This window comes from Elephas maximus, chromosome 5 (genome assembly GCF_024166365.1).
Source record: "Elephas maximus indicus isolate mEleMax1 chromosome 5, mEleMax1 primary haplotype, whole genome shotgun sequence".
NCBI lineage: Eukaryota > Metazoa > Chordata > Mammalia > Proboscidea > Elephantidae > Elephas > Elephas maximus.
This window is the reverse complement of record NC_064823.1, coordinates 83,148,878-83,220,966: the sequence shown is the minus strand read 5'-3', so window position 1 is coordinate 83,220,966 and position 72,089 is coordinate 83,148,878. Positions and strand designations below refer to the sequence as shown.

Here is a 72,089-nt window from a genome sequence, read left to right as displayed (position 1 = left end):
TCCACGGCCACAAGAATAAGGGAAATAATAAAGATCAGAGCAGAAATAAATGAAATAGAAAATAGAAAAACAATAGAAAGAATCAACAAAACCAAAAGTTGGTTCTTTGAAAGAATCAACAAAGTTGACAAACCACTGGCCAAACTGACAAAAGAAAAGCAGGACAGGACACAAATAACTCGAATAAGAAATGCAATGGGAGACATTACAATAGATCCCACTGAAATAAAAAGGATCATAAGAGAGTGCTATGAAAACTACACTCCAACAAATTTGAAAACCTAGAGGAAATGGACAGATTTCTAGAAACACACTACCCACCCAAACTAACACAAACTGAAGTTGAAAATTTGAACAGACCCATAACAAGGGAAGAGATTGAAAAGGTTAAAAAAAAAAAAAGCCCTGGCGCAGATGGCTTCATGGGAGAATTCCACCAAGCATTCAGAAAAGAGCTTACATCAGTACTACTCAAACTATTTCAGAATGTAAAAAAGGAAAGGACACTTCTGAATTTGTTCTATGAAGCCAGCATAACTCTGACACTAAAACCAGGCAAAGACACTACAATAAAAGAAAATTACACACCAGTATCTTTCATGACTATAGATGCAAAAATTCTCAACCGAATTCTGGCCAATAGAATTCAGCATCATATTTAAAAAAAAAATAATACACCATGACCAAGCAGGATTCACACCAGGTATGCAAGTATGGTTCAACACTAGAAAATCAATCAACGTAATCCACCACATAAGTAATATAAAAGAATCACATGATCATCTGAATCAATGCAGAAATGGCATTTGACAAAGTCCAACACCCATTCCTCAAAAAAACTCTCAATAAAATAGGTATAGAAGGGAAATTCCTCAACATAATAATTGGCATCTACACAAAACCAACAACCAACATCATTCTTAATGGAGAGAGGTTGAACACATTCCTCTTGAGAACAGGAACAAGACAAAGATGCCCTTTATCACCACTCCTATTTAACATTGTGCTGGAAGTCCTAGCTAGAGGAATAAGGCAAGAAAAAGAAATAAAGGGCATCCAAATTGGTAATGAAAAAGTTACACTGTCCCTATTTGCAGATGATATGATACTATGATATGATAATAGTGAAGGATTATATGGGGAAAATATTAAACTACTCAGGAATCATCAAAAGAAGATGGAAGGAATACACAGAGTCATTATACCAAACCATTTCAAGAGGTAGCATATGACCAGGAACAGATGGTACTGAAGGAAGAAGCCCAAGCTGCACTGAAGGCATTGGCAAAAATCAAGGCTGCAGGAGTTGATAAAATATCACTTGAGATGTTTCAACAAATGGATGCAGCGCTGGAGGTGATCACTCATCTATGCCAAGAAATATGGAAGACAGCTCCCTGGCCAACCAACTGGAAGAGATCCATATTTACGCCTATTCCCAAGAAAGGTGATCCAACCAAATGCAGAAATTATAGGACAATATCATTAATATTGGAAATCCTGGTGGAGTAGTGGTTAAGTGCTACGGCTGCTAACCAAAGGGTCGGCAGTTTGAATCTGCCAGGAGCTCCTTGGAAACTCTGTGGGGCAGTTCTACTCTATCCTATAGGGACGCTATGAGTCGGAATTGACTCTACGGCACTGGTTTAGTTTGGTTTTGGTATCATTAATATTACATGCAAGCAAAATTTTGCTGAGGATCATTCAAAAGCAGCTGCAGCAGTATATTGACAGGGAACTCCCAGAAATTCAGGCCCGATTCAGAAGAGGACGTGGAAATCATTACCGATGTCAGATGGATCCCGGCTGAAAGCAAAGAATACCAGAAGGATATTTACCTGTGTTTTGTTGACTATGCAAAGACATTTGACTGATTGGATGATAACAAATTATAGATAACATTGCAAAGAGTGGGAATTCCAGAACACTTAATTGTCATCATGAGGAGCTTGTACATAGATAAAGAGGCAGTTGTTCAGACAGAACAAGGGGATACTGAGTGGTTTAAAGTCAGGAAAAGTGTGCGTCAGGGTTGTATATCATTTCACCATACTTTTTTTAATTCAATCTGTATGCTGAGGAAACAATCTGAGAAGCTGGACTATATGAAGAAGAAAGGGGTATCAGGGTTTCAGGAATACTCATTAACAGCCTGTGTTATGCAGATGACACAACCTTGCTTGCTGAAAGTGAAGAGGGCATGAAGCATTTACTGTTGAAGATCAAAGACCACAGTATGGATTGCAGCTCAACATAAAGAAAACAAAAATTCTCGCAACTGGATCAATAAGCAACATCATGCTAAGCAGAGAAAAGATTGAAGTTGTCAAGGATTTCATTTTACTTGGATCCACAATCAACAGCCATAGAACCAGCAGTCAAGAAATCAAAAGACACATTGCATTGGGTAAATCTGCTGCAAAGGACCTCTTTAAAGTGTTGAAAAGCAAAGATGTCACTTTGAAGACTAAGTTGCACCTGACCCAAGCCATGGTATTTTCAATCGCATCATATGCATGTGAAAGCTGGACAATGAATAGGGAAGACCGAAAAGAATTGACTCCTTTGAATTGTGGTGTTGGCAAAGAATATTGAATATATCATGGACTGCCAAAAGGATGAACAAATCTGTCTTAGAAGAAGTACAACCAGAATACTCCTTAGAAGCAAAGATGGTGAGACTGCATCTTACATACTTTGGGCATGTTGTCAGGAGGGATCAGTCCCTGAAGAAGGACATAATGCTTGGTAAAGTACAGGGTCAGTGGAAAAGAGAAAGACCCTCAACAAGGTGAGCTGACACAGTGAGCTGCAAGAATGGGCTCAAGCATAACAACAATTGTAAGGATGGCACAAGACCAGGCAGTGTTTCATTCTGTTGTGCATAGGGTTGCTATGAGTCAGAACCAGCCTCGCGGCACCAAACAACAACTTGATACTATACATAGAAAACCCAAAAGCCTCCACAAAAAAACTACTGGAACTAATAGAAAGATTCAGCAGATTAGCAGGATACAAAGACAACCACACAAAAATCAGTTGGATTCCTATACACAATAAAGAGAATGATGAAAAGGAAAACAGGAAAACAATACCATTTATAATAATAATAGCCCCTAAAAAAAGACAATGTTTAGAAATAAATCTAACCAGGGATGTAAAAGACCTATGCAAAGAAAAATACAAAACATTACTGCAAGAAACCAAAAGAGATATACATAAATGGAAAAACATACCATGCTCATGGATAGGTAGACTCAACATTTTGAACTGTCAATTCTACCCAAAGCATTCTACAAATACAATACAATCCCAATCCAAATACCAACAGCATTCTTTACAGAGATGGAAAAACTAATCATTAACTTTATATGGAAAGGGAAGAGGCCCCGGATAAGTAAAGCACTATTGAAGAAGAAGAATAAAGTAGAAAGACTTGAGTCAAAACAGCCTGGTACTGGTACAACGACAGATACATTGACCAATGCAACAGAATTGAGAACCCAGGTATAAATACATCCACCTATGGTTATCTGATCTTTGACAATGGCTCAAAGTCCATCAAATGGGAAAAAGACAGTCTTTTTAACAAATGGTGCTGGCATAACTGGATGTCCATCTGCAAAAAAATGAAACAGGACCCATACCTCACAGCACACACAAAAAGTAACTCAAAATGGATCAAAGAGCTAAATAAAAACCCAAAAACTATAAAGATCATAGAAGAAAAAATAGGATCAATGCTAGAGGTCCTAATAACATGGCATTAACAGGATACAAACTTTAACAGCACACGAATTCCAGAAGATAAGCTAGATAACTGAGGTCTTCTAAAAATTAAACACTTACGCTCATCAAAATACTTCACCAAAAGAGTAAGAAGAGAACCTACAGACTGCCAAAGAAAAAAAAAACTGGCTCTGACAAATCCAACAAATGTCTAATCTCTAAAATCTACGGGAAAACCTAACACCTCTACAACAAAAAGACAACACATTTACAAAATAGGCAAAGGAAATGAACAGACACTTTACCAAAAAAGACACTCAAGTGGCTAACAGACACAAGAGTAAATGCTCATGATCACTAGCCTTTAGCTCCACAATGAGATACAATCTCATGCTGGCAGTACTGCACGAATCCAAAAAACAGAAAATTAAAGACGTTGGAGAAGCTTTGGGGAGATTGGGACTCTTATGCATTGCTGGTGGGAATGCGAAATAGTACAACCATTTGGAAAATGATATGGTGCTTTCTTAGAAAGTTAGAAATAGAAATATGATATGAACCAGCAATCCCACTCCTAGAAATATATTCTAGAGGAATAAGGGTCATCACACTAATAGACATATGCACACCCATGTTCACTGCAGCGTTGTTCGCAATAGCAAAAAGATGGAAACAACCTAGATGCCCATCAACAGATGCATTGATAAACAAACTATGGTACATACACACAATGGAGTACCACCCAATGTACTACACAGAGACAAAGAACAAGGATGAATCTGAGAAGCATCTCACGACATGGATGAATCTGGAGGGCATTATGCTGAGCGCAGTAAGTCAATCACAAAAGGACAAAAATTGGATGAGATCACTAATATAAAAACTCCTGAAAAGGTTTACACACAAAGCGTGACAATTTTTGATGGTTACGAGGGAGGCTGGGGAGGGGATGGAAAAACACTAAATAGACAACAGATAAACGGTAACGTTGGTGAAGGGTAAAACAGTACACAATACTGGGGAAGCCAGCACAACTTGTCCAAGTCAAGGTGATGGACGCTCCATAGACACATCAAAACTCCCTGAGGGACTGAATTACTGGGCTGAGGGCTGTGGGGACCATGGTCTCGAGGAACATCTAGATCAATTGGCATAACATGGTTCATAAAGAAAATGTTCTACATTCTACTTTGGTGAGTAGCATCTGGGGTCTTAAAAGCTGGTGTGACTCCATCCAAAGCAATAAAGGATGAAGAAAACCAAAGACACGAGGGAAAGATTAGTCCAAAGCACTAATAGACCACATCTACCACAGCCTCCACCAGACTAAGTCCAGCACAACTAGACAGTGACTGGCTACCATCACCAACTGCTCTGACAGGGATCACAATAGAGGGCTCCAGACAGAGCTGGAGAAATATGTAGAAAAAAATTCTAACTCACAAAAAAAGATCAGGCTTACTGGCCTCCTGACAGAGACTGGAGAAACCCCAAGAGTATGGCCCCTGGACACCCTTTTAGCTCAGTAATGAAGGCACTCCTGAGGTTCACCCTTCAGCCAAAGATTAGACAGGCCTATAAAAACAAAACAAGAGTAAAGGGGCACACCAGCCCAGGGACAAGGACTAGAAGGCAGGAGGGGACAGGAAAGCTGGTAATAGGGAACCCAAGGTCGAGAAAGGAGAGTGTTGACATGTTATGCGGTTGGTAACCAATGTCACAAAACAGTATGTGTACTAATTATTTAATGAGAAGCTAGTTTGTTCTGTAAACCTTCATCTAAAATACAAAAAAAAAAAAAAAATCACCTATATGGGACCAAATAGTTAACAATTACTTTATAACAAAGAAGAGAACGTAAGGGTGCAGTGAAACTAGATCCATGGAAATGGAACAACCAGAACAAAAATTCTTAAAATGTCCACACATTGTGAAGAATGTAACCAACGTTACTGAACAATTTGTGCAGAAATTTTGATTGGAAACCTAAAGTGTTCTGTATATCGCCACCAAAAACACAATACATTTTTTTTAAGGATCTTTAATAACTTGGGCATTCTCGTGCCCTCTATCATCGTCTCTAAGCCCTTCACAAATCAAGAATGCACACTTGAAAGTATTTCAAATGCTTCAAATATAAAAAGTAAGAATACCAAATGATTTAGCTATTCCATTGAATTGGATAGTATCACTTCTCTTAGTCACAGTGCAGATGTGTTTATCTTTCAGGCCTCAGGCTATTACCTGTGTTCATTTTCACAGTAATGCTCACCCTAGTGTTACCAGACCTTTCTCATGAGGAGTACAAAGGTAACGTGTTGGTTGGGTTCCTAATTACTGGGTCACTACAAGAAAGAGTCCCTTGACTTTTTAAACTGCACAGTATTTTTACAAAATGATTCATCTCATCTCTGATTAGCTCTTCTAGGTATGATTCAGGATGTTATAGAGTCTTTAATGTGCAAAATATTCTGAAGGTTGCTTCAAGTCATTTCTTCTGCTCAACAGGTTTTTGAATGTCCACACCAAGCCCATGATATGACATTGTGACTTATGAGTGCTACTGATCAATGCTGAGAAGTGTTGTTGACAGCTAAATGGGCAATGCTTCCTTACCATTGGCTCTAAGCTTGATTCATAGTTGTCTAACAAAACTGGTCAAAGAGCCAGTTATGATTATGTTCACATTGTTAATGTAATTGGAATTACAGTTGCAATAATCATTAACATTGTAATGTCTAATCACTACCAGATATAGGACAACCTAGTCTCGTTGCAATTTTCTTCTTGTCCTATAAATTATAATTTGGAATTCAGCTTTGGTAAACAGCAAATGCATTCGGTAACTATGTATTTAGTGTCTATTATATGCAAGACACTAAACTAGAAATAGCAAGGTAGTCAGACATGAATAGGGCATTGTTTTGGCCTCAAGAATATTAGAATCTGGTTTTGAGTATTGAGGAGGATACAGCTTTTAAATCACCACCAACAGCAAAAAATAATATTTATTGAGTACTTATTATGTGGCAGACAACGTTCTAAAAGTTTTGCCCTCACAACAACTCTCTTATCATCCCACATTACACATGAGAAAATTTGGCAAAAATTACACAATTATTAATAGTAGAGCCTGGATTCAAACTCAAGCAACTCCGTACAAGTTCACCATGTAAAAAAAAAAAACGTAAAGACTGAGAGTATTTCTCTAGGAGTCAGCTATTAACCTTCACTGAGGATACGAAAGGCTGAGGCTCTATTCCAAGTTTTGACCGTGATGTTACTGCTTATTTTTAGCCAGTTTTTTTAGCGTGTGTGTGTGGCTTATTTTTTTCTTTTTTTCAGGTATGTGTATATAAGCATGATGGAGGTTGGGGAGGAGTGTTTTTACTCGTGCGAATTTAATTATATATGGCTTAATACACCCTCCAGAATTGAGTCCCAACTCATGGCTCAGGCTTCCGTGCTTGGCCCTTATTGGAAACCCACCCGTCTACGCAAAATTCCCAAATACACAGGAACATTGCTGAAGTTTTATTGCAATGACTTCCCCACTAGCTTCACCCCAAAGTACCTTCAGGTACTTCTATGTTTCATGATCAAGAGACTAAATCTAAAGCTACAATCCGACATTAGCTTTCCTAGTGTTGCACGTCTGTTTTGCATTGTACCAGAGAAAACAAAGCACTTGTTTTTAATTCACTATTCATTGAAAATTCTTTTGTGAAATGACAAAGGAACTTATATCTAACTCCGTATCATTTCATTCCCAAAAGCCTCATTAAAATTTCTTCTCATGTACGTCTCCTTGACCCCAGCCCTTTAGTTTCCCAGCTCTTCCCTGCTCCTGCAGTGCTTATCATTCTATTTTCTACTGAATCCTTCCTATATTTTATTAATTTATCTCTTTTTTAAGCAAGGCAAATTGGGATTTGTCCCAGGCTCTCTAAATTTCAATATCTACTTTTATCATTCAGCTCGGCAAATAAAAAGCCCTGCATTTTCAAAGATTTTCTCTCTTTTGCCTCATACCAATTGTGGAGTAGGGGTGTAGAGGGAAGAGAATATCAGTAGAGAGTAATAAATTTAACAAAGACAAAATCTCAGAAAATCACTTTGTCCCTAACACATTCTTAATTAAGAAAGTAGAAATAATATTCATAAGAGCTATGTGGTATCAGAGAAAATAATTCTTGAGGTTTCTCTCCAAATTGAATAAGAAAAAGTAAGCTATGAATCTTCGAGTAAAATCCAAAGGCCCATGTGGAAGAATGATTCATCTCTATTACATGGGTTTTGCATTTATGTCTTGACAAATTATGGAAATCATATGCTATAAATGTCACCACACCGAAACTCACAGATGATCCATAGTCTCTGATAGTAATATCTAGAATTAGAAGAAATACAGGGTATCATACATTTGTAATTAGATTTCTGTCCTCTCCACTCTACTAAACTTTCTATTGAAAGAGTACCAGTGGCATCATTATTGCTAAATCTCTTCTTTCATACTTACTTTCTTAACCTCACTCCTCCCCATGACATTGACATCTATCCCTCCTTCTTGGAACACCCACCTCTCTTTGCTTTGGGAATCCAACACCATCCTGGTTAACCTGTACATTTTTTGTACTCTTTTGTATTCCATGGCACTAAATAAATACGTGATGTTTATTAATGCCAAAAATGATATCATACAGCACTGTTTCACTGTTCTATTAAACATTGTCTCAGTTGAGTCTCATGATAATACTGCGATGAAGGAAAGACAGGAATGATCATCTCCTTTTTTGCAGATGAGAAAACTGAGGCTAATGGAGTTTAAGTAGATCACAAGACCCACGAATGATGGGAGCTAGAACTTGTCCTAAGGTTTCTTACTACTAATCTGGTGTCTTTTATGTTTACTAGATTATTTTCTTTTCTGGTGTCTTAGGCTGGGTTTGCTAGAGAAGCAAAACCAGTAAAGCATGTAAATATATAAAAACTCCCCCCAAAAAACAAACCAGTTGCCATCGAGTAGATAGGGCAGAGTAGAACTGCCTCATAGGGTTTCCAAGGAGCCTGGTAGATTTGAACTGCTGACCTTTTTTTTTTTTATTGTCCTTTAAGTGAAAGTTTACAAATCAAGTCAGTCTCTCAAACAAAAACTTATTCACACCTTGCTATGTACCCTAGCTGCTCTCCACCTAATGAGACAGCACATTCCTTCTCTCCTCCCTGTATTCACTATGTCCATTGAACCAGCTCCTGTCCCCCTCTTCCTTTTCATCGTGCCTCCAGACAGGAGTTGTCCACATAGTCTCATGTGTCTACTTGAGGCAAGAAGCTAACTCCTCACCAGTATCATTATCTATCAAATAGTCCAGTCCAATCCTTGTCTGAAGAATTGGATTCGGCAATGGTTCTAGTCTGGGGCTAACAAAGGGTCCAGGGACCATGACTTCCAGGGTCCCCAGAGGCTCAGTTAGACCACTAAGCCTGAACTTTTTATGAGAATTTGAGATCTGCATCCCACTGTTCTCCTGCTCCATCAGGGATTCTCTGTTGTGTTCCCTGTCAGGGCAGTGATCCGTGGTAGCCAAACACCATCTAGTTCTTCCAGTCTCAGGCTGATGTAGTCTCTGGTTTAAGTGGCCCTTTCTGTCTCTTGAACTTATCTTTACCATATGCCTTTGGTGTTCTTCATTCTCCTTTGCTCCCAGTGGGTTGAGACCCATTGATGCATCTTAGATGGCTGCTTGCTAGTGTTTAAGACCCCAGATGCCTCTCACCAAAGAGGGATTAAGCTGCCAACTTTTTGGTTAGCAGCCATAGCTCTTAACCACTTCGCCACCAAGGTTTCCAGAAAGTTATATACAGAGAGATTTATATCAAGGAAATGGCTCACAGGGTTGCAGAGGCAGGAACATCCCAAGTACATGCGTTGGGATAGAGGCTTCTCCTAATTCACGTAGCTGCAGGGACTGGAGAACCCAAGATTGGCCGGTCAGAGAGCAAGGCTTTTGCTCACAGGCTGCAAAGATCTACGAATTCCAAGATTAGCAGGCAAGACTGCAGGTAAGCTGCTATGTCAAGTCCCAACAACCCGAGATCAGATGAACAGGAGCCAGCTGTGGGATCCAACACCAGCAAAAGCCCGTGAGCCTTGTCAGAATGTCCACTTATATTCGATGGAGGCCACACGCCCAAGGAAACTCCCTTTCAATTGATTGGCTATTCACAGCAGATCCCATCATGGAGGCGATCATATCATAAACAATCTCATTATGGAAGTGATCACAACATCATATGACTGCCAAACTACATCACAACTGTCAAACCACTGAGAACCATGGCCCAGCCAAGTTGACACACAATCTCAACCATCACGTCTGATTTTTAGGACATTTAATTTAACCACATTTTTTTCCCCACAGAAAAAGTGAAACTTCCTTCATAAATATGGTTTCGGTAATTAAAAACTGCATTGTAGCCTTCTTGATCAGCAACAAGCAGGATCTGCATTTTCTGGTTTCGATATCCCTCCATTGTTTTTCCTGGAGTTCATGACTCATAAGTTGTAAGCAAAGGGAAGAAAATGAAAAAAATGGGGAAAAAGCCTAAACACAGATCCCAGGGGAGATGAAGGAAAGATTTTGGAAAACTGGAGAAACCTGTTTATTAGATTAACTACTTTTTCATATCGTGAGGACCTTATCTGTGCTATCACTCTAGGATATTGTAGCCGATGCCTTTGCAGTTTGCTAAAGTTGTTCAGTGCTTAAAGGCACATATTGTCAAGAGAAAGTTGTGACTCTATCTACTTAGCACCATATTTGAGAGTCACAGGAAGCTATGAGGTTACAGGTCATGTAGCTCAAACTTGCATTTTAAAAGTTTGAGACGTTGGGCCCAGAGAAGTTAATGACTCACGTGAGATCACACGACAATTTATTTTCAGAGTCAGGACTAAAACTTGGATCTAAGATGTGTGGATTGGTATTCTTTCTTTCTTTCCATGCTTTAATTAAAACATTAAACTGTCACCTTGTAAAAATACATTCATCTGAGGCCCTTCTACACCAATGAATCAGAATCCCTGGGAAGGTAGGGCCCAGGTATCAGTATTTTTTCAAAAGCTGACCAAGTAATTTTAATGTGCAGCCATGAGTAAGAACCAGTAATATTAACAATTTATACAAATAATTCCATACAGAGTAAAATGCATTACAAAATAGAGTATCATTTTATGAGCAATTTTATTGGGGGATATTTTCTAAGTCAAATAAACATGACTAGTAGTAATAGCCAATACAATAAAAGTTAAGACTTTAATAACTATTGCTTTACTGCCTTTAACAGCTTTTTTAAAAAATATATCTGTTAATCGTGGTGATAAACAAAAAATCAGTCATAAAACTATTCCTAGGATCTTTGTGGCGTATTCCACTCAGTCTTCTAGGTGTTTTACCTCCAGAAAAAAAGCAGAAATTAGGCAATCTCAGGTACTGTTTATTGAAACTTAAATTTAGAAAGTAATTCAGTGTCTTTGAGGAGATTGAAAGACAAGAAAGTTTCAAGCTTAATACTTACCACATAAGTTTAGTTTTGTTTTTTTCCCCTACACCTGAGAACAGTAATATTAAAAACATATAAAGTTACTGAAATGAAAATACTAAAGTTCCTGCTTTTCTTACACTTCACTGTAAGAATCAATTCAGTTTAATTCAATTCAGTTCCACTTCTGTTCTGACACCAGCTGCACAGGCAGCCCTTCTCCCTATGACCCTAGCCACCAGGAGCTAGGTCAGATCTCACAAGTTAAAGGACATTGTGCTCCATACTGCCAAGCCAGCCCAAGACTTCAGAACCAACTGCAAGGTTGCAAGTCTCCCTGACAGCCTCACTTCTCATCTGCCAGCTCCAAATTGGAGGTTTTCCCACTACCCCTCAGGATGGCAGCCATAAGCTTGGGGGATTTCCAGCCCCCTCACTTCTGATCTGCATGCTTTCACCATTCCCTTGGGTTTGGTAATTCACTAGAACACAAAACTCAGAGAATATGCCACACTTATGATTATAGTTTTATTATAGGAAGAAATGTACAAAGGAAGAGATCTGGGAGGGTCCCCAGTGTGGAGGTTCCTTGTCCCAAAAGACATGCTCCCCTCCCATGTCTTTCACCAACCAGGAATCTCATGGAGCTTTTGTGTCCAGAGCCTTTATTGGGGGCCTCATTGTGTAGGCATGTGTTATGGACTGAATTTTGTTCCCCCAAAATATGTGTTGTAAACCCTAACCCCTATTCTTGTTGAATAAGGAGAACTGATGGCACAATGGTTAAGGCCCTAGACCCCTAATCAAAAAGTGGGTGGCTTGAACCTACTAGCCACTCCGGCAGGCAAAAGATGCGGCAGTCTGCTTCCGTACAGATTCACAGCCTAGGACGTCCTATGGGGCAGTTCTGCTCTGTCCTATAGGGTTGCTGTGAGTCAGAATTGACTCAAGGACAGTGGGTTTTGGGTTTTTTGATACTTGTTGATGTAATTCCACTTGAGAACAGAATTTTCTTTGTTATGTTAATGAGGCCATATCAGAGTGTGGCTTAAGCCAATCACTTTTGAAATATAAAAAGAGCAGATTCTACACAGAAGCAAGGAAGCACAAATGGAGAAAGATGGATACCATGCAGAAATCATCAAGAAACCAAGAAAGAGACAAGGATATTCCCCCCAGAGCCTACAGAGAGAAAATTGCCCTATAGCCAGTGCCCTGAATTCAGTGCAGTGGTTAAAGTGTTTAGCTGCTAACCGAAAGGTTGGGGGTTCGAAACCACCAGTTACTCTGTGGGAGAAAGATGTGGCAGTCTGCTGCTATAAAGATTCCAAAAACAAAAAAATTGCCTGTGAGTTGCTTCTGACTGATAATGACCCTAAAGGACAGAGCAGAAGTGCCCCAGGGCTTTCCAAGCTGTAATCTTTAATTAAGGAGGCAGACTGCCACATTTTTCTCCCACAGAACGGCTAGTGGGTTCTAACCACTGATCTTTTAGTTAGCAGCTGAGTGTTTGACCACTGTGCTACCAAGGCTCCTCTCCGTAAAGATTACAGACTTGGAAACCCTATGGGGCAGTTGCACTCTGTCTTATAGGGTTGCTATGAGTCTGAATCAACTCAACGGCAACAGGTTTAGCTTTCTAAGCTGTGAGAAAATAAATTTCTGTTAGTTAAAGCCACCCACTTGTGGTATTTCTGTTATAACAGCACTAAGAAACTAAAACAGCATGAACAATTGAGTCATACCCCCCACCCCTGTCGACCGATACCAGGCCACTGGATGGTTGGTGGTCTTTCTTGCCTGGCCAGCCCCTACCTGAGTCACCTCATTAGCATAAACTCTCATTTGTAGCCTGGAGGTCTCATCAAAGGCACTTCAATTACAGGGAAATTTCCAAGGTTTTAGAGGTTATCTCTCAGTAACCAAGGACAAAGACCAAATTCTTTTGGTAAAGTTAATGTTAAACCCCACAGTTCCATAACTGAGGCAATAATCATGCAGATGATTTAGCAATAAAATGAAAACTTCCTCAAATTAAGTATGTTCACTTAGACCGTTAATTTGTGGTTTTATGGGACATAGAATGTTTGTTGAATAAATAACTTTAAGAAAGTTAACATTTTCACTGTAAAATGTTGCTTAAGGAGTAGCAACGTTGATGTAGGAAGTGTACAATTACACGCAACTAGGCGTTTTTTTTAGGCGTAGCTAAACTCGAACAGCAATGCTTTAAATAGGGATAGCTGCATTCCTAATTCATCATCAGTACGTGTGTAATTATTGCTCTGTGGATATGCATGAGTGACAGAAGAGGCTCTTTTGTTCTTAGAGCACTAACTCATGGCAAGTACAAGAAGCAGCAGCCTCAGAATTGGTCAGGTTCCCAATGTCAAAAAATATCCAGCTCTTTTTATATTTGGGGATTACTGAATGATTTTCCAGAGGCTGTGGTTGATAAAATTCATGGATGGCATTTTTGATGTGACATTTTTAGAATAAAGTATTTCTCACAAGCACAATGAACAATCAAAAAGCAAGACTTAGCCAATGCTTTGGAGACAGAAGGTAAAAGATGGGCACACGTGGTTTTCTCCTTAATAAGAAAACAACATAAATAGCTCTCTTTAAGGAAAGTAAGAGAAAACTCTCTGCAAAGGAATGGGAATACTCTCCGCAAATAACCTGAGGCTAAAAAACTCTAGAATTGACACCAGGGCAATGGGTTTTAAAAAACTCTAGAAACATAGATTTTAATGAAAATATACTAGAGCATCTCACATAAAGCAAACCCTGTACTTTAGGTGAACAAGAGCAGTCTTTGGGTGGTGCAAACAGTTAATGTACTCAGCTGCTAACCGAAAGGTTAGAGGTTTGAGTTCACCCGCAAGTGCCTTGAAAGAAAGGCCTGGTGATTAAAAAAAAAAAAATCATACATTGAAAACCCTATGGAGCACATTCCTACTCTGACACTCACGGGGCCTCCATGAGTCAGAATTGACTCCGCTGCAACTGGTTTAAAGGTTGTCACAGGTAAAAGTAACACAGTGTAGTGGTGAAGAGAGCAGATGAAGACTGTCTGGTCTGAATTCCATCTCTGTCACTTATAAGCAAAGCACCTGAAAAAAATTCCTCAATTTTTCCCCCTTAGTCTCATCTGTAAAATGGAAATAATAATACTATCTACCTCATAAGGTTATTTTCTGGAATAAATAAGCAAATATATTTTTAAAGTACCTAGTGTTTTAAATATGTTTCATTACTCATTGTGGTCAAGTCTGTTCTGACTCATAGCAACCCTATATGACAGTGTGGAACTGCCCCATAGAGTTTCCAAGGAGCAGCTGGTGGATTCAAACTGCCAGCCTTTTGGTTAGCAACCGTAGCACTTAACCACTTCGCCACCAGGGTTACCTTTAAACATGTTAGGTATGAATATTCCAAGAAAAATCAAACCTATTACCATGGAGTCGATTCCAATTTACAGCGACCGTACTGGACAGAATACAACTGCCCTATGGGGTCTCGAAGGCTGTAATCTTTATGGAAGCAGACTGCCACATCTTTCTCCCTTGAAGTGGCTGGTGGGTTCGAACTGCTGATCTTTCAGGTAGCAGCAGAGTGCTTAACCACCGTGCCACCAGGTACTCCATCATATGAATATTAGTTATTGTTACCATAATATGTGAACTTTTAGATTTTTCTTTCATATCTTATTTAGATTTAAGAAAAAAATGCCAACTGCTGTAATATTCTTTTCTACCTATAGTTTTAAATCTAAAGTAAACCACAAATAAAGGCATTTTTTAATTAATCCATTCATCCAATTAGTTAATCAGCCATCTTATACCATTCACTTTACACTCAAATATTATGTGAATTTTCAATGTGTTGAAATCATTGTTAATATAAGAAATCCCTCAAATTATCAGGTGAATGAATGAGAAAATATAATTTGCTATTTAGTAGACTTCGAAACTTTCTCAATTATTATTATTGTATACTGAAAGCAAAACAAAGAATTTCACTTTTTGAATTCTTAAACAATGCTTTATTCCCAAGGGAAAAAATACTTTTTCATCTCTGGAAACCCTGGTGGTGTAGTGGTTAAGTGCTACAGCTGCTAGCCAAAGGCCGGACAGTTCAAATCCACCTTGGCGCTCCTTGGAAACTCGACGGGGGCAGTTCTACTCTGTCCTATAGGGTCGCTATGAGTCGGAATCGACTGGGCGGCACTGAGTTTTAGAGTTTTTATGGTTAGTAGAGGCTAGTGTCACACCATTAAATGTACGTTCCTTTTCTCTATTTTGTCTCTTAACTGAATTAAAAGTCCCTTGCGTTCTATCTATCATCTAAGTATTCCATATATATACTTGTACCTACACTTCTATATGGAAACCCGGTTGGAGGAGCAGTTAAGAGCTACGGCTCGTAACCAAAAGGTTGGCAGTTTGAATCCATCAGGTACTCCTTGGAAACCCTATGAGGCAGTTCTGCTCTGTCCTGTATGGTTGCTGTGAATCGGAGTCGACTCAGTGGCAACAGGTTTGTTTTTTTTTTTTTTGGTATATCTCTATATCTATTTCTATATAACAATTCCATTATAGAGCCCTTCAAGAAATATTTGTTGAATTAATAAATAAATGAGATGTTGCCTAAATAGCAATGTACTCTGTTGGCTTTTAGTCAAGAAGAAATGCAAAACAGTCACTGCTACATAAAAGTTATGAAGAAAAAATATCACCAAGAATTTTGCTTGGAAAGTTGTGCTTTATTTTTATTTTATAAGGTATTGTTTTATTATAAATATATATATGTAGTTATAAAAGACATAAATTCTTTATTAAAGTGGTACCTGCAAAAAAGACCCTATAATGGTTAACATCCGGCTAAATTGAGAAGAAAGTTAATTTTTTAAAGATTTTTTTTTATTGTGCATGAGGTGAAAGTTTACAGAGCAAATTAATTTCCTACTTGATAACCTGTGCATCAAGTGTTCCGTGACGTTGGTTTCATTCCCCACAATGTGTCAGCACTCTCCCATTTCAGTCCTAGGTTCCCCATTTCCTTTTGCCCTGATTTTCTATCCCTTCTTGTCTTTCTCCTCTTTGCTTCTGGATAAATGTTCTCCTGTTGACTGAATGTAATTGATTGCTCTAAGCAGCATGTTTCTCTCTGGTGTTATTGTTTATTTTATAGGCCCATCTATGGTTTGGCTGAAAGGAGGTCTCTGGGAATGGCTTCAGTTCCAGTTCAAGAGGGTGTCTTAGGGTCATAGTCTCGGGGGTTTCTCCAGTCTCTGTCAGGCCAGTAAGTCTGGTCCTTTTTGTGAATTTAATTTTTTGTTCTGAAATTTTTCTCCCTGTCTGTCTAGGACCCTCTGTTGTAATACCAGTCAGAGTGGTAAGTAGTGGTAGTTGGGCTAACACCAATTTTTAAAACAGTAGTATTTGATAGACTAGAATTCATTTTCAAGGTTTAAAATTTAGAATATTAAATTTAGCAATCTAATCTTGGATACTTTCCTAAAATTTTCAATGCCTTAATTGTAAGAAAACAATCTAGTATCATTCTATCTCAGAGGCTCGGTAAGAATTAGCTAAAAAAAAACGCTTTTAAAGATTTTTGTTATGTAAAAGGTAATTCATCCAAGTAGCTATGCTCAGTTGTCAATTTGAAAAAAAAAAAACCCTGGGCGGTACAAAGAGTTAACACACTTGGCTACTAACTGATACATTGGAGGTTCGAGTCCAAGCAGAGGTGCCTGGGAAGAAAGGCCGGAAAAATCAGCCATTGAAAACCCTGTAGAACACAGTTCTACTTTGAAACACCTGGGGTCACCAGGAGTCAGAGTCAACTCAAAGGCAAAGTGGTTAATGTCATAGTAAGTGCCAGCTGCAGTTACAAAGAGCACTAACTTTATGGAAAAAGCAAGAGATAGAAGAAGAATTAGAAGATTTTTTTTAGTCCTTCTCTGATGCCAGGTGCTGGTTATTTGTAGGAGACCTAGGGCTTGACCTGGCTGCTACCTTTGACGGATTTAGTGCTGATACCAATATAGGGCCCGTATGTATATACTCCCAGTCCAGGATTTTCAAACTTTTCTCCTAAGAGAGCCATCTTTTAATGTAAAAATTAAAAAAAATCTTTTTTTTCCAACTGTACCCAACAGTGGTTATTTGCTACATATTAACTGAAAAACAGATGGCACAAAGTAACCATGATGCAATATCAACTTAAAATGAATGCATTTTACTAATCACAGTAGAACCTGAAGACATTTTTAAAAATACTGTTAGATAGAAATATTATATATTTAATCTATAGATAATGCTCAGATTTACTACCCCCTTGAAAAAATCCAAATACTTCTCAGATTTGGAACTGCTGATCTGATTGATGTTTCAAAGACACTTCACAGTTGGAAAAATCCTGTCTGACTTCAATACTACCTTCCTACCCTGCTCTATCTTCAAGTATGTTTTATGCCTTTAAGAGGAATTATGATTGTACTTCATACTACGTATATATATTAAAATGAGTGATTAATGAAAACGGTTCCCAATTATTTAAAAAAAAAAGGGAGATGAATACTGTTTTGCAGAGGGAGCTGTCAAATCTTCTCTGATGTGTCATGAAGGAGTCATTCTCAAAAACTAATGGCTAGAAAATTGAGTAAACATAGAACCAGTGAAGAAAAGATTTCTTCACACCATGTGAAATCAGCCCATAGGAAAATTTTGGGAGAAGCACATGAGTTTTTTTTTCCCCCGATGATGGTATGTTGTGTTCACAGGCATCAGCTACAACGTGAAAAAATTCCTGCCCACATATCAATACCACAGAGTTGACTGTTGTGGCGTGACCTCGTTCTCCCCAATATGCTCCCCACCCCATCCTTCTTTCTTTGGAGCATAAAGCATAGCACTGTATTTGCTGAAACATCAAATAGGACTAATAAATTCTTTTCCTGTCACCCCTTGTTAAGTACTTGACAGCGTCACTGTGTAGAATAAGGAAGCACTCCCAGCTGGTACCCCATTCTTTGGAATTCTGCTTTCATTTCTCAGACACTTGAACTACTTTATTTTTTCCAGATTCAGTTTGTAGAACAAAAGCCTTTATGTAAACAGTAGTACCTCTTCCTAATTCTAACTTACTAAACTTGTGATCCCTATCAATGCGCCATGAAACTGTACTCCATTGCCAGTATCATCTTTATTGGTTCCAGTAGTCACTTACTGCCTGTTTTTTTGATAGGTTCAGCACCTAGACTTAGGAACCCAGAATCCTACCTCCATCCCACTGTTCATTCTTCCATTTAACTCATAAATATTGGCCACCTACCATGTACCACCATCCTAAGCATTAGTGCTTATGTATAATAATAGGAATTTTTACTGAGTGCTTACTTTGTGCTAGGAAATGTGCTAAAAGCATTTTCGTTATCCTTTTTCTTTTTTTCCTGTGAATTAGATGCTATTATTATACCTCTTTTACATATGAACAGATTAAATAACTTGTTCAAGGATTCACACACAGACTGTCTAAATCCAGAACTCATGAACTTAACCACTGGAAAAAAAGATGAATTGTTTCCAACATGAAAGTAAACCCACCACTGCCATCCAGTCGATTCGTCACCAATAAATATTTAGATTGAGAGAGAAAGAGGGAGAAAAGGATAAGGAGAAGAAAACAACAAAAAGTAGAAAGGTAAGGAGCTATCAACATCCATCACATTCCATTTTTCTATTCAAATACATACTGAGTACTGTTAAATCAACTCAGTGTACTTAGGCCCTACAGGGGAATACGATAAAGAGTAAGGTAGTTTATGTATCCATACAGATCTGAACATTTCCTTGGGAGATATGACTTACAAACAAAAAAGTTAAACAACGTAGTTTCACCAGTTGTGAAATATCAGATCCAGACATCTAGGTGTCTAGGAAAAAGACAAACAATAAAAGCTGTAAGATATCAGAATAAAAAGAGATTCCAGCAGGCTCAAGAAATTCAGGCCCTTGAGGGAAACCATTACAATAGGAGGATTTGCCTAGTTTCCGAAAAGGTACCCATTCCTCCAGAGCATGACCATAAGGCAGAGGAATGGGACTGAGCAAATGCTTAATGAGTTTCCCAGTCTGGCTGGGGTGAGACAATTTATCTGGGGAACTAGTGGGATGTGAGGTTGAAAAGACTGATTGGGTTCAAATTTGTGACAGGCCTTGTCCAAAGGGCAATGGGGAGTCATTGAAATATTTTGACAGACAAATGAAAGATTAAGGCAGCATTTTGGGTAAGTTAAAATCAAAAGCAGCAGGCTGATGGATGAAAATAGGGCAGAAGAAAAAATAATTTAGGGCTTTTCTTCACAATTACTAGACTTTGAGGCAATAAATGCCCGAACAAATTTGGAAGTGCAAGAGATGGGAAGAAAGGTATACATACATGTGAAGGCATTTCTGGGCAGTGCTGAGTTTGATTAGAAGGAAGGAGATTGAGGCACTCACAAACTTTAAGTATGTCCACAAACAGAGAGTTATCACGGCAAGGTTAGTAAAATTACACACACACCACACACACCTCACCTAAGGCATGTACTGGGCACACCAGTCCTGGCAGGAAGATCGACTTTGACTCAAGGTATGCCTGTCACCCGGGGCAACTAAAACCACCTACTAGCCGGCAGTTGACCCCGCAAAGCAAACCAACCCATCTAGTCCACCTCCTTCTGCTTGAGTCCTAGAAGGAGATGGAAAAGTTTGGGGAGTAGTCTCCGGCTAACCAAAAGGGCATTTTTTCATTCCTCAACCACTCTCAGGTACTCCAGACACAGACGATGACATCCGGACAGTCCTCCGGCCACTCCTCCCCCAGGGCTGATTATGAAATTCTGGGCACTTTGCACCTCACCCCGCTAGTAAGTACTCGGGCCTGAGGCCCCTCCCCAGAAGTATAAAGGCCGTAGCACCCGGCAGCTAAGCTCACTTGCCGGACTGGCGGGGCGTCAGAAACACACAGCCAACGCGTGGCCCCTCCAGGCTCTCCGCCGCGCTCCAGGCACAGCCGCGCAGAGTCCCGCCCAGCTCCGTGCGCTCCCCGCAGGCGTCCGCGCCCGCCGCCCAGCCCGAGCGCCCCCAGCTGGTTGTCGACGCTCGCAGCCGCGACAAGGATGGAGATGCGCGGTGCAGGTCGTGTCCCGGCGCTGCTGCTCTGCCTCGGTAAGCCTCTGCAGCCCTCTTCTCCCCGCTCCCGCGACCACTGCAGAGAAGACAAATATCGCCCACGGGCACTGTCACATAGACGAGTAGTGAGTTTTCCGCAAGGTTAAAGTGTACTCCATTTAAAAGGATGTCTCTGATGTGAGTCCGATATGATGAGTCCTCCCTATTTGGGAGGGTGTGCACGAATTAATATATCTCCTGGTGGCTGCTAACCAGAAGGCCGTTGTTTCGAATCCACCGGCCCTCCTTGGAAACTCTATGGAAGCACTTCTACTCTGCCTTGTAGGATGGTATGAGTCGGCAGCGGGTTTGGTTTTGGTTTTTATTAGTCAAAATAAAAAAACTGAAAACTTTTTCTTTCGAAAATTTGCTTAACCTAGAAATTAAAAGGCCTGGACGCACTGTTGAAATTTCATGTTTTGTTCTTTCTCTTTTTGGAGAGTAAGGTGTACAGACTAGGTGGGCTTTTGCTTCTCAGTCTTGCGCCAGTTTTCTAAAATCGAACATGATTTAGCTTCCCAGGGGCGGCTTGCGTGGGTGCCAGCATTGCTGGAGATTCAGACACTACGGAATGAAAACGTTGCGGGTACTTGGAGCAGGAGGGAGATGGCCAGGTCCCTGCGGTTTCTGCTGCCCTTGGCCTCCACGCCTCCCACCTTGTGTTACCGCCTCCTGCCCGCTCCGCGCAGCTAGCCCCCGGGGAGGCTGGTCCGGCGCTTTGCAGGTCCCGCTGCTAATTGCACCCTGTAGCCTGCAATCCCCGAGCATATTTTTTATGTCTGTCTTCCTATTTGAGATGTTTTAGTTCTCTAGTCTGTCATATAGGGTCGCTGTGAGTTGGCAGGAAACCCTGGTGGCGTAGTGGTTAAGAGCTACGGCTGCTAACCAAAAGGTCGGCAGTTCGAATCCCCCAGCCGCTCCTTGGAAATTCTACGGTGCAGTTCTACTTTGTCCTGTAAATAATAAAATGGTCGCTATAAGTCGGAATAGACTCGAGGGCAACGACAAGAAATTCTTGTAGACAGGAAAAAAAAAAAAAAAGATTCTTATGTAGCCTTTCTGGTTTAAAAAAAAAAAAATCACAACTCTCATTTCTTAAACTTCAAGAGGAATTTGGAGCCCTGGCAGTGCAAGAGTTAGGAATTGTGGTGCTAACCCAAAGGGAAACCATCCAGGAGCCCCTTGGGGAGAAAGACCTGATAATCCGCTACCATAAAGATAAAGGGTCGCTCTGAGTCGGAATCAACTCGAGGGCACTAGGTTTTGTGGGTTATGAAGATAAGTCTAGGAAACCCTATGGGGCAGCTCTACTCTGTCACAAGCGGTCGCTATGAGTCGAAATTGGCTCCAAAACACCTAGCAACAAGGTGAACATTTTAATAAGGAAGTAAAAGTCACCAGTCACACATTTTTTCTGGGGTTGCAGTGAACCGAATTCCCCTAACACACTAATTCTACCTGTGCAGGATGTGACAGTTAAATTATTATTTTGACACACCTTATCTCGGGGGTTGGGAGACCTAATGAAATGCATACCGTGCATAGTTGCAACCTAGGCATCCAATTTCGGGAACATAGATGGATCTGAGGTTTCTACCCAAACCAAGCTAAGAATGACTTAGAAGATTCTCAGGGAATAATGTGGCTTTTCCATTTTCGTTTTGAAACTTCTGTGAGAAAAATAAAAATTAGAAAGTTGACAGTCTTCCTCAAGTTAGAAATTAACCCAAAGGTCAGAATGATTTAGCATTTTTTTTTCCCACCTGTATGGTTGCATCTGAACAATGCAAATGTCTGTTCTGAGCATCTCATTGAATATTCAAATATGAGACTTTAAGAGCCTCTAGTCTATGAATAACCTGGTTACTACCCACTTAGTGTGTGTTTTTGTTGTCATGAAAGTGCTTAACTCCTTTATTGCATTACTTAATTATAGTTTGCCTATTTCCTCAGCTGCCAAGCCCATTTCCAAATGAGCTAGGTCAGTTTCTGTTTTCCCAGTTTGTTTAGATATTTCTCTGCCACTGCTAAAGTTCCTGCTTGAAATTCTGTATCACATCCCCACACTCTATTCAGGTATGCAAGTTCAATAGTCTTATTCCCAAGGACATGCTGTTATTCCTGAAATTGCCTTTCCTTTCCCTCCCCCAAGCAAAAGTTTACCTAGAAATACTTTTCCAAAATGTTTGGCCTTCAAAAGGAGGAGTTTTTATTTTAGGTTTCAGCTAATATTTTTTTATTGTTGACCTGGTAGCTTTTTGTGGAATTCATAAGTATTTATAATTGTGGAAAAAATTTAGACACTTCAGTTCCACCCTCCACCCCCAACACAGGCAGATTTATACACACACACACACACACACACACACACACTCTCTCTCTCTCTCTCTCTAATTTGGTCATTTAAAATATTTCTTAATATTTGATATTGATGTTCTTTGCTTTATGGATTAGAAACTATGACCCAATATCACATAGTAAAGCCAGGCCAAACAGAGAGTCCATACTTGTGTTTGCTAGCACTTTTATCCTACTGAACATTGAATGAAAGGGTTGAGGTATACCATACTAGATAACACATTTCTAAATAAGCTACAATTTTAGAGCTGAATTATTTCTAATCTTGTAGAGAAGAGGAGAAATGTTTATCTTGAGCTCTGCAGTTTTATGGGCAAAGAAAAAGATCCTCATGTAGGGTTTAAAACAAAACAAAACAAAAGTCACTTCTCCCCAATTCCTTAAACTTCAAGAGGAATTTGGAGCTGTGTATGAATATTTTAATAAGGAAGTAAAAGTCACCAGTCGCACATTCTTTCAATCTGAAATCAAACGTTTTCATTGTTGCCCATGAATGCCACAGAGTGTCCAAACAGGTTGTTTCGAACATGTTCCTGAGTGATGTTTCCAAGACAATATTAAAAAAAAAAAAGATACAGTTGACTTGCCTTAGGTCTTGTCTGTTGACCCTGAGAGTTTATGAGCTACCTGAGTCTTGGCACAACCTGATAGGACACATCAGAGGCAGAAAACACGATGACAGGATTCTCCTGTTTGTATTTTGACTCCAGCATCCGCCTTCTGCATTGGCTTGCCGTGTGAGCATGTTGGGTAATTGGGTGTCTGCTTCAGCACAGGGGCCCAAATCCAGGAGGTAAGAAGAGCACTAACCATTACCAAATGCCTACTGTGTGCCAACCATGTTGTGTGTTAGGTGCTTTCCATCCATTACCTTGCTTCTGCCTTAAAATAACTGCATGAGGTAGGTTATGATTAACCCAGTTTGGCAAATGAAGAAACTGAGGCTCAGTGAAACAAAATACTTTACAAGAACTTAGAGAGTAAACAGTAGGGTGCCCAGAGGGTCTCAGGGTTATCCGGAGCAAAATAAAAATACCAGGTTTAACAGGGAAGTTCCAGAGCAGGCCAGGGGCTGCCCCAGGGCTTAGAGACTGTTACGGAAACAGGCGCCTGTGCAGAAAGGGGCCTGCTGACTCCTCTACGATCTCACTTAAAATCAGACACAGAAAACTTGTGACTCTTTGGCTAGGCAAAAATATGTTGAATTTTTATTTAACATATATTCATCATTTTTAATCAACACAGTTGCCAGGATATGATTTTTCTTACACTCATTAACGTCAGTTTACTGAGGCCTTTATTTCTATATTTGCCAAGATGTATGGTAAGTAAGGAGCCCTCGTGGCGCAGTGGTTAAGAGCTCAGCTGCTAACCAAAAGGTTGGCAGCTCGAATCCACCAGTCGATTCTTGGAAACCCTGTAGGGCAATTCTACTCTCATATAGGGTCCCTATGAGTCAGAATCCACTAGACGGCAAAGGGTTTGGTTTTTGGGTTTTAAATTAAGTGATCGATTTTTTTTTTTTTTTTTTGATCAAGGAGAAGGTGTCATATCTTTTTATACTCTGGATCGTAGGTTTTTTAGGTATCCCTTTTATTGTATATTGAGTATAGTATTGGTAAGTGACTAATTTGGAATCTATAGCCCATTTCTGTTAACAGAAAAAAAAGACTTCCCTTGGTTAAAAAAAAAAAAAGTATAGTACTCACATAGTCACTTTGGGAAATTTGAATTTGAATGTTCTCTGTCCATCTTTGCATAAGAATCTCCCATTTCCTGGTTAATGGCACCCAAGAGATGCAAATGCCAAGTAAGAAATCCTCTTCAAAAAAAAATTAAATTGTGGTTTCCTCACCTGTCAAATAGGCCTATGCAAAGAGCCTAATTAATATGGCTGTAACTGCTGTTGAGAACATTCCACTGGGAGACAATGGGAAATCTCCCCGAAGCTGTAATAGGAAAGCTCCTTAGGGAGGTGTAGCCTGACAGCTGTAGCCTTGATATGGCCATTCCAGAACCTTAGAAAAAATGAAGCAATGCAACAGACTCCGGTGTCCTCTGGCAATGCAGTTAATGTAAGACTGAGGTGTCTGGTTACAAAGCAAATAAATGTTGAGTGACTTTGTAGGTTAAAGTAATGGCTTAATTAACCAGGATACTATTTATAATCTAGGGAATGATTTGATAATTGTCCAGAAAAAAAAAAATTAACATTTTTATTTCTTAGGTCAAATGCTCTCAATATTAATTTTGCATGAAAGTGAGATAAATGCAAACCCTCTTGAAAATCCTTAGCACAGGAGGAAATGCTCTTTCTCTCTGTCTCATTTGTGTGTGTGTCTGTGTGTGTGTAAAGAGATACATGTTGAACTTTATAATCTTTAAATTAAGAGGCATAGATTTTGTAAACAACACAGATTTCATACCTCAGTTATTTTATTTCTTACTTTCATAAAAAATTTATTCCTCTCTGAGCCTCAGTTTTCTTATCTGTAAAATAGAAATCATAATATCTAACTTGTTAGGTTATTGTATATGGACCTAATAGATGGATGGGATGATATTAGTGCCCGGTGGATTTGAACTGCTGACCTTTTTGGTTAGCAACCAAATGTTTAACTACTGTGCCCCCAGGGCTCCAGGGTTCTATCAAACTCTCAGTAACTATTTGTTGGGTGGATGATATGATTTGTCCTTTATTCAGAGTTCTCACCGCTGTGTGTGTGCGCGTTTTTTTTTTTTTTTTAATTGTGCTTTAGGTGAAAATTTCACCAGTGTATCTTGACTCAACCAGCTGTTCTTTAAAATTTTGAAAATTCAATTTGTTGTTTCTGATAAATTCTAGTAATTTTCTACCCTCTTTCTCCCATTTGTATCTCTTAACACAATGTGCATTTTCTGATGGGGTGTGTGTGTGTTATGAGAGAGAGAGACAGAGACAGAGAAAAAGAGAGGTAGAGAGAGGGAGAGAAATTACTGAGCAGTGATATGACTGAATGATGAACTGTAAATGGGAGAAAGAGAAGTATTGTGTTAGAAATGAAAGGAACTTTAAGAGTAATCTAATCTAAATTCCATCTCCCCCTCCACCTTACCCCTAGGTATCTGTTTTTAGAGATAAGGAAATTGTATCTGAGTTAGAACTGGATTCCATAGCTCATAAATCTAATATAGTGTTTCTCAGTCTGGCTGCTTTTGCCATTATGGGCTGAATAATTCTTTAAGAGGGTTGTCTTATGTATTGCAGAATGTTTATCTGCAACCCTGGCCTCTACCCTCTAGATGTGAGTAGCACCTCCAGTTGTGACAATCAAAAATGTCTCTAGACTTTGGCAAATGTTCCTGATGGCAAAATTACCCCTGGCTGAGATCCACTGGCCTGATGTATTTTTCATATCTACAACACATTGCACCCCCCATAATCCATAATTTGGATAATTAATGTTTGAGTTACGAAGACAAATAAAATTAATATTAATGATAAGCTGGATGCAAATATAAAACCAATGCTAGTGTTAAAAAAAAATTAGCTTAATAACTTCTTTATTTCAGATTTTAGCATCATTTGCACTTGATAATGATGAATAAAGTATTTACAATGGAGTCACTCATACTCTTCAATCATTGTGTTGCTGATCTGCTCTCTTGGCTCCCACAGCACTGAACCTTCTTTTTTCTTCAATTTATTTTTCTCTTTCCTTGTACATTTCTGTCTACTCCCTACTGCCTATTTTCCAAAGTTCTGTTATTTCCTATTCCATACTATTTCCCTTGGAATATCTGAATGGTTTTCATGTCTTAAAGGTCATATCTCCTTATATCTTCATAAGACTTTCAAATTGACTTAATCAACTCCATTATTATTGCTTTCCTCAATATCTATACTCCCAACTACCTCATGAATATAAATAGGTGATATATGAGCATCAAACTCAAATTTGCTTGCTCATTATGTCCTCCCTTCATATCTAATAACTGCAAATGCCACCACAAACCAGCTGTCCTATCTGTTTTCTTTTCTTTTAATGACACCACCATCCTTGGTGTTTTCTGGTCAGAAATTCATCATCGATGAATTCTTTCCTTTTCTTACCACCCCCAAGGGTGTAGCCCCATTAACTCTATTTGGGGCAGGAACTATGTCTTATTCATTGGGTTTTCTTTATTTCTTTTTTTTATTGTGCTTTAGGTGAAAGTTTACAGCCCAAGTTAATTTCTCAGTCAAAAATCTATACACATATTGTTTTGTGACATTGGTTGCAATCCCCACAATATGACAGCACTCTCCCCCTTTCCAACCCCGGTTCCCTGTGTCCATTCATCCAGTTCCTGTCCCTTCCTGACTTCTCATCCCACTTTTGGACTGGAGCTGCCCATTTGGTCTCGCATATCTAACTGAATTATGATTTAACACTTTTGACGTAGTGGTTAAGAGTTCAGCTGCTAACCAAAAGGTTGGCAGTTTGAATCCACCAGGCACTCCTTGGAAACCAATGGGGCAGTCCTACTCTGTCTTGTAGGGTCGCTATGAGTAGGAATTGACTCAAGGGCAATGGATTTTTTTTTTTTTTAATTAAAACTGAGGAGTATAATTTAATATCTATGAATTAAAAATGTGGCATACTAAATCTTTTCTTGCCACTTGACAAGGAAGATTTTATGGCTCTATTTTAATTTGAAATTAAAAGAAATACTTATTTGTATCCTTTATTATTTCAACCGCTGGTTTCATGCTGTTTTATCTCAAGTAATTATAGCTGATTTTTATATTCGTCTTTTAATGAAGCTTAAAGATTGATATTGAAAAAGTATGTAGGAAGAAAATGATAACTTTTTTTACACATGCTTATATGTATTTTATTCTCTGAAACGTAGGCTGTTACTGTACAGAGCTGATAGTAGTTCTCAGTATATGATGTGATAAGGATTTTATAGTTATTATAACCAAAGTGAAGCAAGGCATTACATATTAGTGAGATTTAACTTTGAACAAAAAGACACCTGAAAAAGACGAAGGCATATTCACTTCCTGAAAGTATACAAGACCTAAAAAGCCTACGGTGTTACAAACAAATCCTTAAATTACAGATGCCCGTGGAAAAAGATGGAAAACTAACAGTCCTTGTGTAGGTTGGCATGTGACCACAGCAAAAGTATGAACAAAGTGGATTTTGCTATCTGTTTGGGCTGGACAGATCCTGTGATTCATTGTGAGTTTGCTGCTCTGCTCTGAATATTTTAAAAGGTTCAACTGGGAAAATCCAATGCATTCCTTTCATTCTGTAACCTATTTCATATGATTGTGGATCATTTTTATTTGCTCGATTGCTTTCCAGGAGACTATTTAATCCTGAGGGAGCCCTGGTGGCCTAGTGGTTAAGAGCTTGGCTGCTAACCAAAAGGTTGGCAGTTCGGATTCATCAATCATTCAAGGGAGATCTTATGGGGACAGTTCTGCTCTGTCCTGTAGGGTCGCTATGAGTCAGAATTGACTCGATGACAACGGGTATTTACTCATGAGAGTTGCAATTGATTTTGCTGACTTGGCTGGATCAGCCAGTCACTGAATCCCCAGCCTCCTCTCTGTCAGTCTCCTTCTAGATGAACCTCTCAGTGTGGCCACTAAGAAGCAAGGTCAAAAGATAACATATGTGATAAATAAGGACTTTTTCTGCACCTGACATTCTGCCTGACTATTGAGCAAGCACTTCTTAGTGCTCCAGGGCCCACAATATTCAGGGCTCCCTCCGTTCCGGTGATGGTACTCAACCTCTCCCACGTACTGCCCCAACCAACGTTGTGTAAGGGTATAGGCTTGGCCCTGACTCACAGGGAAGAGATGATTTGTATCCTGTGAATCACTGGCACCACTTCCTGCTGGCACACTTGAGATTTCACTGAAACACGACCTCTGAAAGATGAAGGTACAGAGATGAATAGGTGAGCTTCAGGTTCCTAAAACCCGTCTGGAAATTTGTCAGAAAGCAAGGGCTCTCAAGGAATTTTGATTTTTATAGCAGCATTGGAAGAGAAGTTCCAACTACCAGTTTTCAATTTACAGGTCAATCTACCTCATATGGCCTCGCACAGAGCCCTTCTCTGTCTCAGTTACTCTTGTGGAACTTGCCACCAGATCTGTTTTTTGCCACACTGATGCCATCCAAAATCTTTAGCATCATAGTGAATTATCACAGCAGGGATCCTTGGTTGAGGATCAAAAACTCAAATACAATGTTTGCAGTTGGATCATAAAGAGACCATTCAAATAACACTAAAGACGTGAAAAAATGGAAAGATTAAGGAAATGTGTGAATAAGACTTTCGCATCTATTCCATCTCTATTGGATTTTATAATAATGAGTTCTGACTCTTAAGGGTAATAATAGGGTGGTGGATATCAGAGTCTTCCAATGATGGACACATTCAATCATTAGATCACCCCCACTTCTCTACCCCAGTTTGCAAGGGCCTGGGACCGAGGTAAGGTGGAGGGAAGCTTGAGACCAAGGTTTTAAAGCAATAGAACTGTGCATATGGACACACAACTTAGAACTAATTTTGCTGTTTTATTGACTGCATACATTCAGTTTAAATGCTTTCCTTTGAGAAGAACATTTAAAAGTATTTGCAATTTCATCTGTAAAATATTCAGCTGCTGGATTAATGCAGCAAGTCTCATAGAAACCATCCCCACTAATGGACTGTATCCAAGGGAGCGTCGAAGATAAGGAAAGCACACGGAGGCACACCCTAGAGTGAACATTCCTTAATTAACAAATATTTCACCTCTGGCCTGAACAACTGGAACAAAGTTTCCTACAGTGGAAAAACCAATAACCACTACTAAAAACTTAACAACAACAAGACAAAGAAGCAACACCCCAAAACAATTAGCTATATTCTATAATAGTCAAGTGATTCCAAACTGGAAAGGCTGGTCTATGGCTTCATCAAAGGATAGAGAAATAGCTTTAAATGTGCATTTTCTCCCTGGCTGACCCTTTCCTAGTGGGAGAGTTGATAATATCTCCTCCAAAACTTTCCTCAATTGAAGAAGCATAGGGGAACCAGAATGCCAAAAATGCAAAATAATATAGTTAGTACTCCAGTTTGTATTTGAGCAGTCTAGATAAGCTAAGGGATTGTTGGGTGACACAAACAGTTAAAGTACTAGGCTGCAAACTGAATGGTTGGAGATTTGAGTCCACCCAGAGGTGCCTGTGAAGAAAGGCTTGGTGATCTACCTCCAAAATTTCAGCCACTGAAAACCCTACGGAGCATAGATCTACTCTGACACACTCGGGATCGTCAGAGTCAACTGGATGGCAATTTTTTTTTTCCTTAATTTTTTTTTTTTTTAATAAGTTATAGGGTTTAATTCTTCAGTAGTGAAAATGCATAGTAAAATTATATTGAGAAGTAGAACAAAATTGGCTTGGATGAAAATTTAGCTCATCTGTAAAAAAGCTATGTGTAAAATAGTCTTTTTCAACTGTTCAACGAATAAGTGAAATAAAGACTTTAGCCATTTTTTGTCTTTTAAGAAAGATAATTTTTTTTTTTTCAATATCTGTAAGAGCAATTGAAACAGCATTTACACTGCAGGAAACACATGGAGTGGGGAGGAGATAGTTGTAAACCTTGCAAGAAAACAGTATCTTCAAATCATTGAAAGATTATCAGACTTAATGTCAAAAGATAGATTCCTAGTTCTTGCATTAGATGTGTGACCTTGGACAAGGCATTTCATTTAGCTGCACTCACGTTATTTGGAGCTAATAATTATTTCACAAGTTTGTTATAAATGTCAAGTTCAAAGCATAAAAATATAAACCATGATGCTGATAGGTAATTTAGTTTTTGGTACCAAAGAATACACAATCTGCTTAACAGATACAAACCTCCTGTAATTGAGAAAAAAAAAAAAAAATCCTCATATTACATGAATTAAATCATTCTTTAAAATACTAAATTACAAAGAAATGCATAATGTTATAGACCAGTAGAGGGCACTACCCACATATAGTGCTAAAACTAGAGGCTGGAGGTTGAAGTATTACACTATTGACACCTAAAGGAACGCTTATGGAAAGGCTCTTGTATGTCAACTACTTCAGAAAAATACCGTTTTGTTCAAGTCTCCCCACAACAGTGTATGGTAGGGAAAACTGAGATCCTGGGAAATTAATTAATTTGTCCAAAATCTCATTGTTTAAATTTTCTCACAGGATTGCTTTTCCGCCATATTTTGTGCCTCCCTACGGGGTTAAATGGAGCCCTGGTGGTGTAGTGGTTAAGAGCTCAGGTACTAACCAAAAAGTCAGCAGTTTGATTCCTCCAGCTGCTCCTTGGAAACCCTATGGGGCAGTTCTGCTTCGTCCTATAGGGTTGCTATAAGTCAGAATCGACTCGACTGGCAACAGGTTTTTCAGTTTTATGGGTTTAAATACTCTGCTCCAACTATCGTTACTCTAGCTTGTTCTGCATAATGTCCATTATGCTATATAGTATTATTGCCTATTCCCAAATTTTATAATGTGGCCCATTAACAACATAGTTAGGAACCACTGGGAAAGTTACTTAAACTCCTTATGCCTCAGCTTTCTCATATGTCCAGGAGGGCTAATAATAGCATCTTCCTCAAAGAGTCAATGAGATAATACAGATAAGGCAGGTGTAACTGTACCTGGTACAAAATAAGTATTCAAGAAATATTAGTTGCTGCTAACTACCACCACCATCACCACGCCACAGTTAAACCAAAACCAAACCCGTTGCCATCGAGTCAATTCCAACTCATAGTGACCCTACAGAATAGAGTAGAACTGCCCCATAGGTTTCCAAGGAGCGCCTAGTGGATTCGAACTGCCAACCTTTTGGTTAGCAGCTGAATTCTTAACTGCTATGCCACCAGGGTTTCCACCACCATTGGTATTTATTATATAAGAGTTACCTACTCATAGACTGGAAAGAGTGACTGAACTGCAAATATTGGATGCTTAAACAGAAGAGGTTAAACTCTTAAGTAAACATGTGTGCTGTTAAAAGGGCTCCTCTTATCATGCTGTCTAAGGAACTCAGAAGCTGCTTGAGTCATTCTGATGCCTGTTTTTCTACATTTATCTTTTCATTGGAGACAAGTGATGAAACATCTTGCTCAAACTCTCAATATGCTTACAGAACCTGGATTCTAGGGCTCAGTGTCGTGCATCGAGCATGGGTGTTCCTTCCCATATTAGATATGATATGTTCTGGATTTACCTAGATTAAATTTCATTAACTGAAATCTAGTTGAGTATGTAATACAGTGCAAAGGGTAATTTAGGCACTTAAATCAACTAATGAATACATCTTAGGCTGAACTTCCTGTTTAGTTGCTACCATGAGTGGAACTTGATTTTTATTGGAAGTCTTTTCTTCTTTTTTTTTTTTTTAAATGAGGAAGTCTGCCTTGGAGCATCACTCTGAACACATCGTTTGAGGGGAATAAAACAGCAGCACCTCTCAAAATTAAACCAAAAGAACCAAACCCACTGCCCTCGAGTCATTCCAACTCATATCGACTGTCTAGGAGAGAGTAGAACTGCCCCGTGGAGTTTCCAAGGAGCGCCTGGTGGATTCGAACTGCCAACCTTTTGGTTAGCAGCCGTAGCACTTAACCACTATGCCACCAGGCTTTCCTTCTCAAAATTAGGTCTTCAAAAAGACAACTTGGAGACCTTTAGAAAAGGTCAGTTCTGTAGCTGTGACTATAATGTCAATACATTCATTTATTCTTGGACTGAGGAACCAGGGACTCATTCATTTACTATTAAATGCCTGTTCCCATTAATTCTTTTCTTTTATGGCTTTGATGAATTTATACCCTCAAAATAATTAAAACAAATCTATAAATACTGCAGTTATATACAAATATAATCAAGGTTTCTTTTCCTGAAACATTAATGACATATTTTGATCTTCCCCCATAAATAGGTTTCCATCTTCTCCAAGCAGTTCTGAGCACAACTGTGATCCCATCATGCATCCCAGGAGAGTCTGACGATAACTGCACAGCTTTAGGTAAACCCAACTTTGTCAAGGTTGCATCAAAGGATTACACATTTTTTTACAGCACAGTAAACTCAAAGACCGTAAATATGTGACACTGGGAGAAAGAAAAAAGGAAAAATAGCTGTTGTAATAACAAAATAATTTTTTACCCCTCATGGGGACTAGGGAAATTATGTAAAGGAAAATCTGGTGGGAGAGGGACTAGGCACCTAGTTATATACAAAGATTTGATCTTAAATGGATAGGGAACCAAGAAAGTAAGATTGTTTTTGGCCATTCACTGGAAACTTGCTGTGACATGATCGTTAGCAGTTACACAGATGACCTGGATATCTGGCAAGGCAAAAATATGTAAACTTTGTACACAGTAAATACTCATTTTTTGCTAAGGGGAACAAATCAGGTCATTTTTCTTCCAGTGTTCACATTGTTCATTTCAAAAATATTGAGTACTTAATACATGCCAAAGGGCCCTGGTGGTGCAGTGGTTAAAAACTTGGCTGCTAACAAAAAGGTCAACAGTTCAAATTCAACAGCCGCTTCCTTGGAAACACTATGGGGCAGTTCTACTCTGTCCTATAGGTCGCTATGAGTTGGAATCAACTCAGTGGCAATGGGTTTGGGTTTTTTGTTTGTTTTTTTAATACATGCCAAACATTATCCTTAGGCCTGGGGGATATAGAGATAAGTAAAACATAATCTTTTTTTCTCAAGGACCCCATACCAACCAACCAGTTGCTCTTGAGTTGATTCCAACTCACAGTGACACCATGTGTTTCAGAGTAGAAATTTTTCCTTGGGTTATCAATGGCTGTGATCTTTTGCAAGTAGATTGCCAGGCCTTTCTTCCAAGGCACCCCTGGGTGAATTTGAACTGCCAACCTCATGGAGCCCCAGTGGACTCTAAATGTGGCCCAAGGAAGATCTGCTTTATATTTAATCTGAGGTAGTGAGTTGAGAGTTACCTTGAGGAACTAGGATATTTTCCATAACAATTTCACTTTCTCTCTTGTCCTTCATCATCACTGGGCTTTCTGGAGGTTTTGTCTGCCACCTCTCTTGCTTTCTTTTTTTGTTGTTGTTATTTGAGCAAAAGTATTATAATCAAATGCTGTTTTTTGGTTATTTCATATGTATCCTTCACATTTTAGTAGCTAAAACATTCAAATGGAAAATTTAAATGTAGGTTACAACACTGTTTCTGATGAGGCTTGTTTTTTTTCATGGTTACATTTGCCTGATATTTCTAACTCAGGGTTTGCCTAGTTAATGTCAGGCATTATTATTAGAGATGTTGTAGACCTTGATTGACTCCTTTGATGGCAACCTCAGAAATTTGGGAATGCACACCAAAACAAGTCTTACTGGCTTAAAAACTCACCATAAAATTCAGGTGTCTTGAATTAACTGATGGTTTCAGCTTGCAGTTTGCTTTTGGAGTGATGAGTTTCAGAATTATTTTGAGATTGGAAAAATCTAGACAACCTTTGTGTGGAAAAGTAATGAATATCTACTTTGGAGGGTAATGCTTTTTTTTTTTTAGATGTGCACCCTAAAGCTTACTCCTCCTATTCTTAAAGATTTTGAGAATTAAATCCCCAGGTTTTATTTTGTTTTGTTTAGTCTCTTCGACATTTTCCTTTTGGGTCAGATGTTTGTTTATTGGTCTAACCAGCTGCTGTGGAGTCAATGCCGACTCATGTGGAGCTCATGTATGTCCGAGTTGAACTCTGCCCCATGGCGTTTTAAGTGGCCAATGTTTTGGAAATAGATTGCTAGGCTGTTCTTCCAGGGTGCCTCTGAGTGGACTTGAGCTTCCAACCTTTCAGTTAGCAGCTGAGCGCATTAACCGTTGGTTCTACCCAGGGAGTCCTTATTGGTCTAGGGAGAGTAACTTCCTACTCCTGGAAATTCTCTCCAACTGATTGGCATATGACATACTTTCTTAAAGTAGTTCAGTGGTTACTATTATGAAAGGGTGATTAATGCTTCAAAAAAGGCAACAGAATGTATTCAACTGTCCACTTCCTTCACAGTTCAGACAGAAGACAATCCCCGGGTTGCTCAGGTATCAATAACAAAGTGCGGCTCCGACATGAATGGCTACTGTTTGCATGGACACTGCATCTTCCTGGTGAACATGAATGAGCATTACTGCAGGTAATATGCCATCCCCTACAAAAAAGAGAGTGTTAAAAAAAACCCTATATTTTTCTCTCTCTTTTATCTTTTGAAGTCACCCTATACTTCCACGGGCTTTTAGGATGCAGTTTCTATGTACTATTAGAAACTTTATTAAGTCAGTTTTTTAAGTGAAGGAACAAATAGTTTTCAGTTGTAGACTTATTTCAGGAGTGTAAGGGGAAGACTTCACATACCTCCCTCCCACACTGACATCTCTTTTCATTGGACTTCTATCTAAGTCATTGTTTTAAGAATTCATCCCACTAATTAAGGCAAAAAAAACACCCCAAACCTACAGACAGAACTTATAAAAACACTATTCTAGATTGTCAGCCACCCTGGCAGCTGAACTAGATCTTTTTAAAGCCACATTATATGTAGCCTGAGTGGCATGTGGAGCTCTTTCATCAACGCTGGCCCAGCCCTTAGGTCACCCTTTGAATTCATCCTTACTACTTTTGGTAAACCTTGTTGATTTCTTGCATGGTAGTGTGAAATTAGTTCTTATAAAACTAATTCATAACCATGATTTTGTTCCTAAATAATTGGTTTTTCTCTTGCATTTTCCTTTAGGTGTGATGTGGGATACACTGGTGTCCGATGCGAACACTTCTTTTTAACCGTCCACCAACCCTTGAGCAAAGAATATGTGGCTTTGACTGTGATTCTTACTATTTTTTTTCTTGTCACGGTTGCAGGTTCCCTATACTACTTCTGCAGATGGTAAGATAGTGGTATTTTTACACTCTGCTTATAAATTACTTTCATACAATACATCTTCCACACACAAAACAAAACAAACACACTGCTGCTGAGCAGATCCCAACTCATAGCGACTATATAGGACAGAGCTGAACTGCCCCATAGGGTTTCTAAGGAGCGTCTGATGGATTCAAACTGCCAACCTTTTGGTTAGCAGCAGTAGCCCTTAACCACTATGCCAACAGGTTTTCACACGCACACATAAAAAAGACCTATAAATTGGGTACAAATAAGGACAAAGTATTATTTAGGGCAAAAATAGAATCTGCACTGATGATATTTACAAAGATGTACTAGAGACAGAATATCAGGATTTGATTCTATTACTAGCTCTATCACTTACTATCTGTGACCTTATGCAAGTCAAACTTGGAATCTTAGTTCCTTCCTCTAAAAAAGAAGATAAAAATTCTTCTTACTAATTATAGGATGTGATAATGTATGTGAAAGTAACCATTGGCATGATGCTAATGTTATATTTAGCTACCTATATTTAATTTATTAGAACCTTATTTTGTATTCCACCACGGCACTGGGTTTACCTGTCTGTCAGTTTGTTATACTGTGATAGCTTATGTGTTGCTATGATGCTGGAAGTTATGCCACCCTGTATTTCAAATACCAACAGGGTCACTCATAGTTTTAGTGGACCTTTCAAACCAAGACAGACCAGGAAGAAAGGCCTAGAGATCTACTTCCAAAAATTAGCCAATAAAAACCTTATGGATATCAATGGAACATTGTCCAATATAGTGCTGGAGAAAACAATCCCTAGAAGACAACATCATATTGGATAAAATACAGGGTCAGCAAAAACAAAACCCTCGATAAGATGGACTGACACAATAGCCATAACAATGGGCTCAAAGATAATAAAGATGGCACAGGACTGGGCCAAGTTTCATTCTGTTATACATAGGTCACCGTGAACTGCAGCCAACACAAGGGAACGAACAACAAATTTTGTATTACATAAAACATAGTTTTGTAAATTTAATCAAGAACTTAAAATTTAAGGCAGAGAGCCCTGATGGCACAGTGGTTAAGTGCCCAGACGCTAACTGAAAGATCGGTGATTCGAACTCACTAGCCGCTCTACAGGAAAAAGGGGTGGCAGTCTGCTTCCGTGAAGGTTAAAAACAGCCTAGGAAGTACTGTGGGCCAGTGCTACTCTGTCCCATAGGGTCTCTGTGAGTCAAAATCCACTCAATGGCACACAAAAACAAGTCTAGGCAATTATAAAATTACTGTTAAAAAATACTTCATATTAGCTCTCCCCCTAGAAGTCATATCCCATCCTCAGGTGCAGTAATGTCACTATGCTGATAAACTTAAAAAAAAGAGAGAGTGGACAGTGAAACTACTGACAGTACATCGGACTGGCAGTTTCTTAGAGCTAGAACCAGGGTATGGGAACCATGTGTAAATTAATGTCTTCATGAAATCCTTCTTATTTTGAAACTGGTACAAATTGTTCAGTCTGGATTTGAATGATTTTTTTTTTTTTTTCCTGGAAGTAGTACTTTTTTACTTTTGAATGTCTGAAAGTATGCTACTATTGTAAGATTAAATTTATTTTGCCCATGTTTGAGTCTAAGCATTAATCAAATGACAATGCCTTCCTGATTAGTTATAATCAAGAACTGGATATTGTTAAAACTGAAATACAATTGAAAGGTTTGAGTATAATCCTTTCCTTTATAGCTGGGAAAACTTAGACCTAGACAGGTAAATTGACACGTCCCAGGTCATATAGTTCACAAGTGGCGGGGCAGAAGCATAGGCATTATGCCCTCAAGGCCCCATGCCTCCTATTTTAAATGGTCAAAAACTAGATTTAAAATATTAGGAACATAGCTTAAGAAATGGTAGTAATGAAGATTCTGAGTTCTGATAAATCTGTGTTTAAAATCCTAGCTGTGAGACCTTGGGCGAGTTACTTAAACCATTTGTCCTTCACTTTCTTCATCTGTAAAATAAGGATAATAATGGTAAACGTGAGGATAAAATTAATGATGCATGTACAACACTTAGAACATAGCCAATGCCCAATAGATATTAGCTATTTTAGTTTTGATTGGTGATAACACTATATCAATGTGATGGATAGAAAATAGTAATATAGTGTTTCCTAATCTAGTGTAATATTCAAGATACTAGTTTCTTAGATCATAACAAAATGGAGAGAGAGGGACAGAACGAAAAGAGAGTAGAGGACAGGGAAAAGACGGAAAGAGAAAAGAAAAACTCAAGTGTAATCATGTGCCGTTCTTGTAAAACTTCACAGTATTCATTTTCACGTTAAAGACTCTGAAAAAGTCCTGTAGTCAAGAAGTTCCTTTAATGATGTTTCACTGTTTCCTCCCAGTATTACTTGGCTACGGGCCATATCCCTTCCAAACCCAAAACTCATTGCCGTCGAGTCAATTCTGACTCATAGCAACCTTATAGGACAGGATAGAACTACCCCATAGGGTTTCCAAGGCTGTAATCTTTACAGAAGCTGACTGCCACATCTTTCCTCCACGGAGCAGCTGGTGGGTTCCAGTTACTGGCCTTTTGGTTAGCAGCAGAGCCTTAACCACTGCACTACCAGTGTTCCTTGACATATCCCTTATACCAAAAATCAAAACCAAACCAGGGCCATCCAGTCGATTCCGACTCATAGTGACCCTATAGGACAGGGTAGAACTGCCCCATAGAGTTTCTAAGGAGCAGATTCAAACTGCCGACCTTTTGGTTAGCAGCCATAGCACTTAACCACTATGCCACCAGGGTTTCCATATCCTTTTTATTCCTTGTCCAACCTAAACCTATTCACTTTTGTCATTTTGGGAACACTATGCTAATGTATGGGACCCTGGTAGCAGTTCAAAATTCACCAGCTGCTCCTTGGAAATCCTATGGGGCAGTTCTACTCTGTCCTATAGGGTCACTATGAGTCAGAATTGACTCGAAGGCAACGGGTTTTAGTTTTTTCATGCTAATGTATCTTTTGGAACCCTGGTGGTGTAGTGGTTAAGAGCTTGGCTGCTAACCAAAAGGTTGGCACTTCAAATCCACCAGTCACTCCTTGGAAAACCCTATGGGGCAGTTCTACTCTGTCCCACAGTACTTGACTCAATGGCACCTGACAACCACAACAATAACAATGTATCTTTTGAGTCCATACATCTGTTTCTTTAGTTAACACAGTTTGTTTTTATTTACTACAATACTAATAGTTTGATTTTTTAATGTTTCTAGGTACAGAAATAGAAAAAGTAAAGAACCAAAGAAAGAATATGAAAGGGTGACCTCTGGGGATCCAACATTGCCACAAGTCTGAATGGTGCCATCAAGCTTATGGGCAGGGATGCATAGCATGCCTGGTTCGTTTTAATATTCCTATTTTATTAATAATATTTATGTTGGGTCATGTGTCAGGACAACACTGATGTATTTTTAATATACATGGAAATATTTTTTTTATTTTTCTTTTATTTTTGACAGACTGTTAATGTATAACGCACACAAAATATTTAATGTAGAAAGAAAATTTATATTTTTGTAAGAAATAATTTCCTGAGCTAAATACTTCATTGAAGGCTTCAAAGATTATATGCCTGCTTCACAGTGATTCTTGCTCAGGAGTGAACGATGCCCAAGTAATTGCTCAGGAATGTCAACAAATGACAGATTTCTGTACACCTAAATATATAGCAAAATCAATTTAATGTTTTTCCTACTCTTCGAAGCAATGATAATTGATTTGACTATATTGTGATCGTGTATTAGAAAAGTAATGCAGTGGGAATTGGGGAGAAGCAAACACAGGTTATGTGCTGAGCATTACACATTTGAAACAAACCAAGCTAAGGAATCATGAAGATAGCACAGAGCTAGGCAATGTTTTGTTCTGTTATACATAAGGTTGCCATCAGTTAAAGCCAACTTGATGACAACTGACAACAGCGACAAGCTCCCTCCACTTCCATCCTCAGCAATAACTTAAAGCTTATCTGCCTAGAGGGCAAGTGTGCAGTTCCCCAGCCAACTCATAAATCCTGTGGATACTAGTCACCTATTTAGCAGATTCTATTTAAGTAAAATGAATTGGAAAACTTAATTTTATATTATCTTCTATATAAAGAAACAAAACCATTGCCGTCAAGTTGGTTCCAACTCATGGTGCCCTTGTGGGACGGAGTAGAACTGCCCCACAGGATTTTCAAGGAGTGGCTGGTGGATTTAAACTGCCGACTATTGGTTAGCAGCCAGACACTTAACCACTGTGCCACCAGAGCCCTTTATGTAAATAGTGGGTACTTTACAGCTTCACAATGTTCTTGTTTTTTGTGTAGTACATTTTGAATTGAGATGGCTGTCGCTCATGAGATAATTAGAGAAAATCCGTAATTGAAACCACATTTGGTACTTCTTTTTAGAGAGCTTGTTTTCATGGGAACTTTGCTGGAGAATTCTAAGTCATAGTCCGAAATTTGATGGACTGATCATAATCATTATTTTTAAGTATACTTAGGATAATAGTTCTATAATATCTAGGGATAGAAACCCAGTGCTTTCATTTTCTATACAGGAGTTTTAACTTAAAACCAACTCAGTAAATTACTTTTTCTAGAATTGAAAATTCTATATTTATGTCCTCATGCAGGGAGTAAGAAAAACAGGAAAAAAAAAAGTCATAGTGAATTTTTTCCAAATGAGCAAACTCATTTGAAAACTTTTATAATGTAGAGACTTAACTATACCTTTCTATGATAGCTGAGATGAAACCAGGGCCCTTTTTTCCATTGCTTATATTTTGGAAGAGATTAAGGTTTCTTCTTTGCTCTGAGCCCATAGGTCTCCATGAATTAATAAGAGCACTTCGGGCAACTGCAAAATGAGTCACGGCTGCCACCTCTCCTAATTTCATGCTAGGCTGCCTCATTGAATGCTAAATTTTTGAGGAGAGTCTCTCTGGATCACATACCAGGTCAGGGAGGGCCTGTACTTCCTCCACCTTTTTTCTGGCACGTGCTAGGGCAACAAAGAGATAATGAGTGATGGCTGACTTCTGGAGTGCCAGGTGCCCAGACATGCCTCCGTTTGTATCCACGCTTGATATTCCCTGTGTGTTCACATGACTCTCATCCAAAGTACTGGGCCTGGCCCCTTACCAATAGGGAAAGAAACTATGTGTGTATATGTGTGTCTACACACACACACACACACACACACGTATGTATACACACACACTCTACACATATGTATACCTCGAGCTCAGTGAATCATAGAACTACAATCATTTGTTACTCTATAAACCTATATATAAAATAAAACTTATAAACAAGATCAAATAAAGATAATACTATAAAAATCAATGGGATCTAAAAGGATATTTCTGTATCCCATGTAATAATATAACTGAGGTCAAATGTGTTGTGTAAGAACGTGTTTTAAAAGCTGCACACGCTTACTGAACACCTATTGTATGTAAAGGAAGTCTTTCTATTTTCAGTGATCTTGACTGTTTCAAAGAAAATGTATTCACTGAGAGCTCTATTGTAATCTGTTTATTTACAAAATTGTTCATCTGAAGCATTTGAGTATATGTTACACAGTAAATAAAGTAGTTTTGTCTGTTTTTGACCTTAAGAATCCTTAAACAACTACCCCCTGTAAGAGTTAACTCGTCATTTATAAATGCATGCTTAGTGCATTCACAATCATATTTAATATTTATGCAGATGCATATTTAATAATAAAAAGGTGTGACACAGATTGCTTTTTATGGGTAAAAAAATAAAAATAGTTGTTTTATTGAGGATGATGCTAAAGTAACATAAAAAATAATTGCTACCAGCTCATGTTTCCCACAGACAAGGGAAAGATTTCTCCTCACATTGAATCTTACATTCCTTATTGTACAGATTTCCCACTATTTATATTTCTAGAAGGGGCTAGGTATATTTGATAGGTTGAGAATAAAAGCAAACTCAAGTGCATAATTTATCATTTCTCACCAAGACCACACAAAAACCCAGCCAACACACTCTACAATCAAGAACATAAAGTTGTATGATTGATACAAAAGGTTTAGCTTTAAAATTCAGATTCATGTAATATATTACGCTTTTTTGATATAGAACTCAACTGTTCTCTTACCCATTCTTTTGCTCTCGTCTCTCTGCCAAGAGTCAAAGCAATGGGAGAAATGAATGTGGTGCTCTGGTATGACTATGTCCTAACACAGAGTTTTTATTTTTTAGTCCTTGAGAAGAGAGCTAGCTAAATTAAACTGTCACCAGGTATCCATTTTTCTGTAGCAAATGTATGATGCTAGTGTCTAATTCCTGTAGAATTCACTAATGCAGTTTTTAAGACTCATCTGATCCACTTTGTCATTATTGCCCCAATGTCATTCTGTAGGTTTTTGGGGAAAAAATGTGTTTAATTTGCTGCTCATTTTTTTCTGATATTTTCTACTTTTATTCATATGGGGGAACTGGGAGTTATAACTTGTACAAACTGTGTTTCTGGAGTACATTTTAATGTTCTAGCTAAAGAATAATTTTGTCTAAAACATCTGTTATTCGAATTGGATGATGTTAAATGTAAGACAGTGTATTTTTCTCTTGGCTTTTTTTTTTTTTTTGCACTCTGTAATTGCACTTTTTAAGTTTGAAGAGCCATTTTGGTATACAATTTATATTAAAGATGCTATGGAACATAAAGTCATATTGCATGCAGTTTAAAGTAACTTATTTGACTATGAATTTTATGAGTACTGAATTGTATCAATTTATTTATGTTCAATATCAGCTTTGATAATCGTGTACCTTAAGATATTGAAGGAGAATATACATAATTTTCAAACTATTGTTAATTTTTATTTATTTTTGTTGGGAACCGAAAAGACATCATAATTGAAAAATAAAAATGCAGTAAGCATCATGCATTAAAAAATCTTTACTGATAAGTACAGTTTCTTTCTTAATTTTTTTTTTCATAATACATTCAAACAATTATAAGTGACAGGGTTGCATTGTGTTTACATATAAAGATATAATGGTCTTAGTTTGGAAAAGCATTATATAAATGCATCACACACTATTTTACGGCTTACTACAATGAATAGTTTTTTTTTTTTAATAAAAGTCACATTATTTAAAACATTCTAAATGTTAGTGTTTTTTTAAAAAGGTACAAAAGAACAAATATTCTACTGAAAATTTGCTTTAGAAAGGACACATCAGCCAGAAGCATGTGTCTTGATTCCTTTGGGACCTGCCAACCAACAGGCTTGGCTTCCCAGGCCTCCCATTTGTAGCAGAAAGCTTTAGCCCCTCTGAACCTCTATCACAGTAATACCTTCCTTTGTACATTGCTTCTACAACCTATGCAGAATTTTATCCATTTATTAACTCCTTAGACCCTTTCATTCCCTACGGAAAAGGCAGGTAGGCCTGCCTGTGATCATTTTACCGGGAGGCTAAGTTATTTGCCCAGGATCACACTGGTAGTAAAACATGGAGCTGGCATGAAAAACTAGGTCTTCTGATGCTTGATTCCACTGCAGTGCTGCCCATGTCAAAAACATCTAGAACCATTGTGAGGAGTTAGTCTGAGGTAGAGTTTTCTTGGAAGAAATAGAAATTCTTATATAGATAATAGATACATAACTCATTGTCATGGAGTTGATTCCAACTTATAGTGATCCTATAGGACAGAGTAGCACTGCCTCATAGGGTTTCCTAGACTATAATCTTTATGGGAGTAGATTGTCAGGTCTTCTCCAGAGTGTGGCTGGTGGGTTTGAATCACCCACCTCTCAGTTAGCAGCTAAGTGCTTAACCACTGCACCACCAGGGCTCCTTAGATAGATACACAGGCATTTAGATATTTTGATATCTCACAGAACCATCAGACTGGCTCATTTCGAAGTCTGAAAATTCAGAGAGTTAAGCAAAAGAACTCCTAGAAACACTTTCTTCACTTGGCTTCCAGGATACTACAGATTACCACACTCACCTGGTTTTCCACCTATTTCTCAGTCTCTTTTGCTAGTTCTTCCTCAGTATCTCCCCAGCCCCCATCACTAACTTTTAAATGCTGAATGCCCTAGAGTTCAGTCTCAGAACATTTCTCTCTACATTAAAAAAAAAAATCCATTGCCATGGAATCAATAGCGACCCTATAGGATAGAGTAGAACTGCTCCATAGGGTTTCCAAGGAGCACCTGGTGAATTCGAACTGCCGACCTTTTGGTTGGCAACCAAACTCTTATTTCATACAATTTCATGTATTTAATTGCTATCAATACATTGATTACACCCAGCTTAGGTATTTTCCCTGAGCTCCAAGCATGTCTATCCAATGACTTTTCTAACATCTCCACTTGGATACATAGTAGACATCCAAAGGTAGCCATGTTTGGTTTCTGATTTTCCCCTAAAAAATGTTCCTTGTGCAATGTTCCCCATCTCAATTAAATTTAACTCTATTCTTCTAGCATCTCAGGTCAAAAATCTGGTGTCATCCCCTTGGAGATGCTGAACAATTCAAGTGATTCCAGGGAGGATTTACCCTGAATGTTTTACCACAATGGCAGAATTGGTCACTTTAAAGAAATTACGCCAAGAAGAAAAATTCCAGGGAACTAGAGTTAGTTTTTTTTTTTTTAGAATACCACAATTTTCAAAAGAAAATTATAGGCGTTAAGTTAGACTTTGATCAAATGTTCACAAAGCATTATCAACATAAGTGCTGTTCACTAGGCTCCAACATGGATTCATTAACAAGGAGACATAAAATATTGGTCTCTTTTAAATATCCTGGCCGTTACCAGCTACTCAACATGCAAAACCAAAAATAGATACTCCACTCCCTTTTTCTGAAATTTGGAAACATATTTGGAAAATGTCTTCCACAAGTTTCACGAGTCTGTAGTGCAACGTACCTACATTTTAATAAAACAAGCATAAATTAGGCTATATTTAATACTGGTGTTGTGAATGGATCCATTACATATTAAATAAATGGAGGCTGTATGACTGGGTGATCCAGAAACTGTAGCACCTTTGGGTAAAAAGTTGGACCTACTTATTGGGCAGACAAGGGTTTTGCTTAAAAAATATTATTAGTGGAATGTTAACCTTTCTGGTCAGTCTATTGGAAAGGATACATTGATTTATTATTGCTATTTTCTCAGTATTATCCCTGTTTTAGTTATCTCGTGCTGCTATAACAGAAATACCACAAGTGGATGGCTTTAACAAAAAGAAACATTTCTTCATGGTAAAGTAGGCTAAAAGTCCAAATTCAGGGTGTCAGCTCCAGAGGACAGCTTTCTCTCTGTCAGCTCTGGAGGAAGATGCTTTGTCATTACTCTTCCCCTGGTTAAGGAGCTTCTCAGTCGCAAGGACTCCAGGTCCAAAGGACGCACTGTGCTTCTGGTGCTGCTTTCTTGGTGGTATGAGGTCCCCATCTCTCTGCTTGATTCTCTTTCCTTTTTATCTTTTGAGAGATAAAAGGTAGTGCAGGCCACACCCCACAGAAACACCCTTTACATTGGATCAGGGATGTGACCTGGGTAAGCGTGGTATTACAATCCCACCCTAACCCTCTTTAACAGAAAATTACAATCACAGAATGGAGGACAAACACACAATACTGGGAATCATGGTCTAACCAAGTTGACACATATTTTTGGGGGACACAATTCAATCCATGACAGTCCCTTTTGGTAGTACATGGCAGAGTTGGTACCAAAGAAATATATGTCATGGTTTTTGCCCTGAAGTTGCTTTCGAGAGCTTATCACATTCAGAAAAAAAAATATGTAAGTAGCAAAACTTTATTAATCAGTCAACCAATATTCACTGAAAACCTTTTTTTTTTTTTTTAATCTAACAAAATACAGGGGGCTGTCGAGTATCAAAAAGAAGTGTAAAATATACTATATTTACAAGAAAACTAGATGAGAAATTTAAAGTTATGGGGACACTTAGAGAACAATGCAAGGGTTTAATTGTTACAGTGCTTTACTTTTTTAAGGAATAGAAAATGACTGGTTTAATCAAAAAGGAAGGATATGGGTTGTTTAATAGGATCAAAATAAAAGCCAAAGAACCAGGGTAGCTCTAGTGATTTAGGCAGTAAAGTGCTGCTACTAGAAGGTGTGAGCTCCAACCATTTTCAGTCCTTGGACCCCTGTGATCTAGGGAGAAAACATCAGATTGCCCAGCTTGGGTCATGGGTTCAGCGCTTGGCCAGGGGGGGGCAGTATATCTTAGTAGAGAGGAATAACAAGTCTATATCTGATAGGAGAAAATGGGTTCCTCAGAGCAAAACCAGGGTGGTATCACCAGGAAAAGAAGGAATGAATTCTGAACAGGCAAACAACATAAGTCCACCATATTTACTAAATAGTAATTTTTTTTTTTTTATAATGCCAAATAAAAGGTTATAATAATTTAAAGAAAGGGCAGTGTCAACGGTTTTATTGAGAAGGTGAGACTCTAACTGGACCTTGGAAATTTGTCACAGCTTTGATAAGCAAAAAAAAAAGGAGGGGTTGAAAGACTTCAAATGGAAGAATAGGCACGTTTCAGCCCACTGTTGCAGCCACTGTGTCAATCCATCTCATTGAGGGTTTTCCTCTTTTTCACTGACCCTCTACTTACCAAGCATGAAGAACTTCTTTAGGAATTGATCCCTCCTGACAGGATGTCCAAAGTAAATGAGATGAAGTCTCACCATCCTTGCTTTTAAGGAGCATTCTGGCTGTACTTTCTCCAAGACAGATTTGTTCATTCTTCTGGCAGCCCATGATTGTTCAAGTTAGAGACATGAATTCTCCCCTAGAGCCTCCAGAAAAGAAGATAGCCTTTCACCACCTTGATTTTTGCCCAGTGCCAACATCTTTATTTTAGCCCATTTGAGAACTATGTTGGACTTCCGACCTACAGAATTGTAAGACAATAAATGGTGCTATTTTAAACCATTAAGTTTCTGGTGATTTTTTACAGTAGCAAGAGAAAACTAACACAATTGGTGTTTAAAAAAAAAAAAAATTTTTTTTTTTTTTTGGTGTTTAGGGAAGGTTGAAATGAGAGTACTTGATAAGGCTCATTGAGAGAAGGAGGCTGAAGGCAGACAGATCACCTAATGGAGTGTTGTTATAAGCTAGATGCAAACTGAAGAAAGATAAGGATTATGGCTGGAAGAACAGAAAGTAGGAAGGAAATCCTAGACGATCACAGAGGGAGAATCAAATGTGTAAAGTGACTGGATATGAGAAACGAGAGAAAGTAAAGTTGGAGAGAATTCAGTTTCAGGAGAAGGAAATGAATCGAGCTCATATGTATCCTTTCATTTTCCTTCCAGATGGAAGGAATACACAGAGTCATTATACCAAAAAGAATTAGTCCATGTTCAACCACTTCAGGAAGTAACATATGATCAGGAGCCAAAGGTACTAAAGGAAGAAGTCCAAGATGCTCTGAAGGCATTGGTGAAAAACAAAGCTCAGGGAATTGATGGAATATCCATTGAAATGTTTCAACAAACTGATGCAGAGCTGGAGGTGCTCACTTGTCTATGCCAAGAAATATAGAAGACAGCTTCATGGCCAATTGACTGGAAGAGATCCATATTTATGCCTATTCCCAAGAAAGGTGATCCAACTGAATGTGGAAATTATAGAATATTATCATTAATATCACACGCAAGCAAAATTTTACTGAAGATCATTCAAAAACGGCTGCAGCAGTATATCGACAGGGAAATTCCAGACATTCAGGCTGGTTTCAGAAGAGGGTGTGGTGGAACCAGCGATATCACTGCTGATGTCAGATGGATCCTGGCTAAAAGCAGAGGATACCAGAAGGATGTTTACCTGTGTTTTATTGACTATGCAAAGGCATTCGACTGTGTGGATCATAACAAATTATGGATAACATTGCAAAGAATGGGAATTCCAGAACACTTAATCGCGCTTATGAGGAAACTTTACATAGATCAAGGCAGTCGTTATATGGTTGGTCTAAAGTCAGGAAAGGTGTGTGTCAGGGTTGTATTCTTTCACCATACCTATTGACTCTGTATGCTGAGCAAATAATCCAAGAAGCTGGACTATATAAAGAAGAAGGGGGCATCAGGATCGGAGAGAGACTCATTAACTACCTGCATTATGCAGATAACACAACCTTGCTTGCTGAAAGTGAAGAGGACTTGAAGCACTTACTAATGAAGATCAAAGGCCACAGCCTTCAGTATGGATTACACCTCAACATAAAGAAAACAAAAATCCTCACAACTAGACCAATAAACAACATCATGATAAATGGAGAAAAGATTGAAGTTATCAAGGATTTCATTTTACTTGGATCCACAATCAACAGCCATGGAAGCAGCAGTCAAGAAATTAAATGATGCATTGTTCTGGGTAAATCTGCTGCAAAGGACCTCTTTAAAGTGTTGAAAAGCAAAGAAGTCACCCTGAAGACTAAGGTGCGCCTGACCCAAGTCATGGTATTTTCAATCACATCATATGCATGTGAAAGCCGGACAATGAAAAAGGAAGACCGAAGAAAAATTGATGCTTTTGAATTGTGGTGTTGGCAAAGAATATTGAATATACCATGGACTGCCAAAAGAACGAACAAATCTTTCTTAGAAGAAGTACAACCAGAATGCTCCTTAGAAGCAAGGATGGCAAGACTGCATCTTCCGTACTTAGCACATGTTGTCAGGAGGGATCAGTCCCTGGAGAAGGACATCATGCTTGGCAAAGTACAGGGTCAGTGGAAAAGAGGAAGACCCTCAGTGAGGTGGGTTGACACAGTGGCTGCAACAATGAGCTGAAGAGTAACAACTATTGTAAAGGGGGCGCAGGACCGGGCAGTGTTTTGTTCTGTTGTGCATAGAGTCGTTATGAGTCGGAACCGACTCGACGGCACCTAACAACAACAATAACATATGTATCCAATCTAAGATAACTTCAGGGCATATATGCAGAAACAGCACATTTGAGATATTTGCCAACACCTCAAAATTATGTATTGCTTACAGTTTACAAAACACTTTCACATTTATTGACTGCAGTTAAAGGCAAACATTCTCTGAGATGGCAAGGTAGAAATTAATAACCATTACGTTCATGAGAAAAGTCTCCAGAAACAGTATAATTTGCCCTGGGTCAAAAGTAAGTCACAAAATTCTTATTTGCTCTGGGTCAAAAGCAAGTAAGTCACAAAACTCTCTACCTAGTCTAGGTCTTCTAAGTCCCAGGCCAAATGTCCACCCATTAAATCTGCCTCTCGAATGTGGAGCTTGAAATATGTTCTGAACGAATAATGTAATTGTGAGAGCTCTCACCACAGAGGCCATAGATGAAGCCAAAGAAAGTTAAACACTACAAAGAAGTGAGGGTAGAGGAAAAATCCCAAGGAAATCAAGCCTGAGTCTGAAGAAATGTCTTCCCCTAAGGGAATGGTAAAAGAAAAGGAGCCGGCAAAGATAAATGAAATGGTTATTTCACTGATTAATTCATTCAACAAAATTTTATTGAGGACTTATTATGTGTCATACTGTCTTACATCCTGAGAATAAGTGATAATAATACAGATAAAGCTTGAATCTTACATTCTATTGGGAAAAGACAGAAAATAAATAGTAACACTTGGGGCCCTGGTGGCTCAATGTTTAAGCCCTTGGCTGCAAACCAAAAGGTCACTGTTGGCAGTACAAACCCACCAGTGCTTCTGCAGCAGAAAGAACTAGCAATCTGCTCCTGTAAAGATTACTACCTGTTACCATCGAGTTGATTCAGACTTGTAGTGACCCTACAGAACAGAGCAGAATGGCCTTATCGGCAGTTTCCAAGGCTGTAATCTTTACAGAAGTAGACTGCCACATCTTTGTGGATGGAGAGGCTAGTGGGTTCCAACAGTTTACCTTTTAGTTAGCAGATGAGCGCTTTATCACCGAACCACTAGGGCTCCTATCCCTTAAAGATACAGCCTAGGAACCCTATGGGGGCAGTTCTGCTCTGTCATATAGGGTTGCTATGAGTCTAAATTGACTTGACGACACTCAACAACAAAAATCATACTAATAGTAATAATAATACTAATAACTAATCAGTTGTTAGCAGTAACAATAATAGTAGCAAACATTTATATAGAGCCTACTATGTGCTGCAGCTAAGGAGCCCTGGTGGCACAGTGGTTTAAACCTTGGCTGCTAACAGAAAGGTCAGGGGCTTGAACTCACCAGATACTCTGTGGGAGAAAGATGGAGCAGCCTGCTTCTGTAAAGATTATAGCTTTGGAAACCCTATGAGGCAGTTCTACTGTGCTATAGGGTCACTATGAGTGGGAATTCACTCAATGGCAATGGTTTTTTTTTTTGGTTTATGTGCTGCTAAAGGAGCCCTGGTGGCGATATGGTTAAGCACTGGGCTGCTAACCAAAAGGTTGGTCATTCAAACCCACCAGCTGTTCAGCAGGAGAAAGATGTGGCAGTCTGCTTCTGTAACAGCTTTGGAAACCCTATGGGGCAGTTCTACTCTGTTCTAAAGGGTCGCTTTGAGTCGGAATTGACTCAATGGTAATGGGTTTACGTGCTGCTAAACTCTTTAAGTATAATAACCCATGAAATTCATGTAACAAACCTTTGAGATGTGTTATTATTCTTATAGGACTCATTTTTCAGATGAGGAAACTGAGGCACAGAGTACTTCACCCAAGATCTCATTAACCAAAACCAAACCAGACTCACTGCCATCGAGTAGATTGTGACTTACGGAGACCCCCATAAGGTTTCCAAGGCTGTATGTAAATCTTTACGGAAGCAGACTGCCACATCTTTTTCCCCAGGGGCCTCTGGTGGTTTTGAATCACTGGCCTTTAGTTAGCAGTTGAGGGCTTCAACCACTGTACCATTAGGGCTCCTTAGGTAAACTATAAACTAAGGTAGTAATGCATGATATACTATGGTTTCAGGGCTTCTTTAGCTAGGGTGGTCAGGGGGGCATCAGAGTGGCGATATGTGGGCAGAGACCCAGAGCGATAAGATGAAGCTGGCCATGCAAACACGAAGAACCAAAGCATTCTTGACCAGGAACAGCAAACATAATCACTCTAATGTTCAAGAAACACTAAGAAGAACAGTGTAGCTGAAGCATGCTCAGTGGTAAGGACAGTGGGAAGAGATGAAGTCAGAGAGGTAGGCAAGGGTAGAAAACGTATGGGGTATAGGCTTTGGATTGTGTATGCCTTTTATTAAAAATGAAACAAGAAGCCATCAGAAGGTTGGGATGGGGTAAGATGGCGACATGATTTACATTTCAAAAAGACTAATCTATATGCTCTGTGGAAAACAGATGGAGGACAGTCAAGACTGCAACCTGGCAGATAAAAAAAGGGGGATATATAAATCACCCACTTGAATGATAACATGGCTGGGACAAAAGATGGTAGCAATGGAGGTAATGAAAAGTAGCTGAATTTTGGGTATATGTAGAATGTACTTCAAGTCAATAGGACTTGCTGTTGGTTTTTTTTTTTTTTTTTTTTAATAGCCAGGAGGACAACTAGGAGAACATAATGTGGCAAGAAAGTTAGGAGAATGAAACTAAAATTTAAGATTCACAGCAGGAGTCAACAGAGTCCAGTACAAAAAAGAGAAAAAAAAAAAAAAAAGAGGAAAGATGGAAAATGCCACTGGTTTTAACTCATGAATGTCATGAAGGCTGGAAGACTGTGTTTTAGTGAAGTGATAAAAGTGGAGGCCAGATAACATTAGATTAAAAAAGTTGGTGGCAGCTGCTGGTAGAAAATACTCATCCAGAATATTGGCTCTGAAAAGGGGAAAAGACCACTGTTGAGAGTGAAACTATGCTGAGTGAAGAGACAGAGAAAGGAGATGACAAGCTCTCAACACTTCACTTCTTGATTATATATTTTTTGGAATTAAAACCAGACCCTTTGCTTTTTCCTTTGGTCCTTTCTGTGTTCTAAGGGAAAGTTGACATCAGGGAAGGGGTTAAGATTATTGGATACAATGAAAGTTAAGAATTACTACTGGTAGATTTCACTTCTTCCACTTATCTATGGCAACTTTAGCCCAGATAATTGAGAGTTGGCTCTCAACCCAAGTTTCAGTAAAGGACCAGTACCTGTGAGTCATGTGCTTACATAAGATGAATCTAGATTACAGTGGGAAATCTGGCTGTGGGAATACAAATAAGCCTCTTATCAGTGGGTGGGGCCTCTTTATTAAACATGGGTTGGACTAAGGAATAGAAAGTTGAACTAAAGAACATATACAGGAGCTGTGTTGAAAATCCATTCACCCTCCAGTACATATGATGGTTCCTGGACCAGTTGGCAGTGTCATATAATTTAGAAATCTCATGAGTAGGAGGTTTCAGGTTAATGGATACAAGTCATAGCTGACTTCTCAGAGATAAAAATTTGCCCTCATAGATATAATGAGATTGGGAGATATAACAAGGATTTATAGTTGAAATGTAAAGTGCTAAATTATAATACTGCTTTTGCCTTTTTAATTTGTGTCTCCAAAGGTTCTCCAACAGTCCGTAGTTTCCATTATAGTATTCCTTACAGCATGTCTCAGTTCCCAGTAGTTTGTCGTTGTTAGCTGCCGTTGAGTTGATTCCAACTCATGGTGGCCCCATGCGTGCAGAGTAGAACTGCACTTCATAGGATTTTCAAGGCTGTGACCTTTCAGAAGCAGATTGCCAGGCCTTACTTCCAAGGTACCTCTGGGTGGGTCTGAACCGCCAACCTTTCAGTTAGTAGTTTAGCATTTAACCATTTGTATCACCCAGGGAATCCCCTCTGTGGTTTATGTGCTTAACATATACTTTTTTTTTTTTTTTTGGCAGTTTGCCATTTCTGTGGCACTTAGTAGAAGGGTTCAATATTTCTTACTAATGTGATAACAATAGTGAATCATTCCCCTGAGGTCCTATCTGGCTTATAAAAAAGCCCTTAACCAAGAGAGTAACATACAACCTGTTGCCGTTGTGTCGATTCCAACTCACAGTGACCCTATAGGGCAGAGAAGAACTGCCCCACAGGGTTTCCAAGGCTGAAATCTTTAAGGAAGCAGACTGCCATATCTTTCTCCCACGGAGCAGCTGGTGGGTTTGAACTGCTGGCCTTTCTGTAAGCAGTTGAGCGGTTAACCACTGTGCCACCGGGGACCCTTGCAACAAACATAAGGTCTGCCTTTTTCAATTCACACACATAGGCCGGAAATATGGGTTGTTTTCATAGTACCACACAGATAAAACTGCAAATGAATGCATCCAGTGACAAAATGACAAGGAGAAGATAAAAATGATCACTATTTCTGTCCCCCTTTAAAATCCCATGAACTGGGTGGGGCAAAAGTCACTTTACAGAACCGTTTTCCTAGGCTCCACTCCTAGTTGAAAAACATGTCACAACTCAGCAAAGACCTCTGTGCTTCAGTTCTACAAGTTGTGACCTGGCAGGCATTAACAACTCCCCCCCCCAAAAAATATATGGTCGATTCATTCACTCTCCAATTTAGTGTGTCTCTCTTATTTTATTATAGGACTATATACTTTGGTCTAATAGGAGATGATTAGAAATTAAAAAAAAAAAGTCAGTTAATGAAATTGCAGTAATAGTAACACAAATTACTTTGAATCTCTTGTAGATTGAATTTCATACTTATATGAAAAATATATGTGTTTTCATGTCTGTATCTATATCTACATAAAATACAGAGTGGGAAGGATCCTTAGAGATAATTGAATCAAACTTCCTCATTGTACTATGGATTGAGTTCTTCAAAGTTCAAAGATTTTTCCCACAGTCAAGTAGCTAATTAGCAACTAAAAAAAAAAAAATTAGTAACTAGTAAGTAATAAAGCAGTATGAGTTGGAATAGGCTTGAAGGCAATGGGTTTGTTTGTTTTAAAGCACTAACTTTCTTAACCCTCCTTAAATATTCTTTTCTCTGCAATGTCCTAATACCTCTACCAAGACTATACCTTAGACCCTATGAGAAGAATATATGCTGTATTTACCTTTAAATGATGCACCCATGTTTTGTCTCTTGCCCCTCAGATCCATTTTCCATCCTTCTCTGACGTGTGTTGTAGCTAGGCAGCTCTCCTGTGTGGACTGCATCAATAAGTTCTCTTGCCCTCTGGCTTCTATTTGAATCTGGCCAATAGGAGTCTGTAATAAGAGGCCTAAGGGAGAGAATGTAGTGAGCTTGATGTATTTATTCTCTGGCTCCCTTCCTGTGGATTCCTCATGGGTTGGTTGTTTCCCTTGACAGAAGGCCATAACTTCTGTCAGAGAGGAATCTCTACTCCACCAAACCTCTATGTGTCAGGGTTCTGGTAACTGCTCTCTCCCCTCACCCATTCAGGGGTAGGACATGGTAACTGAGACCCTGCTCCACAGATACCGAACTATCCGTTGTAGTTTCTGGCAACACATTCATAGTTATTATTATTACTAAACACTCCCTTCTCAAATTATACTCATTCCAATTTGCTTAGGATTCCTGCTGGAACCCTAGACTGATGCAATGGCCATAAGTATGCATGATACACATAACTAGGGCTGCTTGGGCTTTCTTCAGCCATAGAACGGGGGGGAGGGAAGCATATGAAAAGTATCTTTGAGACTCTTCTAACCATACCACACACCCTAATTGGGGTTCTGAGGAAAATTCTAGTGATAAAATTGTATTTCTCCTTTTATCTCTTAGAGTTGTGCCTGCTTTTGAGTAGCTTCTCTTGGTATGTACCAACTGGTAGTCTCCACTGAAGGAAGAAAGGCAAGCAGATCGGATGCAAATGGAGAGAATGCCTATTAAGTAATTCCAATTCACATAATGGCAGTGTTTCTTGACATCCACAGAGCACCGAACACAATAACTGTGGGGATTATGAAGGCTGTATGAGCCATCAAGAATTGAGAAGTGCTCATCACATGATTAGATAGGTTTTACTCTTGTACAAAGCTTGGTAAGTTTGGCTACACTACTAGTTTTAGTGAAGAAGAAAATAATTAATGGACCAGATAATGAAATAGAAGAATATCCACTTTTGTATGCTTTCTCTTGGATAAAGCATAAAATTTCCCACTCTACTAGCTTTCAAATATTCAGGTCCTATTTGATGATCTATTGAATGTAAATTAGGAAACTTGTATAGGTGTAGAAATTCCTCATTATATCAGTCTCTTAAAGAACTTTCAAGTTGATAAGTGGAAGTATGGTGTTCTCACAGGAAGAATCTATTTAATTCAAGGAATGTCCATGGAATTAGTTATGAAAAACCAGACTTTCAAACTCTCATATTTCTAAAACATGCCAAATGCCTAGACCTTTTGGTTAACTGTAGCACAAACCACTGTAATGGTTTTGAAAATTTCTTTCTAACTTTACTAAAAAGGTATGAACTCCATGCTTATAAACAAACAAAAAATGTTTATCTGTGTACTGCATTCTCCTTTTTATATCACAGTGATAACGATAGTTGGTAGATTATGATAGACCAGTTTATCTGAAAAATTTGCCGTTTTTATCCTACTAAAGAACCATGACAAAAAAGTGGAAATATAGTAACCAATTTCCATAGTTTTTAAAATGAAATATGCAGAGTCCTAGTATAGTGCTCTAAAAAGAGGGACAAGTTGATCAAAAAACAACAAAATAGAAAAAGGAGACAGTTGTTCATGGAGGCAACCGGACATGTATTTGATTTCTTCCTTCAATTCCTGACTCTTCTCCTCTCCCCGGTGCTGTTCCAGGTGGATGAAAACCAGTTGTTGAACCTTGAATGGCCACTTGCTAGCTTTTAAGACCCCAGGCACTAATCAACAAAAAGTAGGAGGTAAAACAGAAATACCGAGAGACAATATTAGACCCATTGTTTGGGTTGTCCCTTGAAACCATGACTCTAAACCTCTAAACCAAGAAAGCAAATCCTGTGAGGTGTTTGGTTGTACGTAGCAGCCACAACAGCTGATCCATTTTTTTTTTTTGGTCAGGATACATATAACATAACAAAGATTAAATATCATAACATTTGCCAGTTCAATATTTTTCAGGTATACTGTGTAACGATACCAATTATGTTAATCAGTTGCACAACAAATGCCAAATCAATGACAAATTTCCCATCACCCTAAACAGAAATTCACTGCTTCCCAAACAATGGCTTGCCTTCTTTCCCTCCATCCCACATCTGGTATCCACTAATAAAGTTTGGTTACTATATATTTGCCTATTGTCATCTTATATAAGTGAGATCATACAATATTTATCCTTTTGCGACTGACTTATTTCACTCAGCCTAATATCTTCAAGGTTCATCCATGTTGTAGCATGCATCAGGAATAACTGCCTCCTTTGCCATAAGACCAGAAGAACTAGATGGTGTCTGGCTACCATTACTGAATGTTTTGATCAAAGATTCTATAGAAGACTTTCGATCAAAAGGGGAAATTATGGAATAGACATTCAAATTCTCAATGGAATCCAGACTTTCTGGAGCCACTGAGGCTGGATGAATCTCCAAAGAATCTACCTTGGGAAACCCTGGTGGCATAGTGGTTAAGAGCTATGGCTGCTAACTAAAAGGTCGGCAGTTCGAATCCACCAGGCACTCCTTGGAAACTCTATGGGGCAGTTCAACTCATCCCATAGGGTCACTATGAGTCGGAATAGACTCGACGGCAACGGGTTTGGTTTTTGTCTGCCTTGAGCAAGTGTTCTTTTAAAGATTATTTATGTGAGATCAAATGCACAACTGCACACCAGAAGGTTAGATGGGAAGCTCAGGGGGCCATGAGTTTAAGATAATGGTGGTAGCCTAATTTGAAAAAGGGTAGCTGAATAGTAGCACAACTTGAAGTCACTGAATTATACATGTGCAATTTGTTAAAATGGTGTAAATTTGGTTGTGTATATTCTCACCAAAAATAAAAGGAAACAAACAAACAAACCCTGTTAATTATATTCTAAATTTGATGATTACTTATTATCAGGCCTGAAATTTATCTGATATAAACCAGTAGGGCCACAATGATAGTTAGAATACTGAAATACTCTCATTTCCCACTGGTTGATAAGTGATTACTGTTGTACTACTCCCTCTGGGCCTCAGCTAATTTAGCCCTATACCTCTACCTCTTCAGGAAACTGCAACTAAAGTTTTAACATCTGACGTTGCAGGGAGCCTCAACAACAGTACAGAACCTGTGGACCTGATTCATCTAACAGTTGTTAGTACTTTTAATATTATGCGGGGCTGTGAGTGAAATGTGATTTTGTGCATTTTCTAGTATTCTTTATGTCAATATCCCTGCTCCCAAAACCCTGGGAGTCTGTTTAATATTCCATGCCTTGAAGCCTTGATCCCACAGCCAAATGTTCCTCCTAGGAAATTATTTCTGCTAAGATTTAGGTGTTAAAGTTCCAGGACAAAATCTCTCTATTTCCTCTGTGTAGCTTTTCATAATTTACCAAGTTCTCACTAGGTTTCTCATTTGGATAATAGCATTTTAACAGGGAGCTTTTGAGTGGAAAAAGTTACTACAAAGAAGAATGAATCTCTAAGGGTAAAATGATGCCCTCTGCAGGAAGCTTAAGAGAGTGTTTGCAGAAAGGATTCCTAGGGGGAGAAGAGAGATTCCCTTGGCGAGTTTCCCTGATGTTATCTCAGGTAGGCCACTGTTTATTTTGCTTAACTGTAAGATATGTTCTTAATGCTTTTATCATGCTGTTCCGTCCATGAAGCCATGGCTTTTTGGTTAAGGAAGCTTAAGAGAGAGAAAGATAGTCACTCTCCAACTTGCAAACATGGTGCCAAAAAACACCATCTCCACTTCTGTAACCTAGTCCTAGTCACTATCTTCATTCTCTTAGGACTACTCAGTAGCCTTCAACTTATCTCCTCACTTCCCTTCTTGACTTACTGTAATGCAGTCTCTACTTTTCAGTGAGAAAGTTCCTTCAAAAGCCCAAATCTGATATTGCTAGTTAATGGTTTTTCATTGCCTGTGATATCAAGTTCCAAATACTTAAAATGACCTGTAAGATTCATTTGACCTAGCCCATGACTACTTCTCCAGCCTCCCATCAAGTTTTTCTTCCATTCTGGCTCCCCTATAGTTACATTGGTCTCCTTTCAGTGCCTTGGACCCTCCCTTCACATTTCTGTCTCGTGTCTCTGGCCACACAGGCTTCTACCTCTGACTGGATTACCTTTCCACAAAATCTCCTAGGTAACTCCTATTCAAATCCCAGGGGTGTCTTTCCTGAGCCTTCAGAGTTAGTTCCTCGTGTTCCTTGCTTTGACAGAATCCTGTGCTTTTCCATGTTACTCACTACCTTTCAGTATATGTTGAAATTCTAGTCTTTCGACAGAGTAGGGCTTGCATCTCTCTTTCTGTCTTTTCCACTGCTATATCCTCAGTACCCAGAGCAGTGTCTAGTACATATTAGGCTCTCAGTAAACATTTATTCATTGAACGAACAAATGAATAGGTCCCGCACTCCATCTGACTCCTCATTAACGTGGTGGTTCTCTACCTTGTCTGTACAATACAGTCACCTGGAAAGCTTTATAAAACAGGTGCTCAGGCCAATTAAATCAGATTCTCTGACAGCAGTGGGTTCTGGGGGTTGGGCCCTGCATTTGTTTATTAATATTCCCAGGTGACTGTGACACACTGTGAAGGCTGAGGGCCACTGCTCTCCCTCTCCCAGTTTTCCTATACCACTGTTACTACAAGGAAAGAAACTAAATTTCTTTCTACTAAATGTTGGGAACTTCACGCACATTACCTTAATTTCCCCTCTCCTAGTAACTCATCTTCTGCTTCTAAAACCCAAAATGAAACTCTTATTTTTAAGTTTAAAAGTGTCACCTGTCATCCTTTAGTCTTCTTTTCCTCTAAGACATGGAATTTATAAACATCTTACATAGAATTTCTTCTTATTATTCTGAGCCATTTGCATAAAATAAAAGCCAGATGTTTCAAAAGCACTACCATTTATATAGAATATATGCTACTAAGCAGGCGTAACTGACCGGGTTCTTAAGAGTTGGCTTCTGCGTTGAGATCTTTTCTCCTTGATATATAAGGGAATATAGTGTGGTGTGTAATTTAACTTATAATATGATAGATTTAGGTACATCTGATGATGGCAATCCATAGCTGTAGAACCCTGGAGAGTTCAGCCTCTAATAGGCTCTGTTTCTTCCTCTATAAAAAGGAATAATAATAGCTAACCATTGAGATTATTATGATAATTAGTTACAGTGTTTATCCAGCATCAGCACAGTACATGGTATGGAGTGTCGCTGTTAGTTGCTGCCTAGTCTATTCCAACCCATGCCAGTCTTACAGCAGCTCTGAGCATTGTTAGCTCCATGGAGGGGGTCCACATGGCACATAACTCTTTGCCTATTAGGCTACTTGAGTCCAATAGCTTACATTTCAGACAAATTTCTTTTGTCAAAAGGAAGTTATTCTGTTGATGTTATTTGCTACGTAGTCAACTCTGACTCATGGCAACCTTATATATATATGTATATATATAATAGAATGAAACATTTCCTGGTCCTGTGTCGCCTTCAAGATCATTAGTATGTTTGAATCCATTATTGCACCTGTTGTGTAGTACCTTCCAACCTAAGGGGCTCATCTTTCAGCACTATATTAGATAACATTTTGTTGTTATCCATAAAATTTTATTGACTAAATTTTGAAAGTAAATCTCCGGGTCTTTCTTCCTAGCCTGCCTTAGTCTGGAAGCTCCACTGAAACGTGTTTATTATAGGTGACCCTGATGGTATTTGAAATACCAGTAGCAGAGCTTCCAGCATCATAGCAACACACAAGTCACCATAGTAAGACAAGCTGACAGATTATTTTTCGGGCAAATTTCTTTTGTTGTTAAGGAGTCACCATTTTAAAGAAATACATTAACCATCTGTGATTCTAGTGAGTTCGCTCTGATGCAGACCATTCCATTGGCTCTGACCATCTTCCACTGTCTCCAGGATCTGTGAGTAACACCGTGGCTTTGCTTTATAACCCTCCCTACTGCTTGAAAATTGACTCGTTGGCACCCAACAACAACAACTACCATCTTCCAGAGATGCCTGGAGTTGCCTCCCTATCCCTCCCCACCCCATTTTAGAACATGGCTGAACTATATAGCTATAAATTAATTTGCAGAACATTGGGACTTCTCGTTCTCATTCTGCCAAACCACTTGGGGACAGGATGAAAGAGAGAAAGTTTACTCTATGGAAGGTAAGTAAACATGCAGAAATGAGATCACTGTGCAGCCAATGCAAAGCTTTATGTAATGTTTTCTTTCTTGGAATGATATCATTAGCTCTCTGGATGTTGCCTTAGTCTTGACATTTACTTTAAGACCCCAAAGTTGTCACAGAGTATTTTTTTTTTAAATAAATGGATTAAAAAAAAAGAAAAAAGAAATGTTGGATGGAATTTCAAAGCTACAAATATCTTGAACATTTTTCTCTCAATGGTTTTCCCTTTAAAATTTGCAATTTTTTTTCCTTATTTGCTCATGAAAAATTTCCAAAAACGAGATCTGTTGCCATTGAGTCGATTCCAACTCGTAATGAACCTATAGGGTAGGGTATAACTGCCCCACAGGATTCCCAAAACTGTAATCTTTACAGAAGCTGGCTGCCACATCTTCTTCCCAAAGAGTGGCTGGTAGGTTCCAACCACTGACCCTTCGGTTAGCAACCACCAGATCCCATTAATTGGAGAAAAATGCAATTAATGGCACAGAAATGATTAAGCCCTTGTATTTGTTACAGCTTAAAAAAAGTAAATATAAAATCTGGAAAATATAAATAGAATAAAAATTTCCACTATGATTTCGCTGCCTAAAGATGATTATCCATGATTCTTATGTTATTTTCTACATGTAGATTTTTGATATGCAATTTCATATTTTCTTTTTTCATTTAACATAAGCCTGTCCCATAAAATTTTAATGACTACACAATATTCCATTATAGGTAGACCATGGTTTACGTTCTTATTTCTTTATTGCTAGACATTTAAATTATTTTTGAATTTTAGCTACTATATTAAATTTATTTGTCTTATCCTCTCCCTTATTAGCTGAAGATGGAAAATAATTTAAAGATAAGACACGATTTGGAAGGGTATTAAATTTGGAACTTTTGTGAAAAATTGAGGCTATACTATGATGATAATGCTTGAGAATAAAAGCATAGGAATTCTATGTTTGTAACTTTGCCTTTAAAAATCTATGAATGCAACACAAATTTTCCCAGTTTTAAAAGGTGATCAAAATAATTGCATAAAAAACTGAGGAAGAATGATATAGAAGCTGCCTTACTTATGAACAGGTTAGGCTTTTAGAGAATATTCCCAAGTCCTTTTCTCTCAAGGCAAAGTCAGTTTACAGTTACTTTTACTAAGTTGAAATGTGAGTTGATCCTTCAAATCTTTAAAATCTAAAAAATCTAGCATGCTTATTTCTTCCTTATTAATATATATTCTACAAGGCACCCTTTTCTAAAATAAACCAGTATCATCTCCACTGACAGTTGCCCAAACGCTGGAACATCCTCTTTCATGTCCCTGTTGGCACAGTACATAGTTCAAGGAGAGTACCCATGGTGCTCCACGTTGTCACTCCCTTTGAGGTTGCTTAGAATCCAACAACCATCAAATCTATGAGCCATCTGTAACTTACTAGAAGTTTCATCAGCTGTAATTTCAACCATGTTTAACCTTTAAGTTTCCCACAAACTTATTCTTTCCTTGAATTAATATTAACTATTAGACATCCAACATTGGATTCTCTAGCCATAGCCTGAAAATTTTTCTGCTTTAGCCTATCACTTTTCCTGTCTTTGATTACTGTGGATAGCATAGAAACAGCACTTTACATACATTGAATTAATCAGTTACTGTCCAATGACTCATGTTCCTAAAATACCTCAAAACTGAGCTAAACAACCAATAAAACACTCTGCCTGAAGACAGAAGCAATCATACACAATCACTAATTCCACCTGTTGGTGCCAGACAGTTGACACATTTTTGTACTGTAATATCCTTTGTGTTCTGAAAATAGTGCTGAAAAGTTCTCATGAGTTCACATGCTTTTGCACTGTGCTGTCCCTTTATTTCTTTCATCTTATAAGTTGAAAGTTCACAGATAACAATCTTTCTATAATGGAAAATAATTTTATAGGTATCTGCACTTTTAGGATTAATGAGTTTCAGTCTACATGATATGACTGTGGGTACTGAAAAGTCTTTCTTATTCTAAATTTCTACTGCCAAACCACAAATATTCTTCCCAACATTAATGGCAACGCTTTGGACTAAGACAAATGTTTCCTTTTAAAAGGTTAGTGTCATAAAGGAGGGATAACTTATTAGTACCCTTCACTACATTATCATACAATCATGTATCATATTAGCAGAAAAATGTGCCCCACCAACATAGGCATTTTAATGAGAAGAGAGTGAAGGAAAATGGAGACCATGGAAAGTTATAGAACATGGTAATCCTGGCTAAGAAGCTAGAGTGTAAACTGGGAATTGAGACAACAGAAGGAAGGGTTTGAAGGACAAAGCAGGTATGATACATAACGAGAGTGGTTATTACATTGAAATATGGACAGCATCAATATATAGCCTTTGTATTTTTTACCAATTTTCTCAAGGATAAAAAAGTGCAACTAATTAAATGGAGTTTATAGAGTGAGGTAGTCTTAGCATTCTCTTCTCTCTTTAAGTAATTCATCCTTTGTCCTTCTAGTATCAAAGATGCTTTCCCAAAGAGTAGCAACTTGTGTAGGAAGTTGTTTTTTGGTTGTTTATTTGTTTTCTTTTTAAGCCATTTCTCAAATATGCTGGTAAAAAGCGGAGAAAGTTCACATAGTAAATTAAATTCATTAATGTCTCATTCAATTGATCAGGACTAAGGTAATTCAGTGACTGATTTATGAATAGCAGCAGAACATTGTCTGATATAGTACCAGATGATGAGCCCCTCAGGCAGGAAGACACTCAAAATATGACTGTGAAAGATCTGCCCCCCTCAAACTAGAGTCAACCTTAATGATGTGAATGGAGTCAAGCTTTTAGAACCTTCATTTGCTGAGGTGACAAGACTCAAAATGAGAAGAAACAGTTGCAAACATCCATTAATAATCAGAATGTAAAATGCACAAAGTATGAATCTAGGAATATCGGAAATTGTCAAAAATGAAATGGAACATGTAAAGATCAATATTTTGGTCATTAAAAAAAAAAAAACCTGTTGCCGTCAAGTCATTTCCGACTCATGGCGACCCTAAGAATAGAGTAGTACTGCCCCCATAGAGTTTCCAAGGAGCACCTGGTGGATTCCAACTGCTGACCTTCTGGTTAGCAGTCGTAGCCCTTAACCACTACGCAACCAGTGTTTCCTTTTGGGCATTAGTGAACTGAAATGGACTGATATTGGTCATTTTGTATTGGACAATCCTATGGTCTACTACGCTGGCAATGACAAGTTGAAGAGAAATGGCATTGAGTTCATCATCAGAAAGAACATTTCAAGATCTATTCTGAAGTATAATGCTGTCAGTGGTAGGATAATATTCATATGCCTACAAAGGAAACCAGTTAATATGACTATTATTCAAGTTTATACACCAACCACTAAGGCTAAAGATGAAGAAATTGAAGATTTTTACCAACTTCTGCTGTCTGAAATTGATCAAACATGCAATCACGATGATTTGATAATTACCAGTGATTGGAAAGCAAAAGTTGGAAACAAAAGAGAAGGATTGATAGTGGGAAAATATGGCTTTAGTAATAGAAACAATGCCAGAGATTGCATGATAGAATTTTGCAAAACCAATTGCCTTTCTTTGGTATAGGCACAAATATGGATCTCTTTTGCTTGGCTGCCCAGGTAGCTGTCTCCCAAATTTCTTGGCATAGACAAGTGAGCACTTTTAGCACTGCATCCATTCACTGAAACATCTCATTTGGTATTTCATCAATTCTTGGAGACTGGTTTTTTGCCTTCAGTGCATCTTGGACTTCTTCCTTCAGTATGTTGGTTACTGATCATATGCTACCTCCAGAAATGGATGGACATCAACCAAGTCTTTCTGATCTAGTGACTGTGTATTCCTTCCATCTTCTTTTGGCGTCATTCAATATTTTGCCCATAGAATCCTTTAATATTGCAACTCAAAGCTTGAATTTTTCTTTAGTTCTTTAGCTTGAGAAATGCTGAGTGTGTTCTTCACTTTTGGTTTTCTAACTCCAGATCGTTGCACATTTTATTATAATACTTAACTTTGTCTTCTCTGTCCTCTGTTTGAAATCTCCTGTTCAGCTCTTTCACTTCATCATTTCTTCCATTCGCTTTAGCTACTCTGTGTTCAAGAGCAAGTTTCAGAGTCTCTTCTGACAACCATTTTTGTTTTTTCTTTCTTTCCTGTCTTTTTAATAACTTTTTGCTTTCTTCATGTGTGATATTCTTGATATCATCCCACAACTCGTCTGGTCTTTGGTCATTAGTGTTCAATGCATCAAATCTATTCTGGAGATGGTCTCTAAATTTAGGTGAGATATACTCAAGGTCATACTTTGGCTCTTGTGGACTTGCTCTGATTTTCTTTAGCTTCATCTTGAACTTGCATTTGAACAATTGATGTTGTGCTCTGTAGTCAGCCCCTGGTCTTGTTCTGACTGATGATGTTGAGCTTCTCCATCATCTTTTTTCACAGATATAGTTGATTTGATTCCTGCATACTCCATCTGACCAGGACCATGTGTATGTTGACATTTATATTGTTGAAAAAAGTATTTGCCAAGAAATTTGGGAGACAGCTGCCTGGGCAACCAAGTGAAAGAGATACATATTTGTGCCTATTCCAAAGAAAGGTGGCCCAACAGAATGCAGAAATTATCAAACACTGTCATTAATACCACACATAAGCAAAATTTTGCTGAAGACCATTCAAAAACTCTTGTAGCAGTACATTGACAGGGAACTGCCAGAAATTCAAGACAGTCTCAGAAGAGGACATGGAAAGAAGGATATTATTGCTGATATCACATGGATCTTGACTGAAAGTAGAGAACACCAGAAAGTTGTTTACCTGAGTTCCTGTATTTTATTGACTATGCAAAAACATTCGACTATGTGGAACATAACAAATTGTGGATAACATTTTGAAGAATGGAAATTCCAAAATACCTAATTGTTCTCATGAGGAACCTGTACATAGACAAAGAGTCAATCGTTCAAACAGAACAAGGGGATACTGCATGGTTTCAAATCAGGAGAGGTGTGTGTCAGGATTACATCCTGTCCCCATACTTATTTAATCTGTATGCTGAGCAAATAATCTAAGAAGCTGGACTATATGAAGAAGAATCAGGATTAGAGGAAGACTCATTAACAACCTGTGATGTGCAGATGACACAACTTTGCTGAAAGTGAAGAGGAACTGAAGCACTTACTGATGAAGATCCAAGACCACAGCCGTCAGTATAGATTATGCCTCGATACAAAGAAATCAAAAGTCCTCACAACTGCACCAATAAGAAACATCATGACAAATGGAGAAACGATTGAAGTTGTCAGGGATTTCATTTTATTTGGATCCACAGTCAATGCTGGCGGAAGCAGCAGTCAAGAAATCAAGGGATGTATTGCATTGGGCAAATCTGCTGCAAAACCTCTTTAAAGTATTGAAAAGCAAAGACGTCACTTTGAGGACTAAGGTGCACCTGTCCCAAGCCATGATATTTTCAATCATCCCATATGCATGCAAAAGCTGGACAATGAATAAGGAAAACTGAAGAAGAATTGATGCCTTTGAATTGTGGTGTTGTGGAAGAATATTGAATATACTGTGGACAGCCAGAAGAATGAACAAATCTCCCTTGGAAGAAGTACAGCCAGGATGCTCCTTGAGGTGATAATGGTGAGACTTAGTCTCACATACTTTGAACATGTTATCAGAAGGGCCAAGTCCCTGGAGAGGGACATCGTGCTTGATAAAGTACAGGGTCATCGAAAATGAGGAAGACCCTCTACAAGTTGGACTGACACAGTAAGCTGCAACAATGGGCTCAAACACAGCAATAATCGAGAGGATGGCTCAGGACTGGGTAGCGTTTTGATCTGTTGTACATAGGGTCGCTTTTAGTGGGAACTGACTTGAGGGCACCTGACAACAACAAAGGTAATTCAGTAGAGCCTACTGTAAAATTCATCAGCATTTACAACTATAATATGTTGTTAATAAGTAAAAATGTTAGTGTAATAAGTCCTAATTTTCTGAGATTAAGTCATTGAAGCACAACTTTGTGAAGTAAGCAATCATTTGCTCTGTCAATGTCCAATAGTGATAGTCCATCAAGAATACATCTACAATCAAGCTGTGTTTATTATCTCTGTGGCTGCTGCAGCCGGGGGAGAATGCACGTCACAGGGGATTTTGAGTCCACGAAATAACAGGGGCTTGTTACAGAATTGGGGTCCGTGCTGGATGATATTGGGGAGGGTTTAATGAAGCCAGGTTTTGTTCTGGATTGAAAGAAGAGGCAATTCAAAGATTGGGAGTGTTAAAAATTTTTATTTAAGAGGAGAGGGGAAGGAAGTGCAGCTTTAGTTATCAATTATAAAGAAACAAATCACTCATGTTAGCTGGAAGACGGAAGTATTTCGTTATTTTTCTGATGGCATCACATCCTTGTCTCCGCGCTCACACTTGATTATGAAGTGATCTCATTTTTGTCTTGTTCTACCATCATCATGGCATGGCCCTGTCTGACTTTTCTTCATCTTCTGTGTTGTTGTTTATGTTCAGCGAGAACACTGTGGCCTAGCTGTCAGTTGCTAGCTGCCAGCTCTCAGCTGTCAGTGCTTTTTAATTTAATTTCAGTTTTATTTTAACTTTCTTTCTCAGCTCATTAATTCTTACATTTGACAAATATGTGTTAGCATCAGGAGGTACCTGGCTGGCATTGTGTGAGGTGTGAGGGGTAGATTGGTAAACAAGATACCCAGGTGGAGTTCAGGTGCCAGCATAGTAAAAAGAGTATGTCTTTGTAGTCAAAATGCCCAGGTTTAAATCCTGGCTTTGTTACTTACTAAGTGTCTCCCTGGAAAATTATTCAGCATTTTCAATTCTCGGTTACCCCATCTAGAAAATGGTAATAATATTGCTATCTTCCTTAGCAAGTTGTTATCAGTATTAAATAAGTATTAGCTATCATTACCAACATCATCATCAACCACTGTGGAAGACAGATACTGAGGAAGAAATTATGAAGCCATTAAGTGCTACTAAAAAGGGACCACCGAATGCTATGGCAGGATGTATCACAGTCACCTTGTTTTAATAGTCTCCTATTTTTTTTTATTCACCTCATTGGTCAGGGAGAGATCTCTGCCCTAGGGTTATCCAAACTGAGGACACCCGATACTGGACATATGAGATCACAGCAGTGTGTTAGTCACATACACTCACAGTCTGGGGGAGGAAGACACCACATACCACACAGGGTCACACAGGGGTTGTATCTGGGAACAGAGTGAACCACCACGGGCTGTGGGATGCAGGGTTTACAGAGTCAAGGGCGTGGGGTGTTCCCTGTCTCCCCATGATGTGATTGGCTTGTTCGAATAATTCCTCATGCTAGCAAGGAACTAAAACCCACTAGTCAGGAATAAGAAGGAACATTTAATAAACAGGACTGTTTGGCTAGGGGGTCTTATCCATGGAAGCAGAAATGAGGAGGAGAACGTGCAGGTAGGCAATTTGAGGCCTTACAGGGTTACCCTGAACGTCCAAACCAAACCAAATCCATTGCCATCGAGTTATTTGACCTTATACTACAAACCTAAACAATGCTGTGGGGGTTAAGAAATTGTCCCTGAGGATCAAGGAAGAAATGTTTAAACTGAGCCTTGAGTACACTTTAACTAAGCAACAGGATGAGTGGAAGGGATTTGCTATCCAAGTAAAGAAGAAGTTTAACCAGACTTTGAGGTGGGAGAGAACACATCACTTCTGAAGCCCTGGGAGAAATTCTGTGTTGTCAGAGTGTAGACTGGGCAGAGGAGGATGGTGGGAAATCAGATTGGAAATGTGGGCAGGGCCAGATTAGGTAGGGCCTGTCAGCCACACTTAAAAGATATCGGTGATGATTAAACAACACGATCGATGTGATTAGTCTCAATGAATTCTACACATGAAAAATGTTGAAATGGCAAATATTATCTGTATTTTTACAGTTAAAAAAAAAAAAGAAAGAAAAGAAGTTTGGGTTCTGTCCTTAGGGCAAAAGCATATCAATAATAACAACGTCCCCCTCAACCAACACCTTGTACAGGAGCTACTGCTCAACAACCATACTAAGGAACTTGATTTTATTACCTTTATTCCCTTCTCTGCCTCTCAGATGGTCTCAGGTGAAGGGGCCTGCAGTGTTGGTTCAGACAGTTGTGGTACCCTTGAGTTGGCTCCTACTCATAGTGACCCTATGTACAACAGAACAAAACACTGCCCAGATCTTTGCCATCCTCACAATTGTTGTTATGCTTGAGCTCATTGTTTTAACCACTGTGTCAATCCGTCTTATGGAAGCTCTTCCTTTTTTTTGATGACCCTCTACGTTACCAAGCATGATGTCTTTCTCAAGGGACTGGTCCTTCTTGATAACATGTCCAAAGTATGTGAAATGAAGTTTTGCCGTCCTTGTTTCTAAGTAGCATTCTGGCTGTATTTCTTCCAAACAATTTCAGACAATTAGCAAGATCCTAATTTGCGCCCAGGAGCCCTGGTGGTACAACTGTTAAATACTCTACTCTGCTGGTAACCGAAAGGTTGGCAGTTTGAACTTAATAGCTCTGTGGGAGAAAAGACCTGGCAAACTGCTCCTGTAAAGATTACAGCCTTCAATCCCTATGAGGCAATTCTGTTCTGTCCTATAGGGTCACTATGAATCAGAATCAACTCCACAACACCCAACAATTTGTGCCCAGGGCCCTGGGTGACGCAAATGGTTTGTGCTTGTCTACAACTAAAGGTTGGCGCTTCAAACCCGCCTAGCAGTGCCATGGAAGAAAGGCCTAGTGAGCTACTTCCATAACGATCACAGCCAAGAAAACCATATGAAGAGTTTTACTCCATCCCATGTGAGATCACCATGAGTTGGAATAGACTCTACAGCAACAGGTGTTTTTTTAGAATTTGTACCCAGCGCTGGCAAAAAATAAAATAAAATAAATATATATCATTTAAAAAGAAGAGGAAAGAAAGAGAGGGTTATCTATGGACAAGGGAGCTTTCACAAAGTGTCAGAAAAATATGACACAGGCTTCTTTTCCCCCATTATCCAAGCATTTTTGACACTGCACCTTAGGTTTGGGTTTGAGAATCTAGTATTTCACAGCTTTACTTTTTTTCTAGGTTCAATGCCTGTAATTCACATGGCTTCCAGGTAATTTAATTGGTATGAGATTGCCAGAGCACAAATAGTCTAAAATATAGATATTTTTTCAAATTATACATTTATGTTTATAAAATTAATCCATGATAAAATTGTAAAAAATACAAATATTAATTAATTCTAATAATTTTTTTTTCCTAAGATAAGAATTAACAGTCTTATCTAGCTTCTAGGATTATGATGAGAATTACTTGGGGTAACATTGCTGTTGTTATTCTTAGTTGTATTGGAGTCAGTTCCAACTCATGGCGACCCCATGTGTGCACAGTAGAACTACTTCACAAGGTTTTCAAGGCTTTGGTCTTTTGGAAATAGATCACCAAGTCTGTCTTATGAGTTGCTTTTCGGTGGGTTCTAGCCTCCAACCCTGCTAGTCATTGAGCGCTTAACCACCCAGGGACTCCTTGGGATAACATACTTAAAAAAAAAACAAAACTAAACCTATTGCTGCCCACTGGATTTCAACTCGTAGTGACTCTATACCCGTAACCTGTTCCTGTCAAGTCAATTCCAACTCATAGCGACCTTATAGGACAGAGTAGATCTACCCCATAGGGTTTCCAAGGCTGTAAATCTTTATGAGGGGAGACTGTCACACCTTTCTCCTGTGGAGTGGCTGGTGGGTTCAAACTGTCAACCTTTTTGTCAGCAGTTGAGGGCTTTAACCACTGCACCATCAAAGCTCCTTCCCTGGGATAATATACCCAGTAGATATTCAGTACATGTTAGTTACCTTCCCTTCTACTGAGACAAGCACTGTTTTCAGGAGAAATCAAGGCTTCCCTGACTGACCTGGCAGAGTTGACACATTTCATCTATGTCTTTCATTTTTCTCAGTTTGGCTTGGCAAGTGTTATTGCTAGGGTAGCAATGGAGTTGGCTTTTGAAGTAAGGGATTAAATGAACAAATGGACAATAGCAAGACCATATAAAAATAGAACTCTGACCCACTGTCTTGGTCATCTAGTGCTGCTATCACAGAAATACCACAAGTGGATGCCTTTAACAAAGAAAAATTTATTCTTTCACATTCTGGTAGGCTACAAGTCCAAATTGAGGGCATCAGCCATAGGGGAAGGCTTTCTCTCTCTCTGTTGGTTCTGGAGGAAGGTCTATTAATCTTCCCCTGGTCAAGAAGCTTCTCTGCCTAGGAACCTCAGGTCCAAAGGATGCACTCTGCTACCGGTGCTGCTTTTTTGGTGGTATGAGGTCCCTCTATCTCTCTACTCGCTTCTTTCTTTTATATCTCAAAAGAGATTGACTTAGGACTCTACCTAGTCTTATAGATCTCATCAATACAACTGCCGCTAATCCATCTCATTACACCATAGTGATAGGATTTACAACATATAGGGAAATCACATAAATGTTGGACAATCATACAATACTGGGAGTCATGACCTAGCCAAGCTGACAGATATTTTGGGGGGTCACAATTCAGTCCATGAAACCCACTATCTGCAGCATCCACCCCAGAATGTCAAACCACTATTTATAGCTATGGTCCCTGTAACAATGGACTCAACATGACCAGGACTTAATTATTAACTGACCTGTACCAAATCCATTGGCTTTGAGTCAATTCCAACTCATATGAACTCTATAGGACGGAGTAGAACTGCCCCATAGAGTTTCTAAGAAGCAGCTGTTTGATTTGAACCACTGACCTTTTGGTTAGCAGCCAAGTCCTTAACCACTGTGTCACCAGGGCTCCTGATAACTGACAGCTTCCTTAATTTCTGTCCCCTCTAGTTAGCCTACCTCCAGCTTCCCCAGACCAATAGCTCCAATCAGGGCACACCTTTTTTTCCATTATTGAACTTTCCCACTCCTGGCTGCCTTTGAGTCTCTGGGAAACAGAAGTGAAGGAGGCTGACTCCCTTGTTGTAGCAAACTCTGAATAAATAGCCTTTATTTGTTCTCTTTTGGGTTTTTTTTTTTTTAATTTCCATGAAAGTTATAATTAGTTAGAGGCTATACAAGAAAGTTGAACACCACCACCAATGAATGCAATGCTGTCTTGGATTTCATTTCTCACCAGAAATGAATTCCTCAAGGAAGATCTTTGCAGTCACAAGTTCACAATAACTTGCCAGACTTTGTTCAGGTGGGGCTTAAAAAAAAAAGTCTCTCAAAATAAACTGCCCTATGCAACCATTCATGTGATTCACTTGAACGGAAATGTGAAATTAACTGAAGACATAGGGGAAATTTCATAAGTGATCTAAATAAAATAAACTAAACGTCTAGAGAGGAGAAAATGAGTCAATTCTTTTCTCCCAAAGCTCCGCAATTACTGCTGACACCATCAAGAATCATCAGTCTTCCCAGAATTATTTCACCTTTCCCTTCACCTTATGTTCACGCCTCTGTCCTGCATTTTTGTCCCAATCACATGGAATCTCTCAAGATTGTAAATCCAGCACACTATTTAGATTTTTAAAGTTAAATTTTAACCAAAGAGGAAGAATGGCTGGCAATTTTGCCTCTGATGGAAGGTATCTGAGTTTTTCAATAAACTTTCAATTTTGCAGTACTTCCTTTTTTATAAACAGCTGATACGGTGCATCAGAAGTATCCATTTATATCAAGTGGTCTGAGAAACTGACACTCCAAGAAATTTCCAGATGACATCAGAATTACATGGTAGAAATAT

At 38.8% G+C, this 72,089-nt stretch overlaps 1 protein-coding gene across 1 annotated transcript; it reads left to right on the top strand.

Annotated features, from left to right (window-relative positions):
- Positions 1–20,194: 20,194 nt before the first annotated feature.
- On the top strand, positions 20,195–39,278 carry EREG (epiregulin). The gene is made up of 5 exons (XM_049886023.1): positions 20,195–20,495; positions 32,832–32,918; positions 34,946–35,069; positions 35,667–35,816; positions 39,102–39,278. Exons 1-5 carry the CDS (start codon positions 20,447–20,449, stop codon positions 39,181–39,183), a joined length of 492 nt encoding a protein of 163 aa, XP_049741980.1. The 5' UTR covers positions 20,195–20,446; the 3' UTR covers positions 39,184–39,278.
- The last annotated feature ends 32,811 nt before the right edge of the window (positions 39,279–72,089 follow it).

Coding starts and splice junctions, on each gene's coding strand:
- EREG (XM_049886023.1), top strand. CDS start 20,447: ATGGAGATGCGCGGTGCAGGTCGTGTCCCGGCGCTGCTGCTCTGCCTC. Junction 32,919..34,945: donor CGATAACTGCACAGCTTTAG/GTAAACCCAACT, acceptor CTTCCTTCACAG/TTCAGACAGAAGACAATCCC. Junction 35,070..35,666: donor ATGAATGAGCATTACTGCAG/GTAATATGCCAT, acceptor ATTTTCCTTTAG/GTGTGATGTGGGATACACTG.